The sequence below is a fragment of the Mchenga conophoros genome, linkage group LG4 (genome assembly GCF_057382185.1).
Source record: "Mchenga conophoros isolate Kocher_MC1m ecotype Shallow Benthic linkage group LG4, M_conophoros_male_GT1.1, whole genome shotgun sequence".
In the NCBI taxonomy this organism is placed as follows: Eukaryota; Metazoa; Chordata; class Actinopteri; order Cichliformes; family Cichlidae; genus Mchenga; species Mchenga conophoros.
In genome coordinates this window covers 7144467-7216555 of record NC_140529.1, presented here as the reverse complement: position 1 = coordinate 7216555, position 72089 = coordinate 7144467, and the positions used below count along the sequence as shown (strand labels likewise).

Sequence of the window (72089 nt, the reverse complement as noted above, 5' to 3'; positions counted from 1 at the left end):
AGTGGGATTAAGGAGGTCCTCGAAGTATTCCTTCCACCGCCTGACAATTTTCTCAGTCGAAGTCAGCAGCGCTCCACCAGCACTATACACAGTGCAGGTAGAGCACCGCTTTCCCCTCCTGAGACGTCTGACGGTTTGCCAGAATCTCTTCGAGGCAGTCCGAAAGTCTTTTTCCATGGCCTCTCCGAACTCCTCCCACACCCGAGTTTTTGCTTCAGCCACTGCCCGAGCCGCATTCCGCTTGGCCTGTCGATACCTGTCGAGTTAGTATATACACTCATCAAAAATATAAACGCAACACCTTTGTTACTGCTCCCATTCCCCATGGGATGGACGTAGAGACCTAAAATTCATTCCAGATACACAATATAACCATCCCTCCCAAACAGTGGTCACAAATCAGTCCAAATGTGTGGTAGTGGGCACATCTGCCATATTGAGATAATCCATCCCACCTCACAGGTGTGCCACATCAGGATGCAGATCTGACATCATGAGTAGTGCACAGGTGTACCTCAGACTGCCCACAACAAAAGGCCACCCTGGAATGTGCAGTTTTGTCTCACAGCAAAATGCCACAGATGCCACAAGCAATGAGGGAGCGTGCAATTGGCATGCTGACAGCAGGAATGTCAACCAGATCTGTCGCCCGTGCATTGAATGTTCATTTCTCAACCATAAGCCGTCTCCACAGGCATTTCAGAGAATATGGCAGCACATCCAACCGGCCTCACAACCGCAGACCTCGTGTAACCACACCAGCCCAGGACCTCCACATCCAGCAGGTTCACCTCCAAGATCGTCTGAGACCAGCCACCCAGACAGCTGCTGGAACAATTGGTTTGCACAACCAAACAATTTCTGCACAAACTGTCAGAAACCGTCTCAGGGACGCTCAACTGCATGCCCGTCGTCCTCATCGGGGTCTTGACCTGACTCCAGCTCGTCGCCGTAACAGACTTGTGTGGGCAAATGCTCACATTCGATGGCGTCTGGCACGTTGGAGAGGTGTGCGCTTCACGGATGAATCATGGTTCACATTGTTCAGGGCAGATGGCAGCTGAGAATGTCCCAGTTCTTGCATGGCCAGCATACTCACCGGACATGTCACCCATTGAGCATGTTCGGGATGTGCTTGACCGGCGTATACGACAGCGTGTACCAGTTCCCACGAATATCCAACAACCTCGCACAGCCATTGAAGTGGAGTGGACCAACATTCCACAGGCCACAATTGACAATCTGATAGACTCCATGCGACGATGTGTTGCACTGCATGAGGCAAATGGTGGTCACACCAGATACTGACCGGTTCTGGGTCCCCAGACCCCCAAAAACTGCACATTCCAGGGTGGCCTTTTGTTGTGGGCAGTCTGAGGTACAGTATCTGAAGTATGGGTAGGCGCTTGTTAGCGATTGAAAAAAAACGTAAGATTTGTAGCACTGCCGTATGCCAATGAGGAACACACCAATACCATAGATGTAAAATTCCAGAAGATATTTCCCCAGTGCTTGGACTAGAGGACATCGCATGTGATGTAGACAAAACTTTGTGACCGGACCCAGAGAGACGACATGATGTAGACTGATTTCTTTTTTTCCTCAGTGAAATTACTATTTTGTTTTCACTTGGAAATAAACACTTGTGTTTGTTTTGATGTGTGTGAATAAACACCAGTACTTGAAGTTTGGATCCGTCTATGTTTATGGACCTATGACAAAAGTATGAGCTCAATCTGACATAGCCTACCTTGTGCACAGAGAAAGCAAAAGCCAGATGTGTTTTGTATTCATACCATCAGTGTGCAGTTGGCGCATTGTGTGCTTAGTAGATGATGGCTTGTGTGTACTGTTTGATACGAAAACACCATTTTTACGAAGGTGTGAAGAGTTAATCTAGCTGTGTTCGCTTTTGCAAGAGAACTACAATGTTTTGCTAATTGGGTGACAGGTTTTCTTATTTGTGTGTAGAGTTTTGCAAAAATAGCCAATAGTTACAAAAAATGTGCTTAAGCAATCAGAAAAGACTGTAAAGTCGATGACGCTCAACCACCAGAAAAAGTGGAATATTTCAGAAAAGATACGACAGTTTGACCATCTGAACATAATGTTCTCTTTCACTCTCCCTCTCTTGTGCTCGCTCTTGCAGATTCTCTCTAGAGCATCAGTCCTGGTCCCTAGAGTAGGAGCAGCTAAGCAACAATGGCCAGCCTAGCCTTCAGAGCAGCCAAGCAACCCCAACTTACACCTGTCCCAGAGGACCTGGGCCCTATTTCAGGAAGCCGGTTTAGAGCAAAATCTGAGTAAGTATACCCTGAGTTAACGAAAACTCTGGGTTTTCGGTTTCACAAAGCGAGTTTAGATTAATTCTGAGCGAGTTACTATGACAACACACTCCGTGAATCTAACCTGCCCCCTAGCAGGTTTACTTCAACTAACCCTAACTTTCTCCGCCTCTTTGTCGGAAACCTGACTGTAGGAAGTGTCAGACATGGCGTGTCCCTTCCTTGAAGAGCCAGTAGATGTTGAAGCCCAAATTCTCCGCAGAGCTCTCCGCCGGGAGAGAGTGATTAGAGCGCGTTTGGACATTTTATCATTTCCTGATGATTTTCTGTGTGAACGTTACCGTTTTTCAGCACAATCTATAATTTATTTGAATAACATCCTCAGGCCTAATATTGCTCATGTGACACATCGTGGACATCCTCTCAGTTCTGTACATATTATTTGTATTGCACTTCGGTTTTTTGCAAACGGGAGCTTTCTGTATAATATTGGTGACGCTGAGCACGTTTCCAAGGCTACCGTCTGTCGGGCAGTCAGGAATGTTACAGTTGCACTGAAACGTCTCCTGTACTCGTTTGTGGTGTTCCCCGGTCATAGACCCACAAGATTTATCAAAGAGGGATGCCACAAAATTGCAGGTATCAGGATGAACAAAACTTAATTCATGATGTGGTGATACTTGAACTACTACTTAAATTTTACATTTATTTTCACGGTTCCCAGGCGTGATTGGCTGTATAGATGGCACTCACATTCCAATCATTGAATCAGTAAATGAAGGAGACTATGTGAACAGGAAGTCTTTCCACAGCATTAATGTACAGGTACATAGTTCCCTGTAGCATTTCAAACTAACAAATTATTTCATTATAGTAATGGATGCTAATTTGTGTTCTCTGCACTGTGAAGATCATATGTGATGCTGCCAACATTATCACAAATGTGGAAGCCAAGTGGCCAGGTTCTGTGAGTGGTGGTGGTGGAGGACCCCCACCTGTTTTTCAGGCCTCCGCTTTTTTTCTGTTGGCTATAACGGGTCACATTTGAGCATACAGAGTAAGCAAATATGTACTTGTAATGTGCTCAGATAATTTCAATAAGTGCTTACAGAGGGGAAATTAATGTAGCCTCTAACTGCAATTGATTTACATCAGACAAACAGACCAAGCACTATGGCTCATAATACAATTACACCTTACCTGTTTGGACTATATTTTTATATTTCATTTTTACTTGCTGCCAGGAACGTTTGGGGCCTGTTGGGTTGCACCTGCGCTCACATCACATCACATCACAAAATAAAATGTATGAAATAAAAAATAAAATAAAATATAATAAAATAACGTGTTAAAGGGGTGGAAATCCCTAGATCAATGTTTAAATTAACACTCACGCATTGACTCTGTCGGCCATGTTTTGCCATGCATGCTCCCTTTCTTTTGCAGCTGAGGCTGTGTTACTTTTTTTCCGCAAAATTTGCATGTTATCGCCCACCCCCGTGACATCACGCTCCAAAGCCCTATACTGCCATCAGAATTTCGGCCTCAAGCGCTGTAAAATACATTGACCGCGCCTTCTTTCCCTCCGTCTCCATGGTGACTCGCTTAATCTGTGCTCCACTAATCAGGGCTTTATGTATCCTCGTGCGCGCGCTTAATTTGGGGTTAAAGCAACTCCGCGTTGACTGAACTAATTGTTATCAGCCTTTCTGAAACCGAATATTCCGAGTTGGACAGTTCGGGGTTACTCAACCCTGAGTATCGTTTTTCACTCTGAGTTTTCTAAACCGGCTTCCTGAAATAGGGCCCTGCAGTCTGAACCTGTGCCTGTGGGGCCCAGGGGGGGCTTTTCTTTACTTTGCATTGTCTTCTATCCTTTTTGGTTTTTTACCGTGTTGTCACTTTCATTCTCCATAATTTGGTTTCAATGATAACAAAGCAAGCCTTTCAAAACATTTCTACAGAATATTGAAATTCTTTTATGCAACCATTCGGTTTTATACAACATCACAGCTTCTTATTATGGGGTCCAGGGTCATATTAGGGACAGGCCTGAATTCTACTCATCAGTTCAAAGCAGTTTTATCCTTCTGTAGCAAGAGGTCATTCATAGGCTGCTGCAGGCAGATATGGATAAAGAAAGATGTTAAAGCTTTACTTACTTAGATTACTATGTCAGTATACAAAATTTTGTTTCCTCTGTTAAACCTATCCAAAGCCCGTCAACCGGGCAGAGAGTAGTGTGCAGCCAGCCAAGGAAGCAGCAAAAACATCTTTTTCCATTGCTAAAAATAATTTACAAAAACAGATGTAAAATGATATATAGAAAATGCAGCAGAGGGTTGACAAAACAGGTTAAAATCCTTATAAGACCATAACCCACTTTGATTAGATTTTTAGCAACACTAAAAATCTAATCAAAGTGCACTTAAAAGTTGCAGGAGAAGCTAGAGTTCCCACAATTGAAGTGGCCTTATTTTACACGCTCAGGACGCTGATCTTCTAAAGTGGGGTCCACCTGTTTCGGTCAGGAAGAGGGAGTGAGGGGATTTCATCCACACAAGCCGTGCTGAAAGCAGATGATCCAACTGCTGAATGTTGATTGGTTGACAAGTGGGTCGAAATAGAGCAGTCGGAGATAACAGAGTTCACGGGGAATGGTGGTATAGTCATCACGTCTCCTGATCCCTTCCACCAGAGCCACCTAGTGGTCTTTGGTGAGACTAACCCTGATTGGTTAATGGTGGACTCCTTTAGGGGCATGAACTAATGCAGGGTAAATCATTTTAGTTTCAGAATGTGCTGTCCATTAGAAAAAAAACGAAAAACACAAGCCTTAAGATAAAAAACATGCAATATAGCACAACTACAAAAGACTAAAAACCATAAAAGATTAACAAACTGACCACTACCAGGGTGTTTGCTCTCTTCCTGATTTCCTATTTGTTTCTATGTTTGTCACACTTAAATGTTTCAGATCATCAAACAAATTGGTAACACGTTATAACACGACCGGTGAATAAGGCACAAGTACTTATGTGCATTCTGAGGGCAACAAGTCAGGTTTTTGCAAGAAACAATGAAACACGTACACTGTAAATACCCTTTCTGATATTATAGATTAGATTAGATTAGATTAGATTAGATTAAACTTTATTAATCCCTCGGGTGGGTTCCTCCGGGAAATTCAGTTTCCAGTAGCAAAGCACCGAAAGAAGTTGCATGTTACAGATATATTAAGGGGAATGAGAGTAAGGATATAAGCATAAATACACCATATATAGATACAGAATATACAATATGGATAAATAGGATTGCTCATTTGAGTGAGTATATTGCACAGTGATTATTGCACAGTCAAATATAAGAAAGAGACAAAAAAACGAAAAACAAATATTGCAAATATTGCACCGTGTAGAAAAGCCCCTACAACTCAGTTGTTCCCCCCTCCCTTGTCCCCCTGTTTCTCCTCCCTCTCCCCTCCAGTGAGGAGTTAAACAGTCTGATGGCTTGTGGGACAAAGGAGTTTTTAAGTCTGTTGGTTTTTGACTTTGGGAGAAGCAGCCTGTCGCTGAATAGGCTCCTCTGATTGTTTACGACCGTGTGCAGAGGATGCCCAGCATTGTTCATAATGTCCAGCAGTTTCTTTAGTGTCCTTTTCTCTGCTACTGTCACCAGAGTGTCCAGCTTCATGCCGACCACAGAGCTAGCCTTCCTGATCAGTTTCTCCAGCCTAGATGAGTCCCTCTTTGCTGTGCTGCTCCCCCAGCACACCACAGCATAGAAAAGTACTCCAGCAACCACTGACTGGTAAAACTTCCTCAGGAGCTTCCTGCAGATGTTAAAAGACCTCAGCCTCCTGAGGAAGTACAGTTGGCTTTGGGCTTTTTTATACAGGTGCTCTGTGTTGCATGACCAGTCCAGTTTATTGTCCACCCACAGCCCGAGGTACTTGTATGTGTTGACCACCTCCTGTCCCTCTATCTGAACTGGCAGTGGACCTGGTCTGGACCTCCCGAAATCCACAACCAGTTCCTCGGTCTTTGAAGTGTTGAGTTGCAGGTGGTTTGTGTGACTCCATGTGACAAAGTTCCTCACCAGGCTCCTGTACTCCTCTTCCTGGTCATCCCAGATACACCCCATGATGGCTGTGTCATCTGCAAACTTCTGAATATGGCATAATTCAGAGTTGTAGCAGAAGTCAGAGGTGTACAGGGTGAAGAGAAGAGGGGACAGCACAGTTCCCTGTGGTGCTCCTGTGCTGCTGACCACAGTGTCAGACGTGATGTCCTTCAGCCTGACGTACTGTGGCCTGTCGGTGAGGTAGTCGGAGATCCAAGCCACCAGGCAGGGGTCCACCTGCATCCTGTTTAGTTTCTCTTGGAGCAGACAGGGCCGGATGGTATTAAAGGCACTGGAAAAGTCAAGAAACAGGATCCTGACCGTGCCTTTTTCCCCCATCCAGGTGTGAGTGGGCTCTGTGTAGGAGGTACAGGATGGCATCCTCCACACCGACATCTGCCTTGTAGGCGAACTGTAGTGGGTCCTGGGCATGTTGTACCTGTGGTCGGAGGAGGTTGAGGAGTCACCTGCAAGACCCATCCATCCATTCGCTTACTCATCCCAGCTGTTATAGGGCGAGAGGCGGAGTACAACCTGGACAGGTCGCCAGTCTGTTGCGGGGCTAACACACAGAGTTTGCGTGGGTTCCCTCCGGGTACTCTGGCTTCCTCCCACCATCCAAAGACATGCAGTTTGTGGGGACAGGTTCATTGATTAATCCAAATTGCCCATAGGTGTGAAAACCTGCGAGACCTGCAAAACAATTACGCTATTGCACCCATGAATAAGACACAAATAGCCTGTAATTTTGTGTACCTGGTTGGGGTTTTACAGGAAACAATAAAATATTGACATAATTACACCCTAATACCCTGTAATTACATGTAATTTTGTGTAACAAGTTTTGTACTGGAAACAAACTTGGTATGTATAAGTTACTTTGCTCACAAAGTAAAAGATATTTTCCAAACTGAAAAACAACAACTTGTGAATTCCATGCTGGTTCTGAACATCCATCCATCCATCCATCCATCCATTCGCTTCCGCTTATCCTTTTCAGGGTCGCGGGGGGCGCTGGAGCCTATCCCAGCTGTCATAGGGCGAGAGGCAGGGTACACCCTGGACAGGTCGCCAGTCTGTCGCAGGGATAACACACAGGGACAGACAACCATTCACACTCACATTCACTCGCACATTCACACCTAGTGGCAATTTGGATTATCCAATTAACCTATCCCCACAAGCTGCATGTCTTTGGACGGTGGGAGGAAGCCGGAGTACCCGGAGGGAACCCACGCAAACACGGGGAGAACATGCAAACTCCACACAGAAAGACCCCGGCCTGATGGTGGAATTGAACTCAGGACCTTCTTGCTGTGCGGCAACAGTGCTAACCACCGTGCCACCGTGCTGCCCCGGTTCTGAACATAAGAATTGTTTTGTATGGTAATGTATTGTTAAAGCTAGTTGTTTCATGTTCTTCTTTTTTAAAGTTTAATGAAAATAGCTGCTCTGCATGACCTTAAAAAGGTGCTTCAAGCTCATAAACCCTCAATGTGGCTAAATTACAACAATGGTTAACTGTCAATAGCTACAAGGAGAATTAAAATGTAAATGAAAAAAATGAAGGGTGACTATTGACAAAATAACTCGTTGAACTTATTGTATTCAGACATTCTCACAGATCCTAATCTGAAAGTGCTTTTGATCCACCTGCTCAATTTTCCTTTTATGGACATGGTCAGAGCTCCCAGCCCCTTTTGCAACTTTCCTTGATAATGTGCTGCATGAATTATGAACAATTTTGAACGAGCACCATCTTCTCTACATCACATTTGTAAGCTGATGTGGTTAGCAAGAGGAAACTCATCTCTGACGATGTAAAATCACTGAAGCTTGGTTATTTGCTGATGTATTTCCATATGAACCACAGGTCATAACTAATCCTAGAACAGTAAAAGAAAGCCAGCAGTAACTTGAATTGCACACTCAATTCACAGTCAAAGACCTGTGATTTATCCACGACGCGCCTGCGCACACTGCCAGAAAAAAGGTGCTGGACTGCTGGCTCCAGTAAGTGTTAATGACCTCAGACCTCAGGCAACAGACATAGCCTACTTGTTTTTGAGTTTGGATTGTGAGCATCTGTTTTTTTTTTATGGTTTTATCTTTAAACACACTGTAGATTTATAAGACTAGGGAGTAAAGCTTTAACTAAAGTTGCAAATTCGCTGGTGTGCCTGGGACAACTTCCCCGTTCTGCATGACCCAATTTCAGCTTACCTTTAGCTGTCTGACAGATGGCATTAACATTTGCCTCTAGAACAAAAGAGTTCATGGCTGATCCAAAATCTTTTATGGAGTTTATTACATTTACTGATTAGTGTGCTTTTGAGGCTTTACCCTCTTAATTCCTGCTGCAGTAGTAATGGTGTACTTAGTTTTTCACAAGGGTATATAGAGTTATGTGACAACGTTATTTACACAAGGCATACAATACTGAGAGACCCTATTTTAGGATGTGGAAAACCTCATAGCACCCTGTGGTGTTACCATGTGGTTCAGGTAGCGCTGCTCATGAAGACAAAAATAACTGCAAAGTAATTCAATTCAATTACTTTCAATTTTATTTATATAGCACCAAAATCACACAACAGTCGCCCCAAGGTGCTTTATATTATAAGGTAGACCCTACAATAATACATACAGAGAAAAACCCAACAATCATATGACCCCCTATGAGCAAGCACTTTGGCGACAGTGGGAAGGAAAAACTCCCTTTTAACAGGAAGAAACCTCTGGCTCAGGCTCAGGGAGGGGCGGGGCCATCTGCTGCGACCAGATATCAATGATATCTTTATTGCATTTGAACTATTTCACTTATTTATAGTCTAGCATTTACTTCATATATCATAAGATCACACAACTAATAACACAGTAGACACTATGTGATAACTGTTTATATGAGATTCTTCTGGCTTACACCAACCTAACACCACAAACATGTCCATCAGGATTTCTTTCACATTTCATGAATGAGAGTAAGAATATTCACACAACTTCTGACTGGTAGTGTGCAGTATGTGTCATTTCCCCATAGTCTTTCACTTCAGGAAAGTTACTGTGCATGTATGTGTATGTTGGCTTGTGTGTGTTTTCTTCAGTAATAGCTATCTTGTGTCTGGGTCTATGTCCCTCTTTCTCTCCGATTGTCTGATTCTGTTTACCTGTGTTTCATTTGTTTCCCCTTCCCCTGATGTCTAGGTTTCTGTATAGATAGCTTCTGTCATGGCATCTGTCATCACCATCTTATCCTTGCCTGTGTTTGGATTATTCTAGATTTAATTTGCCTCTTTTTGCCTGTCCGTGAAGTCTGCTTTGGAAATATTATTTATTTTAAGTACACCACTTAATTAAATGTGTTTAAGGGCTTCTGTAACAGAGAAAATTCCTTTTCTGCTGGCAGTTTCTTATGGCAAAGGGTTCAGTGCTGTTCTTCTCGAAGACGCCACAGAAGCCATTAGTCGGGCAGTTTGGGAGATCCTCATACTGCACTTGTTCTCCACCCACCCACAGCCATTCACCAGCCAGGTTGCACAGGCCTGTCCACACCTGCCAACAGTAAGCAAAGAGATACATATAAATACCGTATAAATACAGTCTCTCACCAACACAAATGTGTGCATGAAACTGTCCAACCTCATCAGTGGTAGCCTCTTGTGCAGTGGTGTGGTCATCTGGAGTGATGAGGGAGGACAGGTCATAGCTGTGGATCCAGTATGAAGAGGCTGGATCATCTGTGTCCATTGTATCCAGGGACCTGCCTTGTTCTAATGCGTCCTCCCAAGTCTTATTCTCCTTCACCAGAATCAGCTTTTCATCGTAACATAGCACGATTATCATCACAATTCTTGTTTCCCCATTTTTCTCTGTTTGTGTACACACAGTTTCCATTTTGATCTGGTTCTGCAAGAAGTGCAAGAAGCACAATAGAGAAACAAAGACTGGGATAGATTTCAGAAATATTTCAAAGGTAAATAAAACTAGATTTGGTGTCAAATCATTTACCCAGTACAGCGTTTATGTCTCTAACAAAAAACCTCTTTGCTGAAGTTGCAGCTAAAACGGCTAAAACAGCTGGTTTGGGCCATCATTAAAACTCTAGTATAGTCAACACTGTGCTTGAAAATACTGCTGCATATTGTAAATCTGACCCTCTGTCAGCACTAATGTCTCAAATGGATTTCAGGTCAAAGTGCAAAAGACTTTTGCATAATTACTAGTAAGTCTGATCTTGTAACATCTGAGGAGTCAAAAATAGAGTGTCAGACTTTCACTATATGTTACCATTGTGATCCTACATGGTGAAGATGGCTATTTCACCTCCTCTGGACCATTTCCATGGACTTGATGCATCCTCTTGGTACAAACCAATCCATCCAAAGCCTTGAAAAACTTCACTCTCTTTTGCATTTCTGATTTGGACCAAGTCAGTGCGGTGCTTCCTGCAGAACGCTTGTGCACTTGCCCAGTTTCTCTTGTAAGAGTCAGTATAATACGTGAAGTCCAGCAGATGTGCACACACGGGGAAAAGAATGAGCAGGAGGGCAACATTCTCCCTCATTGTGTTTTTGACAGAAGAAAACTGGAACAAAAAAGCCTGCACAGCCAGGACACAGAGGAACAGCTTTATAGCGGGACAGAGCACAGTCACTGAGTCCACATACTGCTCTACTGATAAATGCTGAGAACAATTTTGATCAATAAACTCTTCAGCAGAGACAATTAAAGTGCACAGATGTAGGATTTTGTGTCTGTTTATAGAAATCAATAAAACATTTAGAATTTCAGAAACATAAATGAAATTTTAGAAATAAAATGTTTTAATTATTAAAACAGAAAAAAGAAAAGAAGACAAAGCAATAGAAATAATAATTTAAATGAATCACTGTAATGACATTTACAAAAAAAATGAGTTAAGTTCAGCCAGTGAGATAGCTTTTCTTTTTTGGGGAAGCAGCTATTTCCTCTGTGAACCATCCATTCACTTCTACTTATGCTTTTTCATGGTTGCGGAGGGCACTGGAGCATATCCCAGCGAAAGCAGGATCCACACTGGACAGGTCGCCAGTCTGTCGTTGGGCTAACACATAAACAACCATTCACACCCCTGGGCAATTTAGTGTTTCCAGTTAACCTATTCTCCCACTAACTGCATAACTGTGGACTGTGGGAGGAAGCCGGAGTAGCTGAAGAGAACCCACGCAAACACAGGGGGAAATCCAAACGTCATACAGAACAACCCAGGAGTGATGGTGGAACTGAAGTCAGGACATTCTTGATGTGAGGCAACAGTGCTAACCACCGTGCCACCATGCTGCCTTCTCTGTCAACTGCTGTTTGAAAAATGTAGAGGTAAGAACTCTTCAGGAATCAAGCCGTTTCAGAGACTACAGTTTAATTAATCATGGTTTTCAATCACTCATATGAAAACAGGCCTTAACCCAGTTGATCTCTGTCACATTTTCCTCAAGGCATCTTCAGCTATATATCTTACTACTGTTAGCTGTGGGTTAGTGCAAAACATTACAACAAAATCAAAGCATAAAATGTTAAGAAAAAACAACAAAGAAAAACATTTATATCATTGGATAAAAAAAACCCATTTTTATACGACCTGCCTTTTTAAAAGGTTTGAATATCTTTAACTGCCATGAGAGACATGACTGTTTATATTGCTTGCTCGGTTTGAGGTAGCACAATGGAAGCACTGGAAGACTGCGGTGTGGACTTCTTCTTCGTACAGAAGATTCCACTGTAACATTTAGCTGAGAATTCCCCAGAAGTAGAAGGGAAATGTTACTGTAAATTAGATATACAGTAACATTATTAGAGTACTTTTTAATCACTTGATGCAATGACAGACTATTGTTCTATATTTCAAACAAGCAAGAAGTAAACTCACCCCACAATAATTATTTCAAGAAATTTCTGTCAAATGATTAAAAAGAAAATCAGACAATGAGTGGTAGATGCATACATGCTAGTCTCAGAAGGTTAAGCTGTTTTTAATACACAGTTTCAGCAGATTTAAACTGAAATCAGCCAAACTGATGCAAAGTAGCACCACCCATCTTGAGGAGTTTGCCCCCTCACATATACTAATGTGCCACAAACAGGACTTTAATATCACCAACCATTCCCATGTTATGGCCACCCTGTACATGTACAATAAAATTGTGCAGGAAACACAATTGGTAAGATAACAGGAATAAATAACAAACAAGAACAAGGCACATATTAAAATGACAGGTTGCAAAGGATGTGGACTGTATAGTGTCTGTGTGTGAGTGGACTGAGGGATGAGGGTTTGCATGGCAAGCTCTCTGGCAGTGCCATATATTGATGTGTGTTCTGGAGGAGTTGTACATTCCTTCACCCTATCACACAACAAATTCTTAGTGCTATCTAACTAACACACTAAACACACATTCAAACTCCGATGGATGCGTCAGAGACCAACCTGGGGTTAGTATCTTGCATTAGTGATGTGCGATACCACTGATTTCCTTTCCGATCTGATACCAAGTAAAATTCAGGGTGGTATCGGCGATACTGATCCGATACCGATACTCTGTAAAAAAACTTAATGTTTCATTGCATTTCATAATACAATATATAATTTTATTATGTAATTGTAATAATAACATAACCATATTGCTTCATAATGATTAGAGGACATCAGACAACTTGTTTTTATTGCTTAATAATGCAGAATAATCATATAGAAATAAAAAAAAAAAACTGAAGTTGTGCGCTATTTGAGCATGTTGCCTGCCTGCAGCACTAAAGGACTCTGCGAGAGACGTCTGTGTCCCTGTCCTCCTCTTCAGTTCGCCTCAACCTAAGCTCATCATATTCTGTGATGTGATTTACTCCGAGGTGTTTGACGAGGTCAGTGGTGTTGCCACAACACCTCACTGTCTTGCCACATATATCACAAACCGCGTCTGGGCTGTTTGTGGAGGTAAAACGCGTCCACACATGACTCTGTTTGAATCGATATTTCAGTATCGATCCGCACACCACTATCTTGCATGCTATCATCAAACCACCAACCTTCCAGTTAGTAGGTGACCTGTTCTACCACCTGAACTAAAGCCACTCCTCTAGTGCACATGTTGTTAACTTCATTAACACCAAAGCAGCTGAAACTGATTAACAAGCTTCTCTTGTATACTAATGCGCCACAAACTAGGGCTGTTCGATATAACGATATATATCGGATGACGATATAAAAACGTCTATTCTTTCATTTTATGCTATCGTTTGTTTCGTGGTGTCGCAAAATAAACTGTTTACTGCAATATTTTTTCACCGCTCTGATGGTCACTGTAGTGGCTATATTAATGTCTTAAAGTTCTCTCTTTCTCTTATATTTAATATAACCACACTACAGACGGACAAGCGCCTGTTTTTATGCGTTGTCGTTAGCAACAACGATGGTAACACCATAGCGTGTCCGCTTGTTTATGTTCCACATAAACCTTTCACAATAAAGCTCAAGATCCTGTTGAGACTTTTCAAAATAAACTGAATCACGTGAAAGATGCAGAGTGTTTACGGATGAGAAGCAAAAAAAGAGCAGCCTGGGCCCTATTTCAGGAAGCCGGTTTAGTGCAAACTCTGAGTAAGTATACCCTGGGTTAACGAAAACTCTGGGTTTTCGGTTTCACAAAGCGAGTTTAGATTAATACTGAGTGAGTTACTATGACGACACACTCCGTGAAGCTAACCTGCCCCCTAGCAGGTTTACTTCTACTAACCCTGACCTTCTCCGCCTCTTTGTCAGAAACCTGACAGTAGGAAGTGTCAGACATGGCGTGCTCCTTCCTTGAAGAGCCAGTAGATGTTGAAGCCCAAATTCTCCGCAGAGCTCTCCGCTGGGAGAGAGTGATTAGAGCGCGTTTGGACATTTTATCATTTCCTGATGATTTTCTGTGTGAACGTTACCGTTTTTCAGCACAATCTATAATTTATTTGAATAACATCCTCAGGCCTAATATTGCTCATGTGACACATCGCGGACATTCTCTCAGTTCTGTGCATATTATTTGTATTGCACTTCGGTTTTTTGCAAACGGGAGCTTTCTGTATAATATTGGTGACGCTGAGCACGTTTCCAAGGCTACCGTCTGTCGGGCAGTCAGGAATGTTACAGTAGCACTGAAACGTCTCCTGTACTCGTCTGTGGTGTTCCCCGGTCATAGACCCACAAGATTTATCAAAGAGGGATTCCACAAAATTGCAGGTATCAGGATGAACGAAACTTAATTCATGATGTGGTGATACTTGAACTACTACTTAAATTTTACATTTATTTTCACGGTTCCCAGGCGTGATTGGCTGTACAGATGGCACTCACATTCCAATCATTGCTCCTTCAGTAAATGAAGGAGACTATGTGAACAGGAAGTCTTTCCACAGCATTAATGTACAGGTACATAGTTCCCTGTAGCATTTCAAACTAACAAATTATTTCATTATAGTAATGGATGCTAATTTGTGTTCTCTGCACTGTGAAGATCATATGTGATGCTGCCAACATTATCACAAATGTGGAAGCCAACTGCTCAGCCTCTGTGAGTGGTGGTGGTGGAGGACCCCCACCTGTTTTTCGGGCCTCCACTTTTTTTTCTGTTGGCTATAACGGGTCACATTTGAGCATACAGAGTAAGCAAATATGTACTTGTAATGTGCTCAGATAATTTCAATAAGTGCTTACAGAGGGGAAATTAATGTAGCCTCTAACTGCAATTGATTTACATCGGACAAACAGACCAAGCACTATGGCTCATAATACAATTACACCTTACCTGTTTGGACTATATTTTTATATTTCATTTTTACTTGCTGCCAGGAACGTTTGGGGCCTGTTGGGTTGCACCTGCGCTCAAATCACATCACAAAATAAAATGTATGAAATACAAAATAAAATAAAATATAATAAAATAACGTGTTAAAGGGGTGGAAATCCCTAGATCAATGTTTAAATTAACACTCACGCATTGACTCTGTCGGCTTTGTTTTGCCATGCATGCTCCCTTTCTTTTGCAGCTGAGGCTGTGTTACTTTTTTTCCGCAAAATTTGCATGTTATCGGCATATGCTGCCATCAGAATTTCGGCCTCAAGCGCTGTAAAATACATTGACCGCGCCTTCTTTCCCTCCGTCTCCATGGTGACTCGCTTAATCTGTGCTCCACTAATCAGGGCTTTATGTATCCTCGTGCGCGCGCTTAATTTGGGGTTAAAGCAACTCCGCGTTGACTGAACTAATTGTTATCAGCCTTTCTGAAACCGAATATTCCGAGTTGGACAGTTCGGGGTTACTCAACCCTGAGTATCGTTTTTCACTCTGAGTTTTCTAAACCGGCTTCCTGAAACAGGGCCCAGGTGCTAAAAAATAAACCTTAGACTCAAACGTTAGAACAGGCTTTTACTCGCAGCACACTGTGTAATAAATACTCACAAAGAAAACAGCGGCCGTTACAACTTATGTCTAAAAATGTATCGTTTCATGCATCGGTTAAAACACTCGACTCCAGCTACATGACGCCCAGCTGGAAACACTTCACGCAAGTCGAGCTGCCCGAAATTCACAGCCTTTACAGAAAATGTTACATTTTTGTGATTTATATCGTTATCGGGAGGATAGAATTCTTATATCGGGATATGAGATTTTGGTCATATCGCACAGCCCTACCACAAACAGGACTTTAATATCACCAACCATTCCCATTTTATTATGGTGTATCCATACAAATGGCCCACCCTGTATAATGACCAAAAAGGAGCTATTCTATTGTATTCTAAAGGTAGTCCTGCAAACTGAATAATGGGATGTGCTTAAGTTTTTCAAAGGACTGCACTGAGTCACATGACTGTATAATTCAAGTATGCTTCATATTTATGAGACGTGATGAGCAAATCAGCTGATCTAAATCCAGAGCACTTTGTCCTAGATTTTTAGGAAACCTGAATGAATGAGCTTACAGCACATGGCTACAGAAATCCAGTTCACATTAGGCTATGCATACATAAATGGCACAGAGCTCATATTTCTTACTGTGCAGTCATGAACATTTAGATATTTTGCTGACATCAGCAGGGTTGCTTGCAAACTGAATACATTTAGCCTGCATGTAGCTATGTGTACAAAAATGTTTTGGGAGTTAAGTTGCTTGTTGATTGAGCTATGGGCTTTACTTTTTATACACAAAATTGGGATCTTACATAAATATATTGGGTGGCTGTGGCTGAGGTAGCACAACTCACCTGCTAATCAGAAGGTTGGTAGTTTAATTCCTGGCTGCTCCAGTCTGCACGCCAAATATTAGGTAAGATACTAACCCCAAGTTGCCACTAAGATGCATCAATCAGCGTCCTAAGCATAGGAAAGCGTGCTTGTGTGAATGATGCACTGAATGAATGAGCAGAAAAGAGCTATGTGATTACCATATCTGTATAATGCTAAGTAAACATTGGTCATTTTTTTTTCTTGAAAGCTGAATTCTTTAGTTTTACTGAGACACTTTCTACTGTTCTGGAATATGCCACTGATATACAATGACTAAAATGCTCTAGTCTGGACTTATTATTGGAAATACACTGCATAAACTGAAACCTGTTTCTATGTTAACTGTTTCATTTAGAGATTTCTTATAAATTTACTGAGAATTTATATGCAAAGATGGGCATCAGTGTTTTATTCACAGCACATTAGGCTTACAGTAATGCAGAAAGCTGATCAGAAATATATATATATATATATATATATATGATTATATCTGCTTTTATTTTTTTCCAAGCAGAAAAGGATCCAGAAACACTGTAATGTCCATATATGAGCTGTGATCCCTCCAGCATCCACGTGTAAACTTCTCCACCTGTATTAAGGGGCCAGAAAGCCCAGTCCAACTGAGTCAGGAGTTGGCACCAGTCCGTGGCCCTCTGATGATGTGGATCCTAGCTTCCTCATCCAGTTCCTCCACAACTCTCTCCTGTTTCACAGACAGGATGGTGTAGCTAACTGGGAAACTGCAGGTTAAAGGAAACATTAAAAGAGACATGTGTGTAGTTTAACTCGTGTTTTAACTGGAAACCCTCATGTTCTCATTATTCCAAATCAATCATGATTTCTTGGTTTATTTTCCTGTAAAGTTTCTATTATAATTATATATATATATATATATATATATATATATATATATATATATATACACATACACATACACACACACACACATTCTATTAAATGCACCTACTGGACTGGAGGAAGCAATTAGAACAGGTACATCCAAGCCATTTTACATGATGGGCCAGAAACAGCCCACTTTGATTTTAAGTGGGCTGGACCAGTGAAACTCATCTTTCTGTCAGTGTAAAGAAGCTTAAATACACAGAAATACTGTTGTAGAAAATAAAAGAAATTTCTCAGCATGACATTCTGGGCTTAAATTATAAGAAGCAAATATGAACAGTTCCACACTATCCTGTAAATATAAAATAAAAAGTATCATAGGTTTTTTTTATTTATTCAGACAAAACTTTTTTCTCCTTTCTATATTTTTTATATTTCTATAGCAGATAATGGAAAAAACATAAACGTTCCCATCATTCCTTTGTAAAATCTATTACATTTATGTACCTAAAACAGCTAAATGTTTATCAGTAAACATAAAGTTGTAAAATTACAGTCAAAAGTTCAAAAGGTATGCCCTCCTTTTCCAAAACTCTCCAGTGAAGTCAGATCAAAGCCTTTACCAGGCCAGTTGTGGCTCCTGCACCTTATGTTTGATACCCCTGCGTTAGAACATTATAGGTTTAGAGATTACTGAACCTTTTATTGAAATGTAACTAAAAATGTTGTACTTATTTATTAACATGTACTGCAAAGGGCTTGCAGCAGGACTAACACAACTACATTTTTTCGTGTTGTCATAACACAAAAAACACAACACTCTCTCACCTGCCCTTTAACACTAAACTAAGAGGGCATCATGTCACATGTTTAGGGCAGGGTGATTTTGTTCTGCCATTAAGACATAGTGGACAGCTGTCAGGCTATCCATCCGATCCCCTTAACTACGACGTTTCACATATATCACTATAAATCTGAAGCAATAGAACAACGATCGGTGATTTCTCGTCAGTAGCAAAAGTCATCATCTGCAGTTAGAGACTAAATATTTTCATAGTGTGTTTCTTTCTTGTCCATAAATCAAAGCACAACATTGTTTTTTAACGGGTTAAAAACAAATAAAAACTGAATGCGGTGACTTCTCCCTAAAATTAAATGCATTCACAGAGCTACAGTTTCAACAAGTAACATTTGTTATGCTGCCTGTGCATTATTTATAATTCTGTTTTGTGTTATAAATAAATTTAAGTGCACTCAGTTTTTTTAACAAGTCTGATGACCAACTCTGTTAAACAGACTGTATCTTTAATAAAGTTTAATATTTACATTTTTAAGCTGAATTTGCAGACCCGCATATTCACACTTACTGTGAACACATCCCGATGAACTGCTCTGCATTCCCATCACGGGGTCTGTAAGTCTGCTTGTTAAACCTCACCTCTCCCCTTTCTCTGAGGAGTGCTGAACACATGGACTGTTTTTAGTCTAAGCACCCAAACACTCCTGTCATTCACTCTTTAAGCGACCTGTGAAGGATACAGATGCCGACCACAAAAGCTCCTATAGACAAGCCTGTCAGCAGGTTGCGGGTTCGGATCTGGGCTGCATTTTTCTTCCAGAAATCGAGATTCTTTCGGTGGCGGATGAGTTGTTCCTCCGCCGCTGTTAGTCTGGGTTTATCAGCTCCTTCCTTAGACATGACTTCTTTGAATTGTTCGCTGCTCGAAAGGAAAGTGTCGCGTAAACCGGAACGGCACTTCTTCTTCCTTATATTGTTTATTGGCGATTGGCAAACAGCAACATGGTGCATTACCGCCACCCACTGGTGTGGAGTGTGCAATGACAGAAAAAACCCACCAAAAAATTCAAATCCTTCCCAAACAAATGAGTCTGCCCAAAATATGGTCTGAAAACTTTCACTTCTCGAGTTCTTATGAAATAAATCAACCAAGTCCAATTTCACTTTCATATCGACAAGCTTTTTGATCAGTTATCATCTTTCAGCATCATAATTCTGACAATGCAATAAAACATGTTCTATTGTTTCCTACTTTCGACTGCAGTCACACTGTATGGTGTTTCCCTATTAAAAGCAACGTGTTATTCAAACCGGTGTGTCCAAATCTAAGTCAAGATATAATTGTCTCCTCTCTCCTGTCCTTTCTGTGCTTCTAATTTCTCCTGCTTTCCTTTGGATTTTGTAAAACCTCCGGCCTTTCCTCTCTTCCTCCCATGGCTTTTGGCACCTTTCTTTCATTTTGTGCCGTATTCTACTCTTAATCTTTTTTCTACTAACACTGATATCCATATCCACCACCGGTCTCTTTGCAGCTTCCTTCGCTGTTCTGTTTGCCATAAGTCCCTTCATAGTAATTCTGTATAATGTTTGAATCTCTATCAGAATGTCAGCTCTGCAGTCTGAATGACTGTCTTGCAAACTAGCCATTGATAAACTTGAGTCTGAACATATCACAGATCTTAGTGGTCTGCATCTTCAATCCACTGGACAGCTAACAGTATTGAAACCATTTCTCAGTGTACACTGATAAATCATCACTGATCCTTTTCCTTACGTTGATATGAAATTCAGGAACAACAAATGCTATCCCACTTTGGTTGGCTATATTCTTGCGTCTGTGTATATTTTGACATAATTGCAATACTGGTTAATATATTCCTGCACTGTATGAGAGTTTAAATAAAACCCCTTTTGTTCAATAGTGTGAAATCTACTACTGCATCAGGGAGCATTCAAGGTGGTTTTGTAGGCAACATAACTGTTTGACTCGTGTTGATCTTGTCCAGAGTAAGTTCAATGGCTTTCTGTCCTACTGGCCACACAAAGGTCATCAATTCTCTTTTCATTTTTTCCCAGCAGGGGTGGAAAATCGTTTTTGTTGGATGTCATTGTAGACTTGCCCGGTAATTCAGTGCTAGTTGCTCTCTCCTTTTTTTTTTAATGGCATTTCTCCCATTTCTACCTGTATTGCTGCTGTCGAGGTTGTTTTGAATGCACCTCTGCAGACTCTTAGTTGCCTGATATAGGATACTATCTAACTTATGAAGACTTGCTCTGGCTGCAGAATTATATAATATACACCCATAGTCTAATACTGATGTAATTAACCCAGCTTTAAAAAATGTCATATCAGCCCCCCATTCAGTTCCCACTAAGCACCTCATATTTAACACTTTCTTGTATTTGTCTATTATTTTCTGAATATGTACTACACATGTTACCCTTTGATCAAACCATAACCTCAGAAATGTAAATTGTTTTATCCGTTCTTATTCTTAGTCTAAAGAGCTTCAAGAGAAAATCATCTGGATTTCTTTAAGTGGCGTGGCAACCTTCACAGCATATCTTTCTTATTTTTTTATTATTCACCATTTGACCCTGGAACTGAAGAAGCTTCTCGGATGAGAGGTGAAATGTCTTTCAAGCAACTTAAAGAAATTCAGATGCTTCCAAGCTCCTTAGACTACGATGACCTGGAGAACTGAGAACCTTCAGACATCTTTCTTATTCTTGTTCATTTAATCTGACGTTGATTTCCTCCCCAACTCTTTTCCTTGTAAAAAACATTATTTTAGTCTTATCAACTGAGAATTTAAACTCCCATTTATATCATCACTGTTCTACTTCTGCGATTGCCCCCTGTACCTTACTCTTCTTAAAAACCAGACAGCATTTCATCAGAGCAGGGTCGGAGCAGGGTTAATTGCAATACCCCAAAGAAACCACTAGATGTCACTAGCAGGAAGGCTGGTGATGTGTGTATATCATCGCCGTCTTCTGTTTTAAAACAACACTAACACTAATTTGCAGTGGGTTTTTTTTAATAAATAGAAATTGTTGCAATGGTTTCAATTATTCAAAGTAGACTAAATAGATTTGAATAAAAGTATTAGAATCAAACTGGAATAGAAAATAACAACACAGCACAACACAACTTGATTTCTATTTTAATTTCCCCTTTCTTTTCAATTTTTCAACAAATTAGTTGAAAACAGCATCTGCAATACAACAGGATTTCTGTAAAGTCACATAAAAATGTAAAAGCATAGTTTTGTGACTGAATTTTTGCCACCAACATGCATTGTACCATTTTGGGTGCTCTCTGTTAACACGACTTCACACTACTTGAAAGCTTTGTGCAAGGAAAGAGACAATAAAATAAAGGCAGAGAAAGCAATGGTGTGGCTAGCTAAGACAACCCTTCACTCCTTAAATATCAGTTTGAATATATGTTTTGAGTTGTATAATTTTTCATACATTCAACATTTTGTGCATTTTACTTCTCACAGTTTATTTATCTTAAAAATATACAGGAGTTAGGATTCGGAAAAACACACACACACACACACACACACACACACTGACATGTCCTGTGTCATGGCCCAGCTTTTATAAGATTTTATTTTGTTATTTAAATATTCTATTTGATTTTGGGGTTGTTTAATCTTGATATTGTTTTCTGTATTTTATCCTTTGATACCGTAGACCACAATATTCTAATTTCTTGATTACATGATGTAGTGGGTATTGGTGGCACTGCACTTAATTGGTTTAGGTCTTATTTGTCAGATAGAACTTTCTCTGTCAGCCTTCTCGGTTACGAATCATCTTCTGCTCCTCTGTCATGTGGCGTCCCACAGGGCTCAATTTTAGGGCCACTGCTCTTTTTACTGTATCTATTGCCTCTGGGTTCTATCTTTAGAAGGCATGGAATCTCATTTCATTGTTATGCCGATGACTGCCAAATTTATTTGCCACTAAAGCACAAGGATGGCATCTCCATAAAACCTCTCTTGACATGTCTAGATGACATTAAAGCTTGGTTGGCTCTAAACTTTTTAAATTTTAATGAAAAGAAAACAGAAGTGTTGGTGTTTGGACCCAGTGGTCCCTGTGAGTCCTCCTCTGTTGTTTTAGGATCCCTGGAAGTCTATTTTAAATCTGTTGTTACTGACCTTGGTTTTAAGTTGGACAGTGATTTTAAATTGGACAACCAAATCAGAGCAGTGGTGAAGTCCAGTTTTTATCATTTAAGGCGACTGGCAAGACTAAAATCTTTTCTTTCGAGGCAGCACCTTGAAACAGTGATCCATGCTTTTATTTCTTCCCGCCTGGACTACTGTAACTCACTTTATGTGGGGGTCAGTCAGTCATTGCTCTCACGTCTGCAGCTGGTTCAAAATGCGGCTGCACGACTCCTAACAGGAACTCGAAAAATAGAGCATATAACCCCTGTGCTAGCCTCTCTGCACTGGCTGCCTGTGTCTTTTAGAGTTAATTTTAAAATTCTTATGTTTGTTTTTAAATGCCTTCACAGTCTTGCCCCGCCTTACCTCTCTGAGCTTCTTCATTTCCACATACCCTGTCGGTCTCTCAGGTCAGCTGACCAGCTGCTCCTGGAGGTACCGAGATCCAGGAGGAAGCTCAGAGGGGACAGGACCTTCTCTATTGTGGCTCCAAAATTATGGAATAATTTGCCCTTGCACGTTAGAAAGGCCCCTTCACTGTCCACTTTTAAATCACGTCTTAAAACCCACTTTTATTCCTTGGCTTTTAACCTCAGTGAGACTTAGTTTCTCTTTTAATTGAAGTAGTTATTTAATTAATGATTTCACTCTTCTTTTATTTGGTTTTTACTTATATCTCATGTAATTTTATTTTACAGTTCCAGTGTACAGCACTTTGTGTCAGCTGTGGTTGTTTTAAAGTGCTTTATAAATAAAGTTGTTGATGATGATGATGATGATCCCTCGCTGTTTTTATTCTTTATCTTAGTTTCAAGTTGTTTCAGAGTTTAAAGAACCTTTGGGGGAACATTTTTTCTTCTGAATGTGCAGTGTGAGGTAAAGTACTGATTGTGCTGTGGTGGAAATTGATCATCTTTAAATGATCGGTCTTCACATTCGGTGAGGGAGAAGATAACTAGCACAACAGCTAACTTTGGACTGTGGCTAATCAGCTAATCAAGAAGCCATCGGTAGTCTCGGCGCTAAAGACTCTGGACTACCCCTGACAATGCCACCTAAGAAAAACTCAGCCTTGGAGGAGGCGGAGGATATCAAAAGATCACTGGACTTCCTATCACAGGATGTAAATGACATCAAAATTAAGCAAGACAAAATACTTAACCTAGTGCAGGAAGTTACAGAGTTGCGGGTACGCCTTGCTGAGCGGGACAAAAAAAATAACAGAGCTAGAGAAGAAAGTTGAGGATTTGGAGCAATACTCAAGGATAAATGATGTTATTGTGACTGGGATTAAGATCAAACCCCGCTCTTATGCTCATGCTGTGACCTCCGGTAACAATGAAGAACCCAGCTTACGGGAGGAGAACTCGACGGAGCAACAGGTGGTGTCTTTTTTTGCGTCTAAAAATATACACTTGGATGTAAATACCATTGATGCCTGTCACCCTCTTCCCACGAAGAACAACATGCCGGCGGTGTTCCTGAGGTTTGTCAGCAGAAAAAACAAAGTTGCACTAATGAAGCAAGGGAAAAAGCTAAAAGGTACTAACGTCTATCTGAATGATCATTTGATTAAAAGAAATGCGGACATTGCTAAAAAAGCCAGAATCATGAGGAAGCAGGGCAAGATACAGAATACTTGGGTCATGAACTGTAAGGTATACATCAAACTGAAAGGAACGCCTGAGGAAGCTAAAGTGGTGATTATCAGAGATATAGAGGAATTGAAGAAATATGAATGAATACTACTGAGGGTCTGCACAACCTGTGTCAGTTAAGGGAGCGTAAACTCATACAATGACATCTAAATACTCCTTAAATCTGACAAAAGATGAATTAGAAACACAAGAACGGAGTTTAAACCTTGAGGATTTGGAATTGAAGCATTTCGAATATACTGATCATAATGCTTTAGATCAAGAAGATCAATTAGACCCTGACAACCACTTCCTATTAGCCAACCCAAATGAATGTAAATATTATTCTGAAAAAGAATATAATTCCTCAATTAACTCATTCACTGCCATTGACGTCTATAGACGTCAATTGAAAAACTTAGTGCAATACCAATGCTACCCTTATTGATAACATCTTTACAAATAATTTAGAGTTAATAATTGCTAGCGGACTAATGGTATGTGATATAACTGATCACCTGCCAATATTTATAGTGTATGACGTTAAGAGTGTATGCAAGGAAGTACCTCAGAAATATATCTACAAACGAGTAAGAACAGAAAATGCAATTAATCTCTTTTATCAGGACTTGATGAATCAGGATTGGAATGCAGTGTATACTGTAGATGATGTGGATAGTGCTTTTGAAATATTTTTGGATATCTTCAACTGCCTGTATGATAAAAACTGCCCAGTCGGGCAATTCAGTATCAACAATAAATCTATTAAATGCCCGTGGTTAACAAAAGGATTACACAAGGCCTGTAAGAAGAAAAATTCTTTATATAGACAATTCACTAAGCTAAGAACTGAAGAAGCAGAGTATAGATATAAAAAATATAAAAATAAACTAATGGAAATATTAAGAACTAGTAAGAAATTATACTATACTAATTTAATACACAAAAATAAAAACAACACTAAAGAGATATGGGGAATACTTAACACTATTATTAAAGGTAACACAAAAAAGTGCTCATATCCAGATTATTTCATTAATAATAACAGTTACAATTACAATCTAAACGAGATGGTGGAGTGCTTTAACAGCTTTTTTGTAAATGTGGGACCGGAACTGGCTACAACAATTCCAAAAAGTAATCACAGCGAAATGTCACTGATAGAAATAAACTCAAAGACTATGTTCTTGTCGGGAGTTACTGAATTAGATATTTTAGATGTAGTTAACAACTGTAAGAACAAGACCTCTACTGATTGTTTTGGTATAGATATGACATTAGTTAAACGAATCATACATAGCATTGCCAGACCTCTAGCTTATATATGTAATTTATCATTTCAAACGGGGAAATGCCCAAAGAAAATGAAAATAGCTAAAGTTATACCCATATATAAAAGTGGAAACAAACACATCTTCACTAACTATCGACCAGTGTCCCTGCTCCCGCAGTTTTCTAAAATATTAGAAAAACTTTATAATAATAGACTAGGTAAATTTATTGACAAACATAAACTAATTAATGAAAGTCAGTACGGATTTAGGACAGGAAGGTCAACTTCAATGGCTATCATTGATGCAATAGAAGAGATAAACAACAGTCTGGATAGAAAAAGACATGCAGCAGGGATATTTATTGACTTGAAGAAAGCATTTGATACGATTAATCATAGCAGATTATTTAAAAAATTAGACAGATATGGTATTAGGGGAGTGGCCTTGAAATGGATCCAAAGTTATTTGACTGAGAGACAGCAGTATGTGAAGATGGGCGAGTTTGAATCGGGGTACTTGGGCATTAGCTGTGGAGTGCCACAAGGATCAGTTCTGGGACCAACTCTAATTAATCTTTATATAAACGACATATTTAATGTATCAAAGTTATTAAAATTTGTTATATTTGCTGACGACACCAATATTTTTTATTCTAACGACGACCATAGTGACCTAGTACTTAACATTAACAATGAGTTAAGGAAATTAAAAATATGGATGGATGTTAACAAATTATCTATAAATTTTAGCAAAACCAAGGTAATGTTCTTTGGGAATTACAATGTAAATGAAGATACTGTAATAAAAATAGATGGTGTAGTCATAGATGTAGTATCAGAAATAAAATTCTTGGGAGTAATGATTGATAGCAAATTATGCTGGAAATCACACATCAGACATATACAAAATAAAGTGTCCAAAAGTATCTCAATCATAAATAGAGCCAAGTTCTTCTTAAACTGCCATGCAATGTTTTTGTTATACTGTGTACTAGTCCTACCATACTTGACTTATTGTGTAGAGGTATGGGGCAATAATTACAAAAGTTCTCTGCAACACCTGGTTATACTACAAAAATGTGCTATAAGAATAGAGCAGGGTGATATGGCCAAAAATATTTATAATAATAATGGATACTTTATTGATCCCCATGGGGAAATTACTTGTTTTTCTCTGCATTTGACCCATTCACTCAGTGAAGCAGTGGGCAGCCCACTAAGCAGGCGCCCGGGGAGCAGTGTGTAGGGACGGTACCTTGCTCAGGGGTACCTCAGGGTAGCCGTTAAGTGGATTCGAGCCGCCGACCTTCCGATCATGGGGCGACCACTTTACCTACTGAGCTATCCCTGCCCCCACGATATATATTTGAAAATTTGCGATAACGATATAACTGACGATATAATTGATGCGAGACAAAATACTCCACAACATTACTAGCGCAAAAAGACAACCTTCCATTTATTTTCACGTAAACAAGAAGCTGGTTTTTATGTACATTAAAGCTTTATAAAAATGTATCAGTGCAAATGCAAATTCCTTGCTGAAAATTTAACCCAAAGGCATTTCCAGTAGAAATGGGCTGACATATCCTGAGCATAACCATGTATGATAACCACTGAAGTTAAAAAGAGGTGCTTTGCAACATTAAACTGCAGTGTGCAGTACGCATTTTTCGGACCATAAGGTGCACGGGATTATAAGGCACATTAAGCGAAACAAAGCAGTCAGATAAATCAAACTTTATTAAACTCATTCTTCTTGCTTCCTCCACTTCTGTACCATTGATTCATTAATGTTGAATTCTCTGGCAGCTGATCTATTCCCATGTTGTTGCAGTATATTAATGACTAACCTCGTATTGTGGATGGATTATCTCTGTCACGGTCTGGCTGGCAGACCGTGGGGATGTGGGGAAGGAGGACCCAGGCGCGGAGCTCAAAGTTCAAGCAGTGCGTTTATTTACAGAGGGTGATATCAAACAACAATAAATCCCCGTGTTTTTCCCCAGACTCCCGTGTCGTGTCCTCCAAGTGCTCTCTGCTCCCGTGTCTGCACTCCCGGTGCTCGCTGCTCCTTCAGTCTTCCACGCTCCTCCTGCGGGAAACAATAGCGGCAGCAGTCAGGACACTGAACAATGGCAGGCATACACTACACGACCAAAACCTAAACTGGGTAACTAACGTGGAGTCCCAAGCAATGATCCCGCGTCGGTGGGAGCTCCAAGACTCTCTTAAGTAGCTCCCCCGACGAGGCCTGATCAGCAGCAGGTGTGTGGCTTCGGGTGTGGCCCTGCAAGGGGACTGGCCACACCCTCCAGGCCTGACGCCGCCTATAAACAAGTGCTCAGCCACCCACACACACATATACACAAGCACAGGGAAGGGGGAGCAACACCAAAATACACAACAATAATAATAATAATAATAATATAATACATAACTGCTCAGGGACCCTGGGCCGCTCAGTCCCAGGACCCTGACAATCTCAGTTGTTCTCCTGACTGAAGTTTGGTCCGTTTACAGCATCCTGCCATGCGATTGCATTTGTCTCTAACCATGAGGAACCTTCACGTTAACTTTTATAAGTGGAAAAGTGTTAGTGTTCGTCCTCCAGCTTCACTGTTATGTTATGCTAACATAGCTGTGTCGCTAGCGATCACGTAGCACATCATTATATACCAGCTAGCCCAACTTCAGTAACCCTACAAACGTCACCACTGTTTAGTTTCCTGTCTTCATTTATGTTGGAAGTGATAGCAGAGCTGTACGTTTGAATTTTTTCAGAAATCTCTCAGTCAGAACATGCTATATCATGCTTAGGTAACTAGCGAAACTAGCGAGCTAACTTCCGCTAGCTTCCTGCTAACTTCTAACTCCGTTAAATGTAATAACTTTTGTTTTCATGGATGCCTGGAAGTTAAACTTTATAGTTACACCTGGTAAAGCAGCAATGCTGATCGTTTTATTAAAGATGAAAGAATTTAGACAGTTTTCAACTCTAAGTGATGCTGCAGTGTTGTTTGACCTGAAGTCAAATATACGGAGTTTGGGACCCAGATTACTCCCAGATTTAAGAGCATCTTAGTCCGACAAATACGACAATAACAACGGCCGCTTGCATGTTCTGCAAAAAAATGTGCTTTGTTGTGTATCTGACGGACAAACACTAAACCAGTTCCACATCATGGAAGTTGCACCATTTTTACAAACCAATTCTGGTTCCTCAACAATCGGCCATGTGCATATGAAAACAAAGGCACTGCGCATGCGCGTTTTACTCCCATTCTATCGTGATATTTCATTTTCCTATCGTTGCCTAACATTATACCGGGATTACTGTGAACGGTATAATATGGCCCAGCCCTATGTAAGAATAATGTATAAGGTAGGATATTATAGTCACACTAATATTTTGTTTTTGCAGTCAAAACTATTAAAATTGATTGATTTAGTTGAATTCTCGACTGCTCAGCTCCTATATAAGGCAAATAAGGGTATACTGCCAGAAAATATCCAAAAGCTCTTTACACATAAAGAAGGAGGTTACAATTTGAGGGGATGTAGTAACTTTAAAAGGCAGATAGTTAGAACTACCAGGAAAAGTTTGTGTGTGTCTGTGTGTGGAGTGAAACTTTGGAACAGAATGGATGTAGAGCTCAAGCAATGTCCAAATATTCATCTGTTTAAATCGAGGTACAAAAAATGTATATTGTCAAGGTACAAAGAGGAATCGAGTGTGTGATTGTTTATCCATGATAGTAAATAATAATATATTCTTTGTATTATTTCTTTCTTTTTTCTTTGTTTATATATAGAATGTTAACAACAAATACTTATATAAACAATTATTTTGTAGAGTTGAAATGGACACTGTTGATATTGTCTTACGCTGTTGTTATTACTGTTATCTCCATTTTTAGGAAACAGTAGACCAGAATTAATTCTTAAAAGTAAAATTGATGAAGTTACAACTATACAATGGAAGCATACTTCATTGATATTTTCATAGCTAAAATATAAATAATATACGGAGAGGATGTAATGACCATGATGGTGATGACTGTGATATTCAACGGTGGTAACAAAGACTGTATTATTGATGCTAAATATTTACACTACTATATGTTGTAATTATGACAATGCGATAATTTTATAACCGTAATTGTATGTCACAAATATTTAAATGTACTGCGCAACTACAAAATTTAAAACTCAGATAAGATTGTAGGGGTGGGAGTTAAAAAGCTTGTCTTCATCCCATTCCTTTTCGAGCTAAACTTGTTTTTTCTTTTTTTGTGTAATTCTACATTACAATAACTTTATTATTTGGTTGCTCGAATAAAAGACATTCATTCATTGATTCATTCTTGGGCTATGTGTTTTTGTGACTAATCACAAATACACTTCAATACAGAAAACTGACTTTCTATTTCCAAAAATCTGGTTGGGAAAGTACAGATATATATTTTTTAAATGTAAAAAGAAAGGATGTCGATCCTGAAGCACTTATTGAAAGTACTGAGCTGCTCGTTTAAACTTCTCCTGACGTTCTCTGGTAGAGTTGGCCTTCAGATTGTGAATTTAGCATATTCTACTAAATAAAAGGTTTTTATTTAAGTTTCCTACAGCTGTATCTTGAAAGAAAATAAGATTCTCTGCTAAGTGGAAGACATTGCATTCCATTGGCTCTATGATGTGATGGATCAGTGTAATGGAAATAGTTTTCTTCTGTTGTTGCTGATGAATCACACAGAGGACCCACAACCGCATTTACAAATTCAGGTTGACAACGGGCAGAGCTCTTCAGTGAAATTGTTCTTTGCTTTTCTGACACAACTTATAACGTTTTACAGCTGTGTACATCACCAGTTAGAAAATAAAACCATAAAAAATTCCAATGTACAACTGGGGAATTTACAGAGAAGACTTTAGCACTTACTGGATGATGTAGTGGTGTGTTTATGTAAGTAGCTGCCTCTGTTTAAAATGGCTACATAAATAACAAGTTTTTGATTAAATCAGAAGATCCTCATCTTTCCTAAATTTTGAGGTTCCACTTGCTAAATCCTTCTTTTATTGAGCATAAAAAGAGAGCAAAAAAGATGAGCGGTTTAGCAGACAGATCAGATGATGGAACTAAACATCTGAATTAGCTAAAGAAGAAAAAAAAATCTGACAAAAACGCAGAATTCTGCAGGAACCTAGATCACATTAGTGATGAAAATGATCAGCAAATTTGAGGGGGGGGGGGGCTTACAACTGTTAACAGAAATGGATATATATATTTTATGTACATAGATCAGTTAGTGTTCTATTTAAAGAAGAAAACATAATCAGATAACATGAGCTATTTCATTCTCACCACATCCAGTTCAGGGACCGCCTCCATCACCTCCACAAGCTTCTCTATCTTTGTCTTCTCTGTAAACAAGAAGTCATCATCCACCCACAGGAAGTACTTGGTGGTTACCTGGGAAACAGCCAGATTTCTGCCTGCAAACCAGCCCTGAGGATGAAAACATCTTTTACAGTCTGTTTTAATGGTCCTTTACCCTCTGAGCTGTAAGTAGTCACTTGTGACATGCATTACTTCTAGACTGGACTATTGTAATTCAATATTATCAGATTGTTCTGAAAGTTTCTAAAATCACTAATCCAAAACTCTGGAGTCTAATCTTAAAAGCTGCAAAACGTTTCTTCTAAAAGCTTACTCGTAGGGCTGGATGAAGGCACACTTCACTACCCTCAGACTACTGGAGGATTTCATGTGATGCACTGAGCATTTCCTCTCCACTCTTCTTATATTTAGGGGATGAGTGATTTAAAGTCTAATTCTAGAAAAGAAAAAAGCATAAAATCCTATATTTTTTAATAAATCCTTCAATAATTATACTGCTCTGTCCAAGATGTCTGATAAAACTGAGTGTTAATAAAAAAACCCCACAAAACACACAATCTTAAGTTCTAAATGTCTATGCATACCTGTGCTGGAGGCATGATGTAATGTTGGATGTTTTCTCCGGTAATGTGCTCTGGTTCAAAGTTGTCATCTGCAACAATAACTTTTATGGTGCTATAGAATTTTCGGATACTGTCCAACAAGACCTTCAGCTGTTCGTACCGCAGGAAGGTCTTTGTGGCGATGGTAACTTGAGAGCTGATATCTGACAGACAGAAGGAAAGAACTGTTTCAAGAAAATAAGACAGATCATCTGCTACAGAGTAGAATGAGTTTTGTGCAAACTGTGCAAATTGAACACCAAACTTTTCATTGCTGAAGCCACTACACTGAAGTGCTGCAGCAAGGTCGTTGTTGCATGTTGTTGTGGTAACCCCCGAACCAAATGGTGGACACCAGAGGTGAAGGGAGCCACCAGGCTGAAGAATGAGTTGTGTCGGGCTTGGTTAGCCTGTGGGACTCTGGAGGACCCTGAAAGGCCAAGCGGAACGCGGCTTGAGCAGTGGGTGAAGCAAAAAACCTGAGTGTGAGAGCAGTTCAGAGCGGCCATGGAAAAAGACTTTCGGACTGCCTTGAAGAGATTCTGGCAAACCTTCTGGCGACTCAGGAGGGGAAGGCAGTGCTCTACCTGCACTGTGTATAGTGCGGATGGAGCGCTGCTGACTTCGTTTGAGAACATTGTTGAGCAGATCCAAGCGACAGAAATGAGCTTGCTAAGGGTGGCTAGCCGCTCCCTTAGCAAGCTAGAGGATGTGACCAGGGAGAGGGAGGTCTGGGGTTCACTGCTTAGGCTGCTGCCCCCATGACCCGGCGCCGCTATGGGATGGGATGGATGGATGGAGACCCGAAAGAGACCCAGGTTAGACCTGGTGAGATTGTACAACACACGGGGGCTCAGCCCTGGCGCAGGGGGCCTCTTGTGCATCGGCCTAACTGGGGGGCTCTCCAACTGGCGGGGAGGTTGTTCCATCCTTGCAGGAGTGCACTCTGCAGGTGGGGGAGAGACATAGGAGAAGTGGAGAATAAACCTAACCTGGGTGTCTGTTGTCTTGTGTAGTCTGGGAGATGATTGAATGTTGGGGTGGGTACAGTTTCCTCTGCGGTGGGGTAGGATGGGCTGCCCCGGGTCCTGTGGGGCTTGGCAGTGCTGCTACCGTAGGCCCCGGTCTGGATGGACCTGGGCTCCCTTGCCTTGGTGGGTACCAGAGGACGGGGGTGCCTACTGGGGTCAGCGGGGGAGCTGGCCCTAGGGAGGGGTATCCTCCCCTCCCTCCTTTTCCTCCCCATCCCCGGCTACCTCCCTCTTCCCGCTCCACCACACTCACCCACACAGGTAGGGCCTTGGGGGGCAGGTGTGTCACCAGGGTGCAGGGGAGACATTCCCCCCCTCTGTCCCCTTCTGGCCACCTGTGCCTCAATTTTATCTTAGACAACTTAGACATCCACATTAGTTACACTCTCATAACACACACACATATATAGGGCCTTAACGGCGTCCAGTGGACGGTCTGTGTACTCAAACCTACCTCTGGCGCTGGTGCCCACCTCTCAATTTTAAATCCATGTAGACGTTGAGGGTTCTCGGGAGGGGCCGTGCTAACACCTGCTGCTCTCTGGCAGCAGCACCATGCTCTCCCTTGTTTTAAATGCACTTTAGAACAACAACACAGATTAATGTGATGGTGTTGTGTTTAGAAAGTTGCTTTGGTTTTTTTGCTTGTTTTCTATTCTTTTTCTCTCAACAGGTGATCCAGGAGATCCCCCCCCCCCCTTTCTCACTGTCCCTCTCCCTTCTGTTTTTCTTTTCCTTCCTCTTTCTTTCTCCCTTTCCTATCCCTCACTCATGTCTGTCCCGTCTGTAACAACTGAAAATAGAATAAATAATACAAACAAAGGTCGATCAAATGGAGCAATACGGCAATGCCACGATGATCCATTTGGCAAAATAAATCCATTGTGTATCCTTGTTGGTCCTCAGACAACAATTCTGACGGCTAAAGAACCAATGGGACAGGCAAAAAAAAAAAAAAAAAAGGCATTGTACAACACATTATTTTTCGCATCTGGTTTCAAAGCACTCAGCCAAAGGAGTTATAGATTTAATAATCCACAAGGAAAAAAAAAAATTGTGAAGGGGAATTTAACTTAGAATACTTAATATTTTAACAACACACTATTCCCACTAACTAGTAGTAAGATACAAGAAATAATTGGGTTGGCAGTCAAAGGAGCTTGCAAAGAAAAGCGTCTGGACTTCTTTAAGTTACTTGAAGACGTTTCACCTCTCATCCGAGAAGCTTCTTCAGTTCTAAGGTCAAATGGTGGAGAGTCCCAGATATAAACCTAGTGGGAGTTTCCCCCCACAGAGGGACAAAAGGACCCCCTGATGATCCTCTAATTGCCTGAGCCAAGGTGTGAAACTGGGTGTGGGTCCCAATCAGCCAGAGTTTCGGGTGTGTTCATTGTGAAACCTGGCCCCACCTTATCATGTGAATTCCTGAGATCAGATGGCCCAGGATGTGAGTGGGCGTTAAGGCGTCTGGGAAGGGATCTCAAAACTGGATTATAGATGGCAGAGAGTTGGTGTCGTAAACCACCGCCTCTGTTCAAAGATGGTTGCTCACAGTGGACATAGATGGCTTCTTTCACTCCTCTTTCAAACCATCTGTCCTCTCTGTCCAAAATGTGAACATTGGCATCCTCGAAAGAGTGTCCTTTATCCTTAAGATGCAGATGGACCGCTGAGTCTTGTCCTGTGGAGGTGGCTCTTCTGTGTTGTGCCATGCGCTTGTGAAGTGGCCGTTTGGTCTCTCCAATGTAGAGGTCCGGGCATTCCTCGCTGCACTGTACAGCATACACCACATTGTTAAGTTTGTGTTTTGGCGTTTTGTCTTTCGGGTGAACCAGTTTTTGTCTGAGCGTGTTGCTGGGTCTGAAATACACTGGGATGTCGTGCTTGGAGAAAACTCTCCTGAGTTTCTCTGATACACCGGCTACATAGGGGATGACAATGTTGTTGCGTCTGTCCTTCTTATCCTCCCTCGCTGGTGTCTGGTCTTCTTTTCTGTGCCTCTTTGCTGACTTTAAGAACGCCCATTTAGGATAGCCGCACGTTTTGAGTGCTTCCTTTACATGTGTGTGTTCCTTCTTTTTTCCTTCAGGCTTAGAGGGAACATGTTCTGCCCGGTGGTGTAGGGTCCTAATTAATCCAAGTTTGTGTTCCAGAGGGTGATGGGAGTCAAAGAGGAGGTACTGGTCCGTGTGTGTGGGCTTCCGGTAAACTTCGATGTTGAGTTTGCCGTTCTCTTCAATGTGCACAGCGCAGTCCAGGAAAGGCAAACAGTCGTCCTTTGGTGAAGACACAAAGGAAATTTTTTCCTGGACTGGTTCACCCGAAAGACAAAAACTGGTTCACCCGAAAGACAAAACGCCAAAACACAGACTTAACAATGTGGTGTATGCTGTACAGTGCAGCGAGGAATGCCCAGACCTCTACATTGGAGAGACCAAACAGCCACTTCACAAGCGCATGGCACAACACAGAAGAGCCACCTCCACAGGACAAGACTCAGCAGTCCATCTGCATCTTAAGGATAAAGGAAACTCTTTCGAGGATGCCAATGTTCACATTTTGGACAGAGAGGACAGATGGTTTGAAAGAGGAGTGAAAGAAGCCATCTATGTCCACTGTGAGCGACCATCTTTGAACAGAGGCGGTGGTTTACGACACCAACTCTCTGCCATCTATAATCCAGTTTTGAGATCCCTTCCCAGACGCCTTAACGCCCACTCACATCCTGGGCCATCTGATCTCAGGAATTCACATGATAAGGTGGGGCCAGGTTTCACAATGAGCTCACCTTAAACTCTGGCTGATTGGGACCCACACCCAGTTTCACACCTTGGCTCAGGCGATTAGAGGATCATCAGGGGGTCCTTTTGTCCCTCTGTGGGGGGGATACTCCCACTAGGTTTATATCTGGGACTCTCCACCATTTGACCTTAGAACTGAAGAAGCTTCTCAGATGAGAGGTGAAACGTCTTCAAGTAACTTAAAGAAGTCCAGACGCTTTTCTTTGCAAGCTCCTTTGACTACGATGACCTGGATGACTGAGAACCTTCACAGACAAATTGGGTTGGCATATACTGTGAAAGAACCTTCATAAAATTCATGGTTTTCCTGCATTTCTCTCTCTCTCTTTTTTAATACCCTTGTTTGAAAAATAGATTCCTACCTGTCCCCATGTCATACAGGACTGGTACATGAGGCTGCTTGATGGCAATAGCGAACACAGCTTCATGGTTTTCAAACTGGAAAGTTACTAAAAAAGAAAAAGAAAAAATACTTATTGTACACTAAAAAGAAGATTTGGGCTTAAAAGACAAGACTCTGAGTTCCCAGACAATGCAGACCAAGGTCTCCAGTGTTGATATGGTAGACTGTGCTAGTATAGGACACTTTGACCAGCACGTCATTGAGCAGCTCCAGGCTCCTGGACTTGATTATCAATTCTTTCTCACCAGAACCTGTGAATTACAATTTCACAACATTTCATTCCAGTGTCTTCTTTAGATTGAAGTTTGATTGTGAATGTCATAACATATCAAACCCATCATATCATGCAGTGACCCCTCCATGCCCTATTCATACTTTCAGGACATAAATGTTCTACCATACAATAAAGTTAATGACTCAGAACATATTTATTCCTGATTTGCAGTGACCCATCCTTTTAAGATATATATCAGACACAAATCAAGCCAACAAATTAACCTCCACAAAATAACAGATTTGTTTAGTATAGGAGTTCTAGCTTTTTTTGTCACCAATTTGTATATAAACTGATGAGAAGTGCAATCTTACCTTCGACTGTGACCTCTGCTGGTGGAATATCTGTGGTCAGGATACCTTTAGAGACTTTTAAGACCACCTAGAATAGAAAAATCTGAATAAACTAAAAAGTACTCCAAGTAGTCATACTTGAGGAAATTTAAAGTTTCACCAAGCAGAAATACTACAGTGGCAGCCTTGAAGTTCACTGTTTTTTAAATGAAACATACAGACCTACCTTTGGAGAAATATTTGATACCCATCTTGCACCTCTATTATTCTAACAGATTTTGGTGAGATTTGCCTATCAAGCTGAACTGTTTTATGACACTAACCTTGTAGCTGCTTCTTTTTCCTGCATGCAGCTGTAAACCTAAAATTAAAATGACCACACTGTGACAGCATCCCATGATGGAAAGAAATAGATACGTCAGTGGTTATATTGACCTTATAAATTAAAAAGGCAAATGATCAAGGAAGTGACTGAACATGTGAAAATCGAGATCCACCTTCCTGTCTGTAACCATGGTAGCTCTACCCTGAAATTGTGTTTGATAATATATGACATGCTGCAGTGCCTTATTTGGCGTGATCTCTTTTATTACTCATTACCTATGTATTTCTTCATGTCTCACCTGGTATGACAGAGGAGGACAAGGGCTGTACTGTGTAACCTTGGATTGGATACTGCAGAGGAGAGTTGGGCAAAGCAAACAGCAGCTTGGACAGTACAGAAGTTGTCCTGTGGAAGAAATGAGGTGTATGCAAACACAGATCATTTTGACTAATCAAGTATAATGACTACAAAGCAACAAATAAGTACTATGAGGCCAAAGGTCAATCTAAGTAGTGGCATTATTGGATAAGCAATACATTTATCCATATGGGAAATAAAGCATGTGTTTTCAACAAACATGGAATCATTTCAGTGTGGCTAAAAAAAATGAAAATAGTTAAACACCTCTTGAGTTATGTTTTTTTTAGCTTTTGAGATTTAGTAATATTAGATGTGGTTCCGCCCCAACTGCTGGTTGCTGCCTTGCCCCTTCATCAATATCTGATCAACATTTCTCACTTTTTAAGAGCTGGTGTGACTAGACCCCTATTCTGTGTGTCAACGTCATACATTTCTGGGCCCTATACTACAAAGTGAGATCAACATACCCAGGGTATCTTTCTATTGTTAGGATTAATGTACTTTAAGTAAATTTTAATATTCGTCTTTAAATAATAGTAATAAATATTTCAACATAAAGTGCAGTTTTTCATCCTAAAAAAAATAAGGCAGAAACATAAAAGGTTATTTGAACAGCTTCACCTTTAAACTCTGAGCCAACATTATTCTGTACATTTGGCTAAAACAGTGTGATTATTAAACATTTTAGTAAAAAAAAAACAAAACAATGGATGCACATTACCTCCATTCTTATTTACTGTCTGTCTCTTGCAGCCAGTTACTTAGACAAACTAGCCTGTTCACAGCTCTCTTTTTTGTTACTGTGTGACCTGCAGGTGAGAACAGTCTCTCACATGGGACAGCAGGACTAATCGAATACTTGTAGGACAGGACAGACAGCTGTGGGTGATTCACTGATCAACTGGACCACCACTGTAGCGGGAAGTCTGTCTCACTGATGGTGGCTTTTGCTCTGCACAAACTCAGGGCCCTTTTACACAGGGCTTCCTCATCTAAATCTGTAGCACATTTTCCAACCCCCTACCACTGATAGTAGTCTACAGTCCCGAGCAATCCATTTTGCTAGAGAATTTGTAAGTTTGTCCTGTGTTGACTTACTAATTTTGGTCCTTAAAACAGTAATTTCATCATGTTTGGGCTGTTGACACCTTTTGTTGGTACTCGAACTGCTAGCGCCAACAGCTCCCACAGTTTCTGTGCTCACTGCCTTGCATTTAGATGGCGGTGTAAGGTTGAAGTGCTTCGGTGGTATGCCAACTCCTTTTTGCACAGTTTGCACAAAACCAAGCTTTTTTTCAAGGCTTCCGTCGGGTAGTCTTTTGAAATGAAATTTGCCTCCGATCAGTCCTAGCAACATGCTTTCTTCTGATTCTTCCATTTCTGTAGCTGTGTGCATCGGTTAATTTGTTTGTTTGTTTTTTTATATGTGTTAGCCTGCTGTCTTAAGCCTGGTCAAGATGGCGCCAGCATGCCGTCTCTTAGTTCTGAAATGTTTATGTATTGTGTTCATAGTGCTGTACCTGCTAGCTTTAAAAATGCACTCCTTGTTGGTGTATAAGCAACAGACGCTTCTTAATATCCGTGACTCACTGCTGATGCTCCCCTGCGTTAGTGAGCGATCTGGAGGAGTCCTGCCGCCTCTGGCATCGGTACCAGATAAAATGCATCAACGTGATCCACCCTGGAATCCTTTAGAAAGGAAGCGCTGAAAAAGTGGACGTATACATGGCGTGCAATCTGTGAAGCACACGCGAGTCAGAACTTGGATGCGGCGGGTCCTTGCCACTAGCGATCACGGCTGTTTAGACCTTTTTTCTGCCGCCAAATAGCGTTGCCTTCTTCCAGTTTACCCGATGTTATCGGAGTATGCTCACCCATTACAGTTTTATTCGTCGCAATGGCAACAGTATAGGAGGGGAAGTAATAAGCTGGACGTTATGTTCCTAACTGAGACACAGCTTCACGCTGGTGAAGTGGCACCTTTGCTGGAACAGCCCAGGTTGTCTGGGATGGGAGACGGGGTTGCCTCTATCATCAAAGACTGTTTTAAATGCAAATAGATTTTTTTTTACCTCATTTGACTCCCAGCTCCTGACTTTAAGCTGTCCTGTGGTTCTAACTATAGTTACCTTTTATCCACTTAAATATATTGGGCCTTTCTCAATATGCGTACTTGTGTTCTCATGTACTCATGATACGTCATCAGTCAGAGACCAAGTACTGTTCCAATTCGAAGTACGCATCAAGCCGAGAACGCGAAAAATTCCCTGATTTGTTCTCGCTCCGCCCATTTTATTGAGCATGCATCGGTGGTGACTTGTGTGGACTTGGTACAGCTAAATATCCCAGAATGCATTCCGTCCAAAACTCAAACGCGGCAATGGCGGAGGAGCGCGGCTAAAAAATATTACTTTTTCTGGGCTACAAAATAAACTTTTAAGATATTTGCAGGCGAGGATGTAGCTGTGTAAACTTCAAATATCTGCTCGGTTTATCAAGATAGTATGTACAGTGGGGCAAAAAAGTATTTAGTCAGCCACCGATTGTGCAAGTTCCCCCACTTAAAATGATGACAGAGGTCAGTAATTTGCACCAGAAGTACACTTCAACTGTGAGAGACAGAAGGTGAAAAAAAAAAATCCATGAATCCACATGGTAGGATTTGTAAAGAATTTATTCGTAAATTAGGGTGGAAAATAAGTATTTGGTCACCTCAAACAAGGAAAATCTCTGGCTCTCACAGACCTGTAACGTCTTCTGTAAGAAGCTTTTCTGTCCCCCACTCGTTACCTGTATGAATGGCACCTGTTTGAACTCATCATCTGTATAAAAGACACCTGTCCACAGCCTCAAACAGTCAGACTCCAAACTCCACCATGGCCAAGACCAAAGAGCTTTCGAAGGACACCAGGAAAAGTATTGTAGACCTGCACCAGACTGGGAAGAGTGAATCTACAATAGGCAAGCAGCTTGGTGTGAAAAAATCAACTGTGGGAGCAATCATCAGAAAATGGAAGACATACAAGACCACTGATAATCTCCCTCGATCTGGGGCTCCACGCAAGATCTCATCCCGTGGGGTCAAAATGATCATGAGAACGGTGAGCAAAGATCCCAGAACCACACGGGGGGACCTGGTGAATGACCTGCAGAGAGCTGGGACCAAAGTAACAAAGGTCACCATCAGTAACACACTACAACGGCAGGGAATCAAATCCCGCAGTGCCAGACGTGTTCCGCTGCTGAAGCCAGTGCATGTCCAGGCCCGTCTGAAGTTTGTCAGAGAGCACATGGATGATACAGCAGAGGATTGGGAGAATGTCATGTGGTCAGATGAAACCAAAGTAGAACTTTTTGGTATAAACTCAACCCGTCGTGTTTGGAGGAAGAAGAATACTGAGTTGCATCCCAAGAACACCATACCTACTGTGAAGCATGGGGGTGGAAACATCATGCTATGGGGCTGTTTTTCTGCCAAGGGGACAGGACGACTGATCCGTGTTAAGGACAGAATGAATGGGGCCATGTATCGTGAGATTTTGAGCCAAAACCTCCTTCCATCAGTGAGAACTTTGAAGATGAAACGAGGCTGGGTCTTCCAACATGACAATTGATTGATTGATTGATTGAATCTTTATTTTGAACATGTTGAAAAAGTATAAAAAAAATAGAATTAAAAGAGACAAATGAACAAAGCAAACAAAAGGAAAACGAGCAACCACAACTCCAAATAACGTCCATGTTCAAAAAGGAGCAGGAAGAAGCATAAGCTTATTTAATCCCACCCCTTTTCCACTATCTAGTATCAATAGACTACAGAAATACCTCCTTGCAATTACATTATATGTTATGTGTAATTTTTTTTATTTTATTTATTTATTTATTTTTAAATAATAATAATAATAATAATGATAATGGATACTTTATTGATCCCCATGGGGAAATTACTTATTTTTCTCTGCATTTGACCCATTCACTCAGTGAAGCAGTGGGCAGCCCACTAAGCAGGCACCCGGGGAGCAGTGTGTAGGGACGGTACCTTGCTCAGGGGTACCTCAGGGTAGCCGTTAAGTGGATTCCAACCGCCGACCTTCCGATCATGGGGCGACCACTTTACCTACTGAGCTATCCCTGCCCATATATATACACATATATGTTTCTATCTATCCATACATACGTATATACACACATACGCACATATACACATTTTCAATAACCCCATTAACACCTCAAGGATACACAGCCTACAATTATATATATATATCCATACCAACAAACCCGTGCATGCGCACACACATGAAAATATTAGACAAGAACACCCTATCAAATCTCTACCTTTTCCCTGTACCCTGTAAAAACCATATCCTTAAACCGCTTTTTAAACTGCGCCATGCTTGGACATTGCTTCATATCTTTACTTAGTCTGTTCCACAGCTTCACTCCACACACGGAGATGCAAAAACTTTTTAATGTACGGATACGAGGATGTTTTAAATTTAATTCCCCCCTCAAATTGTATCCCCGTTCCCTTTTAGAAAACATTTTTAGAATATTGTCAGGAAGCAGGTTATTTATTGCTTTATATATAATTTGTGCTGTGAGAAAATGAACCAGATCTGTGAATTTTAGAATTTTTGATTTTAAGAATAGTGGATTTGTATGATCTCTGTAACCAGTTTAATGTATTATCCTTATGGCCCTTTTTTGTAATATAAAGATTGATGATAGCGAACATTTGTAAGTATTGCCCCAAACCTCTGCACAGTAATTCAAATACGGTGCAATCAGGGAACAATAGAGAATGTGGAGTGATTTGTGGTCCAGAATGTGTTTTACTTTACTCAAGATTGAGACACTTCTTGAAATTTTGTTATGTATATGATTTATATGAGACTTCCAGTTTAATTTATCATCTATAATCACACCAAGAAACTTATGTTCAAGTACTCTTTCAATTTCCACACCATCTACATGAATCTGCACTTGTGCATTTCTAAGGGAATTCCCAAATAAGATAATTTTAGTTTTACTTAGATTTAGCGATAGTTTGTTCCTGTTAAACCATTTTTTAATTTTGCACATTTCTGAAGTAATTGTATCCAGCAGCTCCTTTAGATTCCCCCCAGAACAAAAAATATTTGTGTCATCTGCAAATAATACTAATTTTAATATATCAGATGCCTTACAAATATCATTTATATAAATAATAAATAATTTTGGACCCAGTACAGAGCCTTGTGGAACACCACAAGCAATGTCCAAGCATGATGAGGAATGGACACCCAGCTTCACAAATTGTTTCCGGTCACTTAAATAATTTTTCACCCATTGCAGTACAACCCCCCTAATCCCGTACCGTTCCAGTTTATTAATTAATATGTCATGATTGATTGTGTCGAATGCTTTCTTGAGATCCAGAAATACTCCAGCTGCATACTGTTTCTGATCTATAGCATTCGTAATCTCCTCAATTGATTCGATTAATGCCAGAGATGTTGATCTTTTTGATCTGAATCCATATTGACTGTCAGAGAGTAATTTATATTTATCTAAGAATTTGTCTAATCGTTTATTAAACAGGTTTTCTAGGATTTTGGAGAATTGTGGTAGTAAAGAAATGATCCAAAACACACCGCCCGGGCAACAAAGGAGTGGCTCCGTAAGAAGCATTTGAAAGTCCTGGAGTGGCCTAGCCAGTCTCCAGACCTCAACCCCATAGAAAATCTGTGGCGGGAGTTGAAAGTCCGTGTTGCTCGGCGACAGCCCCAAAACATCACTGCTCTCGAGAAGATCTGCATGGAGGAATGGGCCAAAATACCAGCTACTGTGTGTGCAAACCTGGTAAAGACCTATAGTAAACGTTTGACCTCTGTTATTGCCAACAAAGGTTATGTTACAAAGTATTGAGTTGTATTTTTGTTATTGACCAAATACTTATTTTCCACCCTGATTTACAAATAAATTCTTTACAAATCCTACCATGTGGATTCATGGATTTTTTTTTTCACATTCTGTCTCTCACAGTTGAAGTGTACCTCTGGTGCAAATTACTGACCTCTGTCATCATTTTAGGTGGGGGAACTTGCACAATCGGTGGCTGACTAAATACTTTTTTGCCCCACTGTATTTCTATATATTTCCAAACGTGCTCCGATGTTTCTGAGGCCATGGTTCTCAGCCGGAAAAGGGTGGAGTGCCCACTCTGGGTCGGGGATGAGTTCCTGCCCCAAGTGGAGGAGTTAAAGTATCTCGGGGTCTTATTCGCGAGTGATGGGAGAAGGGAGCTGGAGATCGACAGACAGATTGGTGCTGCGGCTGCAGTGATGCGGACGCAGCACCGGTTTTATTTGTTCCTGAGTAAGTCGGTTTGGCTGAGATTAAAGTTAAGCTTCATAACATATTAATCACAGTTAAATTAAAAGGGGACGGCAGTAAAAACTCCAGACCTGTGACATCATCAAGTACGCTGGTGTTCCAATTGTACAAATCGCGAGTCCGTACTCGCGTTCTCGCCAAGTCCGTACTCCCGTGCGTTCTCGGCAAGTCCGGTCTCGCGGAGAACGCGAGTCCGTACTTAGAATTGAGAAAGGGCTCTTGACTTGTTGATTTCGGAATTCTCAGACTTGTTGACATGTCGCTGTATGAAAGGATTCTTTCATAGTGAGTGATATGAAAAAACAAAGACTTTAATTTTCATCTATGTTGTGAGGATAAATCCCTGGTTAAAGACTTCTTGAATGTAATTGAGTCCCTAAATTTCACACAATTTGTGTCTGGGCCAACATGCAAGGGCTACACCCTAGACGTTGTCCTGGGGTACGTACTGAAACCTGTCTTTTACCTATTTTAGAACATTTAGCAATTTTATTTGATATTTTAATTCCTACATCTCCAGCCTCTGAGAGGGAAAAATTGCCCCTCAGGTCATCTCGTCACATTAACCCTGAAGCACTGCTTAGAGTTAATTTACCTGTGGACACTTTGACTGTGAACTTTAATAATGCAATTCTTGACCTGTTGCTCCTGTAAAGAAGTTAAATGTTGTCAAAGGAACCTTATGACCTCGCTAAATGAGGAACTGATGTAGGAAAGCCGAGCGTTGCTGGTGATGCTCCAGATTAGAAGTATTTCTACAGGCTTGGAAATAGCAGCACACTGTCAACCAACAACCTGTTTGAGCGATTTCAGTCTGCTTTTAGACCAAACCACAGAAACAGCTTTAATCAAAGTGGTAAACGATCTGTAGGTAAATGAAGACAATAATTGAACCTCATTTTTATTACTGCCAGATCTAAATGCTGCCGCCTTTGACACTGCGGAGCACTGTATTTTATTGGATAGGCTAGAACATTTTATAGGAGTTGCGGGAAATGTTTTATAATGGCTGAGATCCTACCTGTCTGCTGCCTTTTGTTGTTCTTGTACATTCTTTTAATGTAACCTTTTATTGTTGTGCTATTGACCTGCAGCTTTGAAACTGTGTTGACTTGTCTAAATCAGAAGCTTGTCTATCTGCCATTAGTAGCTGGTTATCTGATCATTTCCTGCTTCTTAATACTGATAAGACAGATTTGATGGTCATTGGACCACAAAAATTTAAGTACTTGTCCCAAAATTTCACCTTGAAAATTGATGACTATGTCATAAATTGCAAAGACAAGGTAAAAGACTTGGGTGTGTGGTTTGACACGGTGCTCTCCTTTGAGTCCAATGTGGAAGAGAAAACAACGACTGCCCTTTATCACCTAAAGAACATAGCTAAAATCAGGCAAGTTTTATCACTGGACACTGCAGAGGTACTTGTCCATGCATTTGTGCCTTTGCATTTGATTATTGTAAAGCTCTTCTTTCTGGGTTACCGAAGGAAGGTTTTAAAGGTTTGTAAATGATACAAAATGCAGCTGCTCGCATTTTAACCTGGGAAATTTGAGCACATTACCCCAGTACGGAAATCAGTTTCAAGCAGATTTTAAAGTTTAGCGCCTTCATATCTTTCTGACCTTTTGTACCTCTATGTTCTTTCCCATGTTCTTCGATCTCAGGATACTAGCCTTCTGAAAGTTCCTAAAGCCAGAAAAAAAGACTATTGGGAAGCATGCTTTTTCTTTTCAAGCTCCATTTTTGTGGAACAAAAAAACTGTTTTTTCTGTACTGGTTTTATTTTATTTTTTATTTTATTCATCTTTTTATCTTCTAATAACTGTTCAGCACTTTGTTTGAAAGCGCTATATAAAAAAAGTTATTATTATTATTCTAATCAATTAATTGCAATTAACACGCTAAATGCCCACCACTAATTTTTACATTACTCTTAAATCAATTTTTAAAAGTATGCAGTCATGAGTACGTTACTAAAACTGTTGTTAATATTTCTGCAAACTTTGTGACATCATGTTGGATTTATAACCAAGTGTAACTTAAAAATATGCAGAAGTAATTTCTACTTGATGCAGAGACAGAATACACCATGAAATTACTTGTTTGTTTTCTCACATTCCCAAAGACCTAGCCCAGCATCCATAAAATGTGGCTTAAACAGCTGATAAGAGTTACACACCCACAAGATTTCTCAAGTTAGCACTGGTCTAACACATTTGTTATGGTTATAAAAAAAAAAAAAACATTCTCTTTCAAGGTAGAAGAACTGGACTGAAAATGATTTAAAAAGCACTGAATAGCCTTTATAAAGCCCAGTGAGCACTTAAAGAAAGAAAAACTAAAGAAAGAAAAAACTGAAAGTCTGGCCTCTCTTATGCAAAATATATAGAAATTATGGTTGACTCAAGACATTTGCACAATATAGTAGTTTAAAGAAATCTGAAGAATAAGTCAAAATATTAAGTTGCCAGCTAACAAAAAAAATAAAAGAAGGACATTCTCATAATTCAAACAGAGGTCGGAAGGAAAAAATAGGCTAAATTAAAAATGAAATTCGACCAGACTCAGAAATAACCTCCACATCTGGATTGGGTTCCATGAGGAAGCTTGTGTGCAAGAACCTTCTACTTCTGTAAATTGTACCTACTTATTAGATTAGACTGAAATCTCTAAATGAAGAACTGTTTGCTGGAAATAGTTTTGGTGTCTGAATTAAACAAAAAAAAGTACTGCGTCATTCTTTGTTGTCCTGCTAAAATAACACTGACAAAAACGATTAACAGTTTAGTGAACTCCGTCCATCTACCTGGCTTTGTACTGCTGGAATTCCTTAGTTCGCCGTTGCACCAACTCCTCATATTGATCCTTGGGGAGGTGTTCTTTAAGAAGCCTTGAGCCAGCAGGACAAGTGCAGGGACCAGATGAGGGAAGATGCGTGGGGAGAGATGAACTGGAAGGGTAGAAGGGTGAGGGTATATCAGATGTCTTTAAAGCCTAACACTCATTCTATGCCACACAACTGTATAACTATAATTAGTACAACGATTATTATTAAACCTCATTTGGTTTGGAGATGTACTTTCATGGACTGATATTAAAGTTTAACAAAAAAAAACCTGGTTTATGAAACTAAATTACATCTGAAGTAATGATAGAAACAGGGTATCATTGTTTTTAATATTTGTGTTTTCAGAAAAAAAAAGATGCCATATTCCACAGTCTTGTAGAAAAATCACTTTGTTTCTTTATATTATTTTTATTTAAAAGGTACAACTGGGTTCCTTACAAGGGAGACCTGACCACCGGTAACAGCAATGCAAAAATACAATAAACAGATCATGTAATAGACAAACCCATAACCTGAAACACTAGTGCTCACTAGTAGCAGTGCTCAAGGAAAATATCTAATTCTCTCTTCATCAGTTTTAAGTTCACAGAACAGATATAGACACTTTTACGTTTAGATCTAATGATAAGAATACACTGTTCATTAGATCTATCAGAATCAAAAAGCAGAATTTTGGAGCAGAGTACCTGGTAACTATTGGCACTGGATAGTAAAGAGGACAAAGGGTAAACTGAACGTTTGCCTATTATTGCTCTGTAGAGAAACATATCCACATGCTGTTTGAAGCAAGTGGTCCATGATGGCCAAATCATACAGAATCTAAATGTGATTCAGAAATTTTGAATTTGAAATGAAACTTGGAGATGCATGGCACAAAAGACTCCACACATTAATTAATCACAGTAATCAGTCACAGGCAGAAAATCATCCACAGTATTTTGCTGGAATAAAAAGTTAAGGAAGAAATATTGCTAAAAAGGATCTTCATAGAGCTTCCTTACAAGACACAATTTCCCATTAAAGCAGGATTAAACTGCAGGTCCGTCAGCAAGAAAAGAGCAAAATTGTAACATACGTATACATCAAAGAGCTGATGTGAAACAGAGTGTTAAAAACAACGAACCTTGTCCAATGAAGCCACTGTATGTGCTTTTCATGCTGTATTTTTTGATCTTTGAAGAATCGTGTACATGTATGAAGACATTTGCACGACTATAAAAACAGACAACACCTATGGGCAATTTAGATGCACAAATTACCCAAACTCCACTAACTGCAAGTATTTGGACTTAAAAAGTTGCTAAAATGCATAAGGAGCATACTGTATCTTTCTCGGAGGTTGAGTTTTACCTCAGTTTTGGTGTAGTGATAACATCTCTCGTCAGAATAAAATAGGATGTGGTCACAACGATCACACACACAGCAGAAACCACCTGGAGCTTCCATCTGTCAAATACAAACATCTGTAGAGGTGCACAGAAACGCAGGCACATCCATTATAATCTGGAAAAACATTTTAAAATCTATAACTATAAATAAATAAACAAGAGCCATGGAGAAAGAACAAAGTAACAATTCATAAGGATTTGAAGTTAGATCAGGATATCTATATGGTACTGTGCAAAAGTCTTTATCCATCCCTCATTCTTTAATATTTTGCTGTTAAGCATCCAGTAAGTGATGCCAGATTTTCTTGTCATTTTTAAAGTGGTCTTAAGCAATAGTTGTCAAAAACTGACAAAACTGAATTTAAGAAATAAGTCCTTGAAGTTTTAAAAACCTGTTTAGCGCCACCTTCTTTCAGTACAGACCGTGACATCATGTAGTTGGTAGCTAATAGACTTTAGACTTCAACTCAGAGGAAATTAAGGACACTAAAACTAAAAATCAGTTTAAGGGAATCCGTTTTGTGTTGTCCCTGGCTGCAACTATGAGTTTTACGCTAAGAAACAGAGATATCCTCTGCTGTCCACTTTCACGGTCTGTCTCTTAGCGGCAATTGGCCACTTGCTGTTTGGCTAGCTGCACTAAAACGGGAAAATCTAGCTGTTAGTTGCAATGTTCGAGTTTGTAGATGAGGACTTTGTGGAAGAGACCCAGTTTGAGTCAGAAGACATACAAAGTGTAGTCCGACAGCTTTTCTTCAGGCTGGGTGTACCAAGCCATAGTAGTTACTGCCTTTCGGCTGTAGAAACTATATTTAACAGTGTAAAAAAGGTAATTAAAAACTCGCATTAAAATACAGTGATGGTGAATGTGAAGATTAGAAAATTTTTCGGTATGTTCCCCTTATAATATAAGTGGACATCCAAGCATGTCTGTGTTATTCCCTGGATTAATTAGCTTAACTATAGCGTTATTTTTGTGCCACTATTCTGAGCACACATTAAAAAATAAAAATAAAAATTTGAGCGCATGTAAAAAAAAACCAAAAAAACCATTGCAAGTGTAAGTGTTTGACGATTTATTTTGAGTGAACAAAATTAATTGCTGTGTGCAAAAAATTTATTATTTGTAGAATTATTTGCATCCAAGTCTGTGATTGGTTGGTTTTGTGGCACAAATATAACGGCGTTAAGAGCGCAAGCAACCAGTGTTGCCAACTTAGCGACTTTGTCGCTATATTTAGCAAGTTTTCAGACCCCCTTAGCAACTTTTTTTCTAAAAAGCGACTATTCTGGCGACTTTTTCTGGTATTATTGGAGACTTATTTATGACGACTTTTTGACGTGAAAACGCGTATCGCTCTTACTCTCAACAAGCAGCGGTGCTGCCTTGGGCACCTCACCCATGCCAAAGCACTCACAGGTGGAGGATAGTCCTCCCCCAGCTGCTATCAGGGCAGGAGACGTTCACACCTGTGCGTCCAAACGGCAAATGAATCGCGCATGAGCGAAGCCGCTGCTCCCGCACTGACTGTAACGCAGTCAGTTCTTCCTTTACTGTTATGCTGTTTTGTGGATCACAAGGTTTAAAACTACTTATAAACACACACACAAAGTAACTCCACCAAAGTACCAATTTCGGGTCACTTTTGCCGGTCCAGGCCCGGATAAAGGTGCAGGGTTGGAATTGTGACATTAAAAAACAATAATTGCTAAAAGAAATTTAATTTGTAGTTCTAAATAAATTCTAACTGCATTTAGGACGTTTTTTACTCACTTCATGTCTCTCCCACGATGTTATTTCTCTCTCCAACAGCGTAGGTTACAATAATATTAGCATGACCAATTATGCAAATTAGGCGATGACATCATTTGGCGACTTCTAGCGCCTTTTAGGACAGCCAATAGCGATTTTCCTTACTGAGGAGTTGGCAACACTGCAAGCAACACATTGCGAGCAGGTCCGCAGAAAACTCAGCAAAATGCAAATGCAAAAACTGAGGGAGAGGGGCTGCCTGCTATTGTATGTGTATATGGATACTAGCAAACACTGAAGTACATTTTTTGCACGCAGCAATGAATTTTGTTCACTTAAATTGAGCTTTTCTTCGTTCAAAATAAATTTCTCCTCGAAATGCAACACGTGCCAGGGCTCTAGACTGCGACCATATTGGTCGCAAATGCTGTACGGATCACTCTCTGGAGAGCTTTTTGGTCCTTCACACAGCTGTTTGCTTTCTCTTCTGGTTTTTTTCTCCATACAGGTGACCCAGGTGTTTTTTTTTTTTTTGTTGTTTGGTTTTTGTTTTTATTTTTCTTCCCCCCCTTCTCACCGTCTCTTCTCCCCTTTGGTTTTCTTTCTCTCCCTCTCTTTCTTTCATTCTTTCTCCCTGTCCTATCCCCCAGTCATGTCTGTCCCGTTTGTAGGAACTGAAAATAAAATAAATTCATAATTATAATAAAGGTCAATCAAATGGACCAATATGGCAAGGCCATGATGATCCACTTGGTAAAATAAATCCGCTTGGCATCTTTCTTGGCCTTAAGACAACAATTCTGATGGCTAAAGATCCAAACGGGACACAAAAAAAAAAAGAAAAAAAAAAGAGATAGTCAGGGGCGGGACCTCTCTGATTGGCCGTGGTCCAGTTGAAAGTGCAGGTGGAAGTGGGAGGTGAGTAGCTTGACTAAAGCGACATCAATTCATTATATCCTGAATCGACTTTTAAATATAACCGTGTTTTGCCAGAAACGCCAGATTCTCAGATTAAAGCTCACAAAACCATTTCAACAACAACCAAACAGCAGATGAGAGCAGGTACATGGATTCCACACAAAGACGTAAACACAGAACGGACCGACACATCAGAATCAGCTTTGTCTTTCTCGGCTTTCTCACCCGACGGCCCGTAGACGGACACGCTGTCGGAGCTCGGCGATCCCGATGCGTCCGGTCCGCTGTGTTTACATCTTTTTGCGCTGATTCTGAGCTGCAGGTTTTGTCTCTCTCCAACCAAAATCCACCGAGCCAGCAGCAAAAGGAGCAGCAAACTGCGCTTCACATCTGATCAATGTCGTCATGAATTTTGCTGTTTTGCTTCCACGACTATTAAAATCACACTTCATGCACAGCTAGCTCTCTCTCTATCTCTCGCTATACTTCAAGAACAGTTTCCCGTCTCCAATCTCTGTTTTCTGTATTATTCATTCGCTTATTACCCACCAGTCTACCGTTGTTTACAGCGCTGTGGCTGCTGTCTTTTTCTTTTCTTGTTTTCACTTAAATGACCTCGGACAAGAAAGCCTGTTTTTTCTGTTGTTCAATACTGAAGAAATTTAAACTTTATATGCAGAACATTGTAGAATATTTTTAAGGTTATCTGCTATAAAAAGCCAGACCAGGAAAATCTCCTTCATGTTTTTCTGTGTTTTATTCTCAGTTACTTTCACACAAAGGCATCTGCTGTGATGTTCACAATTCTGAAGAAGTCAGTACTGATAAATGATCAGAATTATAATATTTCTGACTTTCTGAGGCCAAGTTGAATCGAACCGGGACTTTGAAAACCGGAATCGAATGGATTATAGAAATCAGTGATGATACCCAGCCCTAGTGAGCAGCCTAGGCACGACAGAAGTGGATGCAGCTGTAATAGGAAAAGAACTATTGCTAACTTTTCTGTTAAGGCCTGATCCTTCTGAAATTCATAGCCAGTGCTCTGACACGGTGTCATCAATCTTTGAATGCTGAAAAAGCACAGTGTCTCCAGAAAAACACATATTATATAAATTATTATAAAATTTGTGTACGCCTAACTTTTGTGCCGGTACGCCTAACTTTTTAAAGTTAGGCGTACCGGTACGCCCATGGCAAAAAGTTAGTCTAGAGCCCTGCGTACACCTGCAAATTTTTTTTTTACGTGGTCTCAATTTTTTTACGTGAGCTCAGAATAGTGTCCGAAAAATAAGGCTATACTTTTTTTTTTTATAACTTTTTATTGATCATTTTACAGTATGGGAATACAAAACTTAAGGTCAGTATGGGAGACATTCACAGTTCCAGTAATAGCATCTACTTACATCATGGTAATATTCATTTATTCAGTACAAAGGGGAGTACACAACCCATTTTTCCCAGAGCTTCTTAAATTTCTCGAGCTCGAGTCTAAGGACAAAGGTAAGCCTTTCCATTCCAAAAATTTCTTCCACTATCCCACGCCATTGGGCCCGAGTTGGAGGGTCTGCCTTTAGCCACCTACGGGTTATGGCCTTCCTGCAGCCAGCCAAAAGTATTTTCAATAAATAAATATCTTTATCTGGGAGTGCCGTAGGCAATTTGCCAAGATACAACGTATCAAATGAATAGTCTATTTTAATCCCAATTATTTTGTTTATCTCAAGGGCCACCTCCCCCCAATATGGCTGAATCCTTGGGCAGGCCCAGAAGACATGAAAATGGTTTGCCATAGGGGTTCCACAACCTCTCCAACATAGGCCCTGGCTCTGTGAGCCTGTTTGCCGAGCTGTGAGTTTAGGAGTGTTAAAGAATCTCACTACATTCTTCCAACCAAACTCTCTTAAGGACCTTGAATTTGCAGTGGTAGCCTGAGACTCACATATTCCCCACCAGCTGTCCTCCGAATTTCGTGAGCCTGATTCCCTCTCCCATTTATGCTTAATGTACAGTGTAGAGTGATTTTTAGAGGCTTGTATACTACCGTATATTTTCAAGACCATCGTATGCCTCTCGTATGCCTCTTGAAAGATATGAATTAGGTTGTATTCGTTTTCATCTCTGATTAGCAACGTCTTGTTGTAATAGTCTCTGACCTGCAAGTATCTAAAGAAGTCGTGCTTTGCCAATCCGTATGTATCTGAGATGGTTTTATAGCTTTGGAATCCCCCATTTGTTGCTAGTGAACAAAAAGAAGTAATTCCTCTCAGAGTCCACTGTTTAAAGGTCCCATCCAGCCTGGCATAGGGCTGCTCAATTAATCGAATTTTAATCACGATTACGATCTGGGCTTTCAACGATCATTAAAAATGACTGAGCCGATTATTAGCCCCTCCCTCATTTATCCGCGACACCTTAAAGGCCGGTCCGTGAAAATATTGTCGGGCATAAACCGTCCGTGGCGCAAAAAAGGTTGGAGACCGCTGATTAAGAGGACCCGAGGGAAGCTCGGAAAGCTAAGCAGAAGTTATTTGGAGAGTGACTGCCGTTGGTTGAAAAGAGAGTTTAAAAAAAAAAAACTTCAGTGGTGTTGCACACTATTTTATATTATTTTTTTAAAGTCATTGTTAACCCTTTAAAGCCGGTCAGAGCAGCACGCTCCGTTTTGCGTAACTATTGTTAAATCCCTGTAGAACCTGAACCGTGTAAGCTAGCGCAATAATTTGTTTTGCATATGAAACCGGAGGAGTTGTACTTACATCTTATGCCATCAGCTTGTCCTCGGTCACGGTTTCGTTCCACATATAGCTTTGCAAAAATTGCATAAAAAGCGCTTGCAGGAACAAAAACATAATATTCCAGAAACACGCTTTGCCGTTCCTATCAGCTGTTCGTAACACTTCCCACAGTGAAATGATGCACATGCTGTTTTCTTTGCAAATTTGCATCATAGGATTGTTTTTTGTTTTTCCTGCAGTATATAAAAATTGCTGTATCTCCAAAATAAAACTATGAAGACACTCAAAATAAATTTCCTGTGGTGGGAAACTATTTTTTGCAACTTTATTGTATTTAAAGTTTTGAGGGATAAACCTCTTAAATTTCTCCAAGTAGAAATATATGTAAACAAAACAAAAGCGATTTTCAATTTTTTTTGTAGTTTATTGCACTTTTTTGCAATTTATGTAATTACTATGGACTTAATGCATACATATTATTAAAATATGGGCTATAACAGTTGTATTGATGTATAGCAACTTGAAATGCTCCCACAAATGGCACTACAGCATGTAAAAAAATAATATAAGCTCTGGTGGACTTGGTTCTATAGTAGGTCTTAAAGGGTTAAATAAATATCGTCAAATAATCGTGATCTCAATTTCAGTGAAAATAATCGTGATTATCATTTTTGCCATAATCGAGCAGCCCTAGCCTGGCAGGTACAAACTCCGGGTCATAAGCTATCCAATTCAAGGTCTTAGCCTGCTTTTCTATTTGTAGTTTCCCCACAACCCTGAACCATAGTTTCAGGGTGAACCGGGTCAAATGGTTCAAATCTTTGTAAAATTTTTCAGCTTGGTTCTTATTTCCTAAAAGAGACTGTAATGGGAAGTCTAATTGTGTAATTTCCATATTTTTCCATTTAGCTTCATAGTTTGGGGAACACCAGTTTACCAGGGGCTTCAGTTGTGCGGCGTAGTAGTAATCTTGTAAGCACGGCAAAGCTCTCCCTCCCTTCTCTTTTTTCAATTGCAGCGTTTTGTACTGGACCCTCGGTCTTCCGCCGTTCCAGACGAACCGTGAGATCCATCTGTCCCACTCGTCAAATTGTTTTTGGGGTATCTCCATATATGTAAGACTGCGTTCTTCTATTTGCGCATGTGATGCCATCAGCCACACAGGGGTAAATTAGTCCATTTTTTTTACCTTATTAGTTTGCTTTGCAGTTTTCTTCATTAATCATTTGGTTAAACCTAACACTGGTATTATGAGGCGCGCACATAGTAACATTGTGTGGTTTTTCTAAAATGTTTTGTTATATTAATTATGTTTCTCTTTCTTTGAGTTACCTGGGTTTGGGCGGTGGCTGTTTCCTGTCTGGGCAAAAGGCGTGGCTGAGGACTCTGGGAACAAAATGCCTGCTCAACAGGACCAACCATGGGCTTACCAGGAGCAGAGGTGTTTTAGGTTTAGTTAGGTTATTCTGTGCTTAGTTAATATTAGTGTGTGTTTTGTTTCCCCCTATTGTGTGTTAATGGTTTGGCCAAATTATTATTAAAGCTACCCTCATGTGTCTTTGTAATTAGGTCAGTTTGTGAGTTAAGTTATGTCTCACTTTGTTTTGTTTAAGTTTCTGGAAATTACTTTTCGTAGAGTTATATTTAGTTGACCTGTTTTATGGGCCTGCTAACTATGTTTTTGAATTTGAACAGCGCAACATCTCTAAAATGAGAAATATCCTGTCTCAGAGTGACGCTGAAAAACTAGTTCATGCATTTATTACTTCCAGGCTGGACTACTACAATTCATTATTATCAGGATGTCCAAAAAACTCCCTGAAAAGCCTTCAGCTAATCCAAAATGCTGCAGCAAGAGTCCTGACAGGGACTAGAAAGAGAGAGCAGATTTCTCCTGTTTTGGCTTCCCTTCATTGGCTTCCTGTTAAATCCAGAATTGAATTCAAAATCCTGCTCCTCACATACAAGGTTTTAAATAATCAGGCCCCATCTTATCTTAATGACCTTGTAGTACCATATCACCCTATTAGAGCACTTCGCTCTCGCTCTGCAGGCCTACTTGTTGTTCCTAGAGTATTTACAAGTAGAATGGGAGGCAGAGCCTTCAGTTTTCAGGCCCCTCTTCTGTGGAACCAGCTTCCAGTTTGGATTCGGGAGACAGACACTATCTCTACTTTCAAGATTAGGCTTCAAACTTTCCTTTTTGCTAAAGCATATAGTTAGGGCTGGACCAGGTGACCCTGAATCCTCCCTTAGTTATGCTGAGCCTGGTTCTGCCGGAGGTTTCTTCCTGTTAAAAGGGAGTTTTTCCTTCCCAAAGTACAGATATGTGGACGACACCTGGGTCAAAATCAAGACACAAGAAGTGGAATCCTTCACTGTGCACATTAACGCTGTGGATAAGAACATCAAGTTCACCAGGGAAGACACAAAGGACAACTGTCTGCCTTTCCTGGACTGCGCTGTGCACATTGAAGAGAACGGCAAACTCAACATCGAAGTTTACCGGAAGCCCACACACACGGAACAGTACCTCCTCTTTGACTCCCATCACCCTCTGGAACACAAACTTGGAGTAATCAGGACCCTACACCACCGGGCAGAACATGTTCCCTCTAAGCCTGAAGGGAAAAAGAAGGAACACACACATGTAAAGGAAGCACTCAAAATGTGCGGCTATCCTAAATGGGCGTTCTTAAAGTCAGCAAAGAGGCACAGAAAAGAAGACCAGACACCAGCGAGGGAGGATAAGAAGGACAGACGTAACAACATTGTCATCCCCTATGTAGCCGGTGTATCAGAGAAACTCAGGAGAGTTTTCTCCAAGCATGACATCCCAGTGTATTTCAGACCCAGCAACACACTCAGACAGAAACTGGTTCACCCGAAAGACAAAACGCCAAAACACAAACTTAACAATGTGGTGTATGCTGTACAGTGCAGCGAGGAATGCTCAGACCTCTACATTGGAGAGACCAAACTGCCACTTCACAAGCGCATGGCACAACACAGAAGAGCCACCTCCACAGGACAAGACTCAGCAGTCCATCTGCATCTTAAGGATAAAGGACACTCTTTCGAGGATGCCAATGTTCACATTTTGGACAGAGAGGACAGATGGTTTGAAAGAGGAGTGAAAGAAGCCATCCATGTCCACTGTGAGCGACCATCTTTGAACAGAGGCGGGGGTTTACGACACCAACTGTCTGCCATCTATAATCCAGTTTTGAGATCCCTTCCCAGACGCCTTAACGCCCACTCACATCCTGGGCCATCTGACCTCAGGAATTCGCATGATAAGGTGGGGCCAGGTTTCACAATGAACTCACCCGAAACTCTGGCTGATTGGGACACACACCCAGTTTCACACCTTGGCTCAGGTGATTAGAGGATCATCAGGGGGTCCTTTTGTCCCTCTGTGGGGGGAAACTCCCACTAGGTTTATATCTGGGACTCTCCACCATTTGACCTTAGAACTGAAGAAGCTTCTCGGATGAGAGGTGAAACGTCTTCAAGTAACTTAAAGAAGTCCAGACGCTTTTCTTTGCAAGCTCCTTTGACTACTATAGATATCATTTCAAGTAAATTGCTATAATCTTTAATAATGTGATGTGTTTAATCTTAGCCAACATTATCCTGTGAAAATGAATGTGTTTTGTTAATTTCTGCAACATGGAAGCTAATACAGTGAAGGGAAATAACAGAAGTGTCTAGTCTAGGGGTCTCAAATTTAAATGAGTGCTGGCAATGTCATCTCACGTGAGGGCCAATTTAGTGTTCAAGTAGTTTAAAAAAAACAACCCTACAAACAAACAGGAAAACACCCACAAATATTTCCAAAAACGTAGTGTTGCCTTTATCTGAAGTACTAAATAAACAAATTGGTACTCTCTTTCTGACCAGATACGTGGCAGCGCTTCTGCTATAATTTTGTTCATATTTAACAAAATAAAAATGCAGATATAAGTGTACACATTCATTTTTGACTGCTAGTGAAAACTGTTTTGTTTACAAATAACTCGCTCACTGAACTAAAACAGCCAATCCATCCACATGTTTGTACTCTCTGCTCATAATGGCTGCATATAAATTTTTTTTTTGCTTTTTAAAGAACTTACATACCCAAATGTTTCTGTGGACCAGCGTTCAGTTACATTCACCCTGAACATGTCAGAACTTACTCTGAGCAACCTGCCATGTGTTCTGCAGAGATGTTATAGAGGGGTAACTGCCTCAAACAGCTACGCAATGAAGACCTCTTGAACTCTGAGCTCAGATCAACCAGTGATTGAAAAAGACTATTTTGAAATTAAGCAAAACTGAAGAACCAAGTGCAGTTTTTTCGTACTGACAACAAGTCTTTATAACCTGCTTGATTTTATTCTTGTTTTGTTTATTAGTTTTTCTAAGAGCAGTTCTTGATCAGTATGTAAAAGAATACATATAAACACAAAGATTCACATTGAGCAATCTAATTCTATGAAAGTACACACCTTGTTAAACATTCACTAAAGTGAATGCTAACCTTTCACATTACTCACCAGGAACTAGTCATCTTGGAAGACAAAGGTGTTGTTTTTTTGTTACCACGGAAGTAATGGTGAATTCAGAATTTAGTCTAAATGCCATTATATAATTATCTAATTTCATGTGATTTCACTGTGTTGCTCACAGTTAGTAAAAATACATTAGATTTGCATAATTTTCAGCTGTAATTCTTGTATTTGAATGAGAAAAACCAATCAATGCTATGCTTCTTATAAATACACAGAAACTGAGGTTAGAGAATGCAGTGAGAACAAAAATAATAGTATAGAAATGTCTTCTTACCGTTTCCACTTTTTAAGTTTCGCTGATCAGCAGGAATCACTGGAACCTCTGAAATCCTGTGAAAACTGGAGGTCATCCACCATCGGCACTGCATACAGGAAAGAGGGCTGTCTTTTTCTCTTCTGGTAATCCCAGACAACAGTGAACCTTGGACAAAACAACCACCCTAACCTATCAGGGTGGAGATTTCAAACAGAAATCCAAATGTAACAAACTCATGAATCTGCTTCCTACCATACAAAGCATGGCATGAAACATATTTTATAAATAAAAGATTTATAAAAGAAAGTTTTGCAGATAAGTATAAAAGATAAGTATCTATAATACTTATCTTTGCAAATTAAGTAGATTTTTTTAATCTTTTTGCTTAGCTATAGGGAAAGGTAAAGAAGCCCAACTGTAATCCTGCTACACACAACATCTAAATATTTGCTCATAGAATAGCAGTTTTTGGATTATTAAAAAAAGTTGTTTTTTCAGAGTTTAAAAGCAAATCTATAATTCTCCCAAACTAGTTTTCAGTCACTAAGCAGAGGACACATTTATTGCAAATACATGCAATAAATACGGAGACCGTTGGGGATCTAACTGCCTCACAAACAGGAAGAGACGTTTTTACCTGCTGCCATCAAGGAGACGTTATCATATGCTGAAAACAACAAAGACAGAATGACTGGAGTTTCCACCCCCAGGTTGTCAGGCTGAATTAAGACTTTAACTTAATCCTGAATCTATTAATGTAACCCCATTAATGTGATAGATGACAAATCTGTGTCTTTAAGATAGGTAGCTAGACAGATTCTATTTATATATAGGATTTGCTCAAGGAGTTTCATTGACTATATGCGATGCATTTCAACAAAGAATATACTTTGATTCCCTCCAGTGGAAAACAGTTGTAACTCTAAATGTACTGAGGTGTATTCCAGGAAGCAGCTTTAATGTAGTTAGAGGCTGATTTCTGTTCCACAAAATGCTGTTTTTTCTGATTGAGGACAACAAGACAACTTATGTTTTCCATCTGGACCCCTACACTGAAACATTTAAGGTACCGCACATTATTGTAAGTATGTTTTGTCAAGATTACATTCACAGTTGCTGTTTTGTTTGAATACAGCCAAACTGAGCTAACAAGGTTTGGACACTTTGTAAGTCTTACAAAGATATTACTTGTTAAATGCATTAATCTGCACAGTGGCACAGTGTTTGCTGACACAACATCGTTGGTGAACAAGCTCTTTTTTTCAGGACATAGGATCATATCAGCAACCCTGCAACGTACAATCCTTCAGAAACTGCCCCTCTGGCTTTTTCCACTTTAGTGATTAATTCACTAACCCCATAACTTGCTTGGATGGCAAAATCAGTGTCGGCATAAACTTTGTGAAAAGGTTCTAGTAGTTTTTGGTAGCCTTCTTTATATCTGTTTGGCCAATTTTTTTCCCCTGTCATCTCCCTTGTTGTTCTCACAATTCAACGTGTTTAGTCTCATGCGACTAAACATGGCTTGAGATTATATTCCTTAAGTACAGCAAGTTTCTCCTTACATATAAGGCAGGTCGCTTTTCAACCAAACTCACAAAAAATACTGCAGAGTCCATCTTTCTTGAAATTATCGGTCTACGTCATCCACTTTCCTTTAGGTTTGGAAAGCAACATTTTCTGCTTCTTCTTCTTCTTCTTCTGCTAATATTACCATTTCTTCTTCAGCTGCTGCGGTTTCTTTGCCCTGCTCTAGTCAAAAACTGCACTTACTTTGGAAATTTAAATGATAAATTACTTAATATTTTTTTTCATTGCAGAAAAAAACCAAAAAGTAACTTCAAGGGCAAAATTGCATTATATATTTTACATCAATTCACAGGCTGGAAGAAGGGGAGGTGCGGGCTGGAAGTGGCCCGGGGGCTGTGAGTTTGAGACTAAACACAATAAATAATAGAATATATTGAAAAGTTGTTATTGCTGTGATTGCTATGTGATTTCCTGGTAATGTTCATAGATTTAATGCAAATAATACATTGAAATAGGAATATTATAAATGAAAGAAAATTGTACATTTACAGCAGGAGTCGGCAACCCTAGGCACGCGTAGTTAACTGATGGCAAGACCGTAGCTGGACTGGCCATCGGGCATACCAGGCATTTACTCGGTGGGTCGATGGTAGGGTTGCCAACCGTCCCTTAAAAAACGGAATTGTCCCGTATTTAGAAACAAAAGTACACGTCCCGTATTGAGCTAATAAGAGACGCACTTTGTCCCGTAATACAGTGAGAATCAAAAGTAGTCTATAAATGTTAATGGAATTAACGCTTTGTTTGAAAACATAATTCCCAGCCCCTCTCCTGCTTTGTGACCAATGAGCTGACAGCACACTTATGACAATTCGAGTATGACAATTCAGATTACCGCTCATCTCATTGGTCGAGGAAAGGTTGCTTACGGAGAAAATACCGGAAGACAACAGATGACCACAACAACAAGCATGGCCAACAGGGAAACAAACGCCGACACTGCGGTGCAAGTCTCCCATATGGAAAAGAAATAGTAAAAACTTATACATGATTTACTCATGAAAGTGGCCACTTTCTCATTACTTTCATACATTGTTTTAGTAAGTATCCAAAACATACAAGTTTCATTGTATAATTTTTCAAGGGATCTTATATCTGTTTTCACTCTTATATGCTTTTCTCTTTCATACAAGTTTCACACAAGACAGATACAAACTTTATAAGATTTATATATATCTTTTCCATATTGGCTCGAACGACAGTAAACCTAAAGCTGGGCAAACACTGTGCGATTTTTTCAGTCACGTTATTCAGCTCCTGCTCAAACTGCACGATTGACTCGCAGTTGGTAGGTCACGATGCAGGTCTCACACTATACTGCCTGATGCTCTGATGCGACCTGAGTGCTCACCCTGTGCGTCCATAAAATGAAGGTTATAACAGAAAATCTGTCACTCTCTCTCTCTGTCTTTCACTCACACAGACACACCACCACCATCAACTTTGCTAAATTGCTAATGAAAAACATTGATCAGGCAGCTGTGATTGAGCAGCAGTGTAAATCCAACTATTTTCACGGTTGTTGTGGTCGTGATAATTTTGTGATGCCACATCGAAAAGGCTCGGATGAGCTTTCTAAAGTTCTACAAGTTGTGCCTCCATCGCTTGTGTCTGGATCACACGTTGCACTGCCGTGCTGCTCTGTCTTTTTCACCGACGTTTACGTGTTTGCGCGTGATTGATGATCGGGAGCTGGTCGTGAAAGTGTTAATCGCTTCTCGTTACCCCACGTATACTACACGATGCACGATGAAGGCCAAAATCGGGCCGATCACCAAATCGGTCGCACGACTCAAAAATCGTCTCAAAATGGGCCAAAAATCGCACAGTGTGAGCCCAGCATTAGAGCAGCAATGTTTGTTCGCTCAGAGAAAGAAAAAAGGCTGCAAAAGTACAGGGAGGAATGGGAAAAGGAAAACACCTGGCTCGGAAAATGCACGATAACACCTATAAAGCGCACTGCACTGAGTGCCGGTGCACTTTTTCCATAGGCATGCTTCTAGTGGTGGGCACATGAAGAACATGAGGGGCGTGAAAGCTCGGGGAACCCTTAACCAATGTTTTGTCCACCAGGCCACGGCAGAAGCAGATATGGTAAATGGCCTGTATTTATATAGCGCTTTACTAGTCCTTAAGGACCCCAAAGCGCTTTACATATCCAGTCATCCACCCATCCACACACACATTCACACACTGGTGATAGCAGCTACATTGTAGCCACAGTCACCCTGGGGCGCACTGACAGAGGCGAGGCTGCTGGCGCCACCGGGCCCTCTGAGGCAACGGGTGAAGTATCTTGCCCAAGGATATTTGGCATGCAGCCAGGAGGCAGCCTGGGATCGAACCACCGACCTTCTGATTAGTGGGTGACCTGCTCTGCCACCTGAGCTACAGCCACCTCACATTCTCAGTCTTTAACTGAGAATTTCCAAGGGCTCCACCGAGCCCCATGAGAACATAAGATGTAAAGTATGCTCCTGTGCCAAATAATCCCAGGGAAGCGAGGCGGAAGAATTTACACCGCTCCTTCAATTCGATCCTCTCCTCTTCTTCCCTTTTTCTTTGTTCTTCCTCCTTTCTCCTCTTCAGCCTTTCTCCTTCGAGTTTCTTCTGGGCCGCCTTATACATCTCGTCGGTGTAGTGGTTTCCTCCATTGAAATCCACCATTTCATCTATTTCATCCAAAAGACAGCCCCAGAGTGTCGATCACAGCGATATTTCTTCCGTCTTCACCCTCTGCCTCTTTTCTCAGACAGCCGTCGGTGACAGACTCAGGCGAAACGTCTTCTTTGAAAGCGTTTGCATCCCCCAGGATGGTGTTTCCGGATGCACTCTTTCCCGATCCTGTTTTACCGACCAGAAGGAGTCTCAGTTCTTCACGGGTCGCAGAGCCTAAGAAAAGTGTCATGATCCTGGGTCGTTGACCCAGCGTTTTGTGTTTCTTTTTGGGTTCATCTTGTGTTTGGTGTTTATTCTGATTCTGTATTAATTCTTTGGGTTGGTTGTCGTGTTTATTATCCCTACCTGTGTCTCCCCTCTGTGCTCTGTTCAGGTCCCTGCGTTTTTGTTGTAAAACAGTCTGTGTGTTTCCGGTTTTACTTTGTAGGTCTGCTTCTCAACATGTCCATTAGTGTCAGCTGTGTCCACCCCTGCATGTCATCTCCTCATTACCTAGTGTGTATTTATAATGTGTGTTGGCTTCTGTTCATTGTCGGATCGTCTGTGTTTCTCGGTGTAACTACGGCTCTCTGCATTCTCCGCTCCCCGTTTCATGCTTAGGTTTGTCATTTAGTTTTCCCAGTCTAGGTTTTTTCAGTCATTCGTCTTTTCTCACTGCCTGTTCGGTCGCTCCACTTCTGTAAATAAAACATCACTCTCATCACCAGTCAACTGCCTGCATTTTGGGTCCTTTTCCTCCTACACCACACGGCTCACCACGCCAGCCGTGACAAGAAGAAAGAAAAAAGAGGTGAAATTAAGGCACATTCAAGGAAAGTATTTCAGATCAGATTAAAAAGTTAAACCACACTGAAAATACACGTTGAATAAACCATGGCCCCAAACTGGTCGGTTGTCCCATGTGTTTCCCCCGTAGCTGCTCCGGGCGCACACACAATGAGCCCTGGTTTCGCGACGCAGGCATAGCAACAACCTCCTTCTACTCCTCACTGCCTCCTGTATGTGTGTGTGTGTGTAGGAGGTACTGGGTTCCTCACAGACGGGTGTTCGCGAAACCCACCCTCCCCAAAGCTAAGGGCTCGCCAGCGAGGCACGTGAGAGCGAGGAAAATGTTTTAAAAAAGGGAAAGGAGGATGAGGAGACACTGAGGGTCCGAGGTCTAAACGGAAGGCTGTGTTCAGGTAACCCGCCCTCCGCAGACCTAAGCGTACGCTAGCGTGGCTCTTGAGAACGATGTAGAAGGAGCAAGGATGAGGAGGAGGTAAGGAGTTTCTGAAGTCCATACGGAGGGCGGTGTTCGCGTAATAGGCAGGCCACATAGCTGGTCTTTCACTAGCGAGGCACTTGAGAACGATGTAGAGGGAGCAAGGAGGATGAGGAGCAACTGAGAGCCCGAGGTCCAACTGGAGGGTGGTGTTCACGTAATAGGCAGGCCACACAGCTGCTTTTTCACTAGCGAGGCGCATGAAAACGAAGAAGAAGGAGTAAGGAGGACGAGGAGCAACGGAGATCCCGAGGTCCTCACCGAAGGGGGTGTTCACGAAACCGGCCCTCTGCAGTTCTAAGCGTATGCTAGCAAGGAGCATAAACGGAGGGCGGTGTTCGCGTAATGGGAAAGGAAAATGGCTGCTCTTTCACTAGCGAGGCCCTTGAGAATGATGGAGAGGGAGCAAGGAGTACGAGAAGCAACGGAGAGCCCGATGTCCTCACTGAAGGGGGTGTTCGCAAAACCCACCCTCTGCAAAACTAAGCATACTCTAGCGAGGAGCGTGACAAGGATGTAGAGGGAGCAAGGAGGACGAGGAGGCTTGGAGAGCCTGAGGTCCAACTGGAGGACGGTGTTCGCGTAATAGGCAGGCCAAGCAGCTGCTCTTTCACTAGCGAGGCGCAGGAGAACGATGGAGAAGGAGCAAGGAAGACGAGGAGCAACGGAGAGCCCGAGGTCCTCACTTAGGCCCATTTACGCGTAACCCAAGGCCCATCCGGCAAAGCGCTCACCTGCGAGGAGCAGGAGAACGAAGCAGAAGGAGGTCGCAGGACGGGGAGGCAGGGAGAGTCCGAAGTCCTCACTTAGGCCGGTTTACGCGAACACTGCCGAGAAGGAGACATTGATGATGATGATGATCTGAAGTTGAGAGTTGTTTCCTCCTCATCATAACTTTAAACCACATCTTGAAGTAATAACTAATCAAAATGATACATAGTAAGCTCATAGAGACTTGTATCCACACAAAGTGCAAAATTATCATTCTAGTGCAGCTGTCTCCAACCTATGGGCCAGTCATTTGGTACCGGGCTGCGAGAGTTGAGGCTCGGGTGTGAAATTTATGGTTTTCAGGGTTTTTATCGTTATTTTTTATTGTTTTTATCGTTAACTCGGTTTCCATGGGTCTTTTCGAGCATAAACCGGTCCGTGGCGCAAAAAAAGGTTGGGGACCGCTGTTCTAGTGTACAAAACAGGGGGAGGCATTTTCTCATTACATGAACTCATCACACACTGATACAGTTGAGCTCAACAACTGTTAGCATCAAACCGCCCTGCCCCACCCCTTTCCATTTTCAGATAAGTTCAAACTTTTAAAACTAGCTGCACAAACTGAATAATGACCCCCTTTAATAAAACCAATGTTGTTAAAATTGTTCTTTTTTTATTACTTTGTACAAATGTGGTTGCAGAGGCTCTCATCCTTTCTATAGTTTTATTTTGATTGTGAGTGAATTACTAATTAAAAACCGATTTGACAAAGAACAATGTTTTGTGGTTATTTGAGTTGTTGTTCCGCTCAGCTCAAAGCAGTCTGGCCATTGTGATCTTGACGAGGCATTTTCATCCAGAGAAATATTACTTGCTCGATATGTTACTTTTTCATACCACTTTCTGTAAACCCTAGAGATGTGTGTGTGTGTTTTATATACATAAATAAATGAATAAATAAATAAATAAACAGCAAAATACAACGCTGGTGTTCCAAATCAAAGAAAAAGTAATGTTGCAGAGCCCTGATTTGATCATCACTGTGCTATCGGTGCTGCTGTTTTTAACTCAACATGACAGCCACACATTGGAGATCTGAAAATTTAAACGGAATACATTTAAACACCACAGACCACTCACTGTGTTCAACACTTTGACCCATGGCTTAATAAAGGAGACCAGGAAGTCACTTTCTTTTGGCTCCAGATCAAACTGGAATTTATAGATTGAGCAGCTGATACATAGTTTACAAATGTTACTGATACATTTTCTAATCTGTGTTCTATTAGCTGCATTTCCAGCAGTGTGAAGCAGACTGAGGAGCAGATTCAAGCCAAACCTGTTTGCTCCTAAACTGATGGTGTTAGTAATGTATGTCTTAACAAGTTGCTTACATAAAACGTATTAATTCAGCAGACAATCTATGTCATGCTTAAAGCATACTATAAATTGAATGACTAATTCAAATGTGATGCTTCCTGTTCATTTTAAACCAAAACTCTGAACATGATCTCAACAGGAGCATATTTCCATGGTGATCTTACCAGGTAACAAGAGAGCCACCTGAAACACTGAAAAGAAATTAGGCTCAGCGTGCATCACTAACAGATTAACCTTGCTTCACTGTCCACCACTCTGAAGCCAGTCGCCCAGAAGAGGGAGACTAAATTCTGAAAAGGCTGCCAACCCAGTACATCATAATAATATGCTAAAAATACAGAAATGTTATTGAAGCTGTGTGATTTAGCTAAAAACAGTATGTGATATTCTGACTACTGCAATACAAAGTTAAAGAGTCAGCTATCATATAACATTTACAGTTTTTTCTGATTGCTTAAGCACATTTTTTGTAACTATTGGCTAATTTTGCAAAACTCTACACACAAATAAGAAAACCTGTCACCCAATCATCAAAACATTGTAGTTCTCTTGCAAAAGCAAACACAGCTAGATTAACTCTTCACACCTTCATAAAAATGGTGTTTCCGTATCAAACAGTACACACAAGCCATCATCTACTAAGCACACAATGCGCCAACTGCACACTGATGGTATGAATACAAAACACATCTGGCTTTTGCTTTCTCTGTGCACAAGGTAGGCTATGTCAGTTTGAGCTCATACTTCTGTCATAGATCCATAAGCATAGAGGGATCCAAACTTCAAGTACTGGTGTTTATTCACACACATCAAAACAAACACAAGTGTTTATTTCCAAGTATAGGATTATTTGCAATCGCCATAATGACTATATGGGTTACTTGGTCTGCAGTGAACATGCTTCCTCTGCCCCCAGCATCTGGTCATCTAGCAATTCTGTAAAGTAACAATTTCAGTATTTTTACATCAATGGTATTGGTGTGTTTCTCATTGGCATATGGCAGTGCTACAAATCTTTGTGCGAAGTGACTGTACTAACCGATTCTCATTTCAAGATGTCCTTATGGTGCTTGCTACAGTGTAGCGGCTCGAGTTAGGGTGGACCCGTTGGCCAGCTACCCTCAGGGTCATTCCACGGTTGATTACATGGTCCACTATTGTAGCTCTGATGTCATCAGCAATTCTATTTCTTACTCTTCCTACCCTTCCTCTCCCCCCCTCCTCATCTTCCTCTCCCCCCTCCTCATCTTCCTCTCCCCCCTCCTCATCTTCCTCTTGCTCCTCCTTGTCCTTGTCGTCCTCTTCATCCTACTTCTTCACCTCCACGTCCTCTTCCTCGGCCTCCTCTACTTCTCACTCTTTCTGCTCCCTCCATTGTACTCCGCACACACAGCTTACCTGTATTGTAGTGCTTAGGCTGATTGCAAAGTGAACTAATTATCTAAAAAAGTTTTCACATGTGAAAGTGTGCCAGACAGTTGGCAAATTAGTGTTAATGATAGCCATACATGTGTATACTTTTGCTAGGAGTGTGTTGGAAATTTGGTAATTGAGTGTTGTGCAGTGAATTGTGCCTACAGTTTTGCAAAGTGTGTGTTACAAAATTGCAAACTGAGTGCAAAGCAGTTTTTGTGCTTTTAGTTTTGCAAACTCAGTGAGTGGTTTTGCTATAAGTCTGAATAGTTTTAGAGATTGTGCTACAGGAATCACAGTTAGGGTTTAAGCATTCAGAAAAAACTGTAATTTAAAAAAAACATACAGAAAAAACAGTCATCTGGCACAGGTAATCATTAGATATAAAATAAATTAAAACAATAATATAAGAACCTGAAGCATCTCATATCAGCATCTCAAGAATAAATATTTCAAACTTATTAATTTCATGATAACTCACATATGAGGAGGGTTGTTACAGTCAGGTAAGGCTACACTCCCATTCTGTGCCTCAGACAGTTTCAGTAGCATGATGTCATTCTTTCTATTAAAGATAATTAAGATATTTGTCTTCCAGATGCTCGTCTTAAAGATCTTTTTCTTTGCCACTTTCTGGACTTGTCCTGGATCTGGATGGACTCCAACAATCGCGCTCAGTTTCCTGCACAAGAGAAATAGTGACTGAAATAGCGACTGTGCTTGCTAAAAATAAGAATGAGCAGTGTTGTTATTATCATATTATTGCTATGAAAAAATATTGGCAATTATTTTTGCTTCAGTATTTTAAGACATATTGCAAGCCAATCTTTAAATTAATTTTTAATGTTTTCATGTGAAACTATAATTTTCTCACCATCCACTCTTTTGGCAGTGAGCTGCAGTCAAAACCCACCGTGGATGGATCAGTGAGCCGCCACAGTAACCCTCTATTCCATCCTTTTGTGAAATAACTTTCACGTGATAGTGACCCTCATTTTGACAGTCTTGACCACCATAGATTCTCTTGTGCAAATCCACCATGGTGCTTACTGTGACACCTGAAAGACAGAATAATTAATTTAAATGTCTGTATCCACAAACTGGAAAACAGCATCTTCTGAGAAAATATGATGGTCATAAACAGAAATGTGCGAGACAGATTCCACTCATGAAATTCATTCAGGCTTCACTGAGTTTCTGTACAAAATTCTGACAAACGTGCATTAATTGATGTCAAAGGGGAGACAAAAAAATGGAATAAAAAAAAAGTACTTGAAGGATCAGCTGTGTTGCAGGCAGAATGTGGGAAGACAGGAAATCAACTCAGAAAGATAATCTGACCAAATAATTCAATTTCAAATAAATTCCTTGCGCGTAAATTCAACAACAGACAAAGAAGCTACAGTTCCTGTAGCTAACTCTGCTTCAGTTACACGCTCTCGTGGGTTGCTCTCTACACTCGCAAATCGACAAAGTTGATTGGTCATTCTGATGGACACTTCAGGTTACTGCAGTAAACCAAGTTACACTGTGGCAGCGATAGAAATGTAAACTGTATTTGTTTAAAATTTGAAAAATAAAGTTTGCTGAATTCATTATAAACAGTTGTTGTTTGCTGTGCAACAGTGGCAATACTGACAGCTGTCACTGGATTACTTTACCGCTGAAGAAACCAGAGCATTCTAAGGCAGTGGTTCTCAAACTTTTCACAATGAGTACCACCTCATAAAATATATGGCTCTTAAAGTACCACCCTTATGAACGACATTAAAGTACAGTAATATAGGCCTATTTAACACCATAATCAGTTTACACAGACAATTTTATTTCTTATATGAATGTTATTTGTTTTATCTGTCATAAACAGGATGTGACAAGTGATAATAATAACAGCTGTACTGCATTAAAACATTCACAGCAGGTGGGATATCCGGTCTTTAAGTGATGACATATGAACCCTGCTTCCGGGTCCCAACGACTCTGCATTTATTAAAGCTGTTGTGTTTTTAACATGTTTTAATGCTTTGTATCTTGTTCTATTTAATCTTTAAGCCCCTAAAAAAGTCAGTGATCACTGTTGGCCTGTCTCCGTTTTTATTACCACTATTCATTTTAAAGCTCATTTTTCAAAAGCAAGAGAGCAAGCAATTTATTCATATAGCACTTTCAGACAACTCCCAGCTGAAAACAAAGTGCTGTATACTAAGTTAAATAATAAGTTACAAAAAAAATATATAAATATAAAATGCACAGGGAGCCCGACACAGAGGCCTCAGATTGCGGGGTTCACTTGGCGCACATTGAGCCGAGGAGGACAGGGGTCAAGAAGGAGCGATGAGGCAGGTATCCACAGGGTCCAGGAATCGTCGATGCACAAAAACCTCCTACCCACTCGATGACACGCTGGCTAGCCACAGAGGCACGTTCAGTGAGAGACTGAGATGACCAAAAAGCACCACTGAATGACACAGGAAATCATTCCTGCCTGTGGCCATCTCCCTGTACAACTCATCCACCTAACGCACTATATACTGCAATAGCTACACCCTTTTTGCAAATGCTCTTCTTTCTTATTCAGATATTTATTAGTAAGTGACTTATATGTATATATATATATATTGTGCTATTTCTTACTTCTTGTATGGTCTATTTTTGTTACTGTTTGTACTGGAGCACTGTAACCAATATAATACCCCTAGGGATCAATAAAGTAAACAGAGCTACCTAGATAACTTAAATTACATAGTTGAAAGCATATGTCTATTGTTTGTGTATTTATACACAAACACACACACACACACACATATATATATATATATATATATATATATTTAAATATATATATTTAAATATATATATATATATATATATATATATATATATATATATATATATATATATATATATATATATTCAAATAATTTTAAGAAAAAGTTTCATTTACCTATTACTACCACTACTTCCTGGCTTATGTAGCCACTAGGTAACAAAAGCTCAAAACTGCCCCCGGCATCCTGGAGCACTTCCATTGTGCTTTGGAATTTGTACGACGTGCTTTGCAGTTTGTACGTGCTTCAGAGTTTGTACGTGATTTGCAGTCTGTACGTGCTTTGCAGTTTGTATGTGCTTTGCAATTGGTACGTGTTTCGGAGTTTGTACGTGATTTGCAGTTTTTCTCTCTAGGGGCCAGCGTAAATACACTTTTATTTATTCACTTCAATTAAAATGTAATAAATAAACTATAAAATACAAAAACCAACTATTTACATTTCAACTTTTAACTATTTAAATTTTCAGCTTTCTCCTTTTAAACAAATTTAAAGTGAAACAACACAAAACACTGCACTTGATGAAATAATAATTAATGTAATGGTAATGATGATGGTTATGAATAGCAGCAGTAAAATATTTCCCTGATCTCCACACCGAGTTATTCATCTTAGAGCAGTTTGTGTGTGTTTAACAACTCCACAACATTAATAGATGACTCCTTTGCTCTAAACTGAAGATTCGTTTATTTTGGGTTTTGCACATTTTGTTTCTGAATAATTGTTTGATTTGTAAATTCTTATTTCTGTGTTATGTAGAGAAATGACACTCTACATATTTGAAAACACAGACTTTGACCATCTGCATCCACTGAGGAAACACACCACTACAAGCACAAAAGTATATTTGGTGGAAATTTGAAAAAGGACTGCCTCATACTGTGTATGGCTGTGTGTGTGACAAATAAAATTTGAATTTGATAACAATAGAGCTATTTTTCTGAAATCATAAAAGGTAGTAAAAGTCATCAAAACAGCAATTGTTGAAGCTGCTTCCTGTTTGAGGGAACTGGCCATTCAACCACTTTGACTGAGTGTGCTTTTAAATGACCTTTTTCAACAATAAAGCCCAGGAATGACACTGAATCAACATGAAATTCACATTTCTCACCTTTTAAATTGAGATGTTTTTTTCTAGGAGACATTTGAGAAGGACTTGACAGGTATAAAACAACTGGGAGAAGTTAAGAATATTGTTGAAATAAAGAAAATGTGGATGATGAAGTCACAAAGGTTGTCATTGACCAGGGCCTGAAAGACTCCTGGTGCGTTTGCTGAAAATGCTATTTTCAAATAACCGAAACGACCCATGTGGGTTTAAAAATTATACTGATTACTGGAAGGTGAAGGAGGAGCAGTAAGCGAGTCAATGGAGCAGTCATAAGGACGATGAGGTGTGAGATAAAGAGCTAAACCTCCTCTCACTTTGGTTAAGGGTAAAAAGCCTCTTGCCCGCAGCATCAGCTAAATCCTTTGTCATAAACACTTTGCAATGAAATTTGGGTTTGGTTTCAGCATGGCTTCAGCCCATCTCAGAGCTCACCCTCGCAGCAGGATAACCATGAAAGCAAATTTTGCACAGTCTGAAGAATAAGTTCTACTTTGTTGATGAAACACTAGGAAACACTGTTTGAGGAACCCTCCGTTCCTTTCTAACTCGCTGGTAAAAACTTCAGGTGGCCTTTCCAGAGGTACAAGCTCTCTGAGCTGTGCTGCTGACCATGTCCATCGTTTTATGACCACAGTATACTCATCTTATAACGGATGTCAATCCAGCAGATTATCTTTGGCATGTGGTGGATCAGGAGATTTGCAACATGGATGCACAGCCGACAAACCTGAAACAACTGTGTGATGCTATCATGCCAATATGAAACTAAATCTGTGAGGAATGTTTTCAGGTCTACAAATGCAGGCCATTTACTAATATTGCTGGACATAATTGAGCTATTGATGTAAAAAAAAGCCTGGTTGTGTTGCACTGACCCTATGTTACTAAATATAGGCTGTCATATATTAACTGTTCCTCTACGTTCCTCAGTGAATGCAGCCATTATTACACCCCTGAAAACAGGAAGGAAAGAATCACAAGAGTGATTTTGTGTTGTTATCTCACAGAGTAGTTTAATGCAATGAGGAGAATGTGCGAAAGCCCCCTAGTGGAGATTGGAGACACTACCAATCGATCCCAGAAACTAGCCGATTAGTATTGTACAGATCGCAGTTCTCGTGAATAAAATGACAACCACTGATGCAACATGAAAAATAATACCTTTTAAAATATTTTCATATCTTATTTACATTGTCTTTATGCTTATGTCGACTAATGTGAATGTGCATTAACTGTATTACTTTTTACTTTCAGTTGTGAACCCTTTTTATATATAAGAATAAGAATACCACATGACTGTGGCCTTGTGTTATACCCTCTCTGCTGCAGTGATGCTGCAGACAAACA

At 40.4% G+C, this 72089-nt stretch overlaps 2 protein-coding genes across 2 annotated transcripts; both read right to left on the bottom strand.

The window, feature by feature from the left end:
• Positions 1 to 17098: 17098 nt before the first annotated feature.
• Positions 17099 to 19319, bottom strand: coa3b (cytochrome C oxidase assembly factor 3b). Its single transcript, XM_085270146.1, has 2 exons — positions 19088 to 19319; positions 17099 to 17437 (listed from the first exon to the last, which is right to left on the bottom strand). Exons 1-2 carry the CDS (start codon positions 19245 to 19247, stop codon positions 17331 to 17333), a joined length of 267 nt encoding a protein of 88 aa, XP_085126272.1. The 5' UTR covers positions 19248 to 19319; the 3' UTR covers positions 17099 to 17330.
• Positions 19320 to 30020: 10701 nt separating this feature from the next.
• Positions 30021 to 57903, bottom strand: LOC146575430 (beta-1,4 N-acetylgalactosaminyltransferase 1-like). Its single transcript, XM_085272552.1, has 10 exons — positions 57785 to 57903; positions 47508 to 47620; positions 46116 to 46259; positions 36870 to 36976; positions 36570 to 36607; positions 36268 to 36334; positions 35817 to 35930; positions 35639 to 35725; positions 31427 to 31608; positions 30021 to 30950 (listed from the first exon to the last, which is right to left on the bottom strand). The coding sequence occupies exons 2-10, from the start codon at positions 47618 to 47620 to the stop codon at positions 30792 to 30794; spliced, it is 1011 nt and encodes a 336-aa protein (XP_085128678.1). The 5' UTR covers positions 57785 to 57903; the 3' UTR covers positions 30021 to 30791.
• Positions 57904 to 72089: the final 14186 nt, after the last annotated feature.

Excerpts from the sequence above, each read along its gene's own strand:
- LOC146575430 (XM_085272552.1), bottom strand. The coding sequence starts at position 47,620 with ATGTTTGTATTTGACAGATGGAAGCTCCAGGTGGTTTCTGCTGTGTGT. Across the intron at positions 36,608-36,869 it reads GTCCTCCTCTGTCATACCAG|GTTTACAGCTGCATGCAGGA; the intron begins GTGAGACATGAA and ends TTTTAATTTTAG. Across the intron at positions 35,931-36,267 it reads AGCAGAGGTCACAGTCGAAG|GTTCTGGTGAGAAAGAATTG; the intron begins GTAAGATTGCAC and ends TGTAATTCACAG.
- coa3b (XM_085270146.1), bottom strand. The coding sequence starts at position 19,247 with ATGTCTAAGGAAGGAGCTGATAAACCCAGACTAACAGCGGCGGAGGAA. Across the intron at positions 17,438-19,087 it reads AGCTTTTGTGGTCGGCATCT|TTAGCTACACCATCCTGTCT; the intron begins GTATCCTTCACA and ends GCAGTTTCCCAG.